The sequence below is a fragment of the Girardinichthys multiradiatus genome, chromosome 11 (assembly GCF_021462225.1).
Source record: "Girardinichthys multiradiatus isolate DD_20200921_A chromosome 11, DD_fGirMul_XY1, whole genome shotgun sequence".
NCBI classification, from domain to species: Eukaryota; Metazoa; Chordata; class Actinopteri; order Cyprinodontiformes; family Goodeidae; genus Girardinichthys; species Girardinichthys multiradiatus.
In genome coordinates this window covers 34531508-34592455 of record NC_061804.1, presented here as the reverse complement: position 1 = coordinate 34592455, position 60948 = coordinate 34531508, and the positions used below count along the sequence as shown (strand labels likewise).

Sequence of the window (60948 nt, the reverse complement as noted above, 5' to 3'; positions counted from 1 at the left end):
CATTCTCCCTCCCCCCCACCCCCCCTTTTTTTGCTGACAGGACACTTGTAACCTGTAACTCTATGCGTTACATTAACGCTCAGCTTGGACTCCTGCTTTACTTGCACAATGATCACCTGCACTGTTGTATTGCTCTTGCATCTTATACTGCTCTATATTTACTCTCACTCACTTAAAACTATGCACATATATTTATATTATATTGTAGATATGTTTATACTGTTTAATTTGTACTGTATTGCACCGACTACGGCAAAACAAATTCCTTGTATGTCCAAAAACGTACTTGGCAATAAAGCTTTTCTGATTCTGATTCTGATTCTGGTCACCAGATATGGTATTCCGAGTAATTACTTAAGATATCTTCAAAACGCTGGGAATTTTAGCTTTGTACATGTGTAGATAGGAATGTGTGTGTGAAAAATAGATTTCTACTTGTAAAAAATAGTTACACAAGTTGCAGTGTTTCTTTGTTAAGCTCTGTTTACAGATACAAAGCTTAAAACTACGTGTAAAACTAACTTGCGTGTGAGTTTCGACTTGTACGAATTTTGACCAGAACTTTCTTCCTGTCGGCCAATTGGTCAATGTCATGTCAATCACAAATTTAACAATCCAATCAGGGAACAGATAAGTTTGGCTGTAGTGGAGGCATTTTTACTGAGCGGCAGGTCCTGGACGGAGACTACGTTTAAAGATGGAGGACGGCACCAGAGGAACTGCGGCTGAGGTGGACATTACTTTACTGTTTAGCGGAACAACAAGATCATTGTACAGATAAATATTTTTAGAAAATCACGTACGGTTCCTATACCCTGTCATCTCGTGAGGTGCAGACAAGAAAAGCTGCTTCCATTTGAAGCAGAGTTGTGTTTACAGCCTTAATAAAAGCTTAGCAACATCACTCCTCACTTCTCATATGTTCAAATATTCCCCTTTGTGGTCAATTCAGTCTGCTTAAAAATCACCACCGTGGAGAATAATGTCTTCCGATATAAAATTAATCTTTATATAATGTCGTTTTGATAACAATTGGAATTGATGTGCTCTGACTTTATGTCAACCCTGACACATTAAAGAGTGACAGCATGGAGTCCTACCAAAATGCAACTATAGGAACTGGTACGCAAAGTCTGTTGATATTTTGTTTAGTATGTCAAATGTGTTTTGGGACTTTTTAGTTAAATAACATAATACATAATTAACTTATCTCAAAGTAGGCTATGCTACAATTTTGGATCAGCTGTGTTGTCATGGGAACGTTCAAGCAGTTGACAATTAGCCACTGTCATCATCATCATTTTAATATTTATAAAGTGCATCACAAACCAAAATTGCCATACACATGAATAACATATAAAAGAGAAATAGACACTTTAATAAAAAACAAAAAAAACATAAGCAATAAAAAGGTTAACAATATAAGCAATAAAATCAGCAATAAAATGCATAAAGGACAACAAAGACTGGCCTAATGCTCATGCTCTCTGGAATTAAAAGCTAGGTTAAAAAGGTGAGTTTTTAAGAGATTTAAAATAACTTAAATTTCCAGCAGACCTCACAGAAAGAGGGAGACTGTTCCAGAACCTAGGAGCTGCAGCTGAAAAAGCTCTGTCTCCCCTGGTCACGAGCCGAGTCCAGGGAACATCTAAGAGCTGTTGTTCTGGAGACCTTAGAGATCTACTGGGGATGTGTGGATGTGAAAGCTTGTTGAGGTAAAGAGGTGCCAGACCATTCTGATATTTAAAAGCTAAGTCTTAAAACCATTTCTAAAAAAAGCAAAGTGGTACTTCAGAGAGAACCTTTTCTAAATAGGATAGTGTGTGATACAGCTTTAGGGAAATCTGCAAATCATTTAAAATTGCCTGTTTGTTTTACTTAACAGGAAACTGTAAATCAAGAAGACCTTGGTCTATTTTTCTCCAGCATGGACAACCTGGGTCATTCCCGTGACTCTTTGGTGAATTCATTTTTTTTCCATTATTGAAGAAATATTTTATGAATATAGTAAGATGGCACAGGTTACTGCATATTTAAAAAATACATTTTAATGGCATTTATTTTGTCAACTGCATTTAATAGTTATTCAACATTAAATGATCATAATTGTTATTTAGTGGTATTTATTTTTATGCAATGGGATGGTTTATTGTGCTTAAAGTGGATTTCATTGGTGTCAGTAACTCAATCATTATATTCTTCTTTCAGGTGCTTTTAGAAAGGCAAGTTTTGCAATACTTTAAAATAGGCTGGAGCAGTCCTGCCAACAACAGCGCTTGGACTTGGATCATATTGAGTTTCTATGTGAATGCATTGACTCTAAAGCAACTTCCTGTAAAGGATTAATAAAGCTATATTCTATTCTAATTTGTTCTCTTTGTGCACATATTAATTTTCCTCTGCTGGTAGCAAAGCAGAAGCAAAGAAGAGGGAGAGTGAGAGAGTAAGTTCAAACCATCTCTTCCATCAATTAAAAGTTTTATTAATATGATCTTTCTGTGAGGTCTGCTGGAACTTTAAATTATTTCAAATCTCTTAAAAACTCATCTTTTTAACCTAGCTTTTAATTCCAGAGAGCACGAGCATTAGGCCTGTCTTTGTTGTCCTTTATGCATTTTATTGCTGATTTTATTGCTTATATTTTTAACCCTTTTAGTGCTTATGGTTTTTTTTTTATTAAATTGTTGTCTTTATTTCTATTTTATCTGTTATTTACATGTATGGCACTTTGGTTTGTGTGCTTTATAAATATTAAAGTGCCTGTGACATTGAATGTTCATGATAAATCCAATTACATTTATGGAAAGGAAACATTGAAAAAATATTTTATAAAGTATCTTCATGCCACTGAAATGAACAGTTTTTGTGATATATGGTCATAAATTTCAGTAAAAAGACATGTCCAGACTACTCCTTTGCGCTCTTTTATTACGTCAAAGGGGAACCCCCGCATGTAAACTGACTGCTGCTACAATGGCAGCAACATAGACATCAGTCAAGAGAAGAAAGTCAGTTGTCATCAGATGGCAGAGCACAAGTACAGCCGACCAACAGCTGCTTTCGTAATATTGCTGCCACCACCAGCTATGCCCTGTTCCACCATATTACCTGTAACCACTTATCATTGACGCTCACACAATGAATGACCGGAGACTTCCCCTTTGAAATCATGTCCGGCCGACTTTGGACTTGCAAAACTTAACACCGAAATATGCTTATATTATCTGATTGAATATTATTTTTATTTAAGGCCATTTCAAAATAAAACTCAATAACGGGTGTAGTGTTTGTTCCATTTTTGCAGTTGTCTGGTTTGTAAACTATCCAATGCGGTACCAAGCAAATTTATGAGTTCCACAAATTACGGGCATCCCTCTCATTTTCCACCAAATCTAGAAGAGTGTTTTGTTTTTGCAGAAAGCATAAATACACAGGCCTTAACAACTCCAAAACAGTATTTTATTCATTTAGGGAGTATGAACAGATTTCAAATCATACAGCAAAGGATGCCTTAAGCAGTGAGTACTTAAATTATTTAATGTAACCAAAAAAGAAAAGAAAGAAAGCACCAGGTGTTTTAAAAGCAAAGTCTTTTGCAGAGTTTCAGGGATGGTCATGACAAACAAGCAATAACTTTAGTAGAGGCACCTGCATATCAGTAGCAATGCAGTTAGTCATGTAAATTAATATAATAGATTTTATTTGTCACATCAACTTGGTTGTCTCAAAGTTATGTGAGCAGTGGGTTTACTAAAGGTTCAAATGTTCAGGTGGACTCAAAAGTCATGGTGGAAGGAAATGATATGAAACATTGAAAACATTAAAGACCAGTCTGATTGTCAACCTTTTCTACTGTGCTTCTTCACAATGTGGATGTCGCTACAAGTTAAATAATAATTTCAGACATGTGGAAAAATACTTCTGTGGAGCAAGTGTGTCTCAACTAATGCATGTCACAGTGTGTGAAAAGGCAGCAGAGCATGAAGTCTTCACCACCCACTTCCCCTTCTGCCAGAGGAGAGGCCGCAGACAGAGACAGAGCTTCAGATAAAAATCTTGTTTCATCGCATTGCTCAAAAAGAGTCAAATTTTCTTTGTAGAACCTCAACATTCAATGTAATTAAGGGCCATATTGAGAGGCAGGCAGTGAAATGCCATCCAACCTAAAGCTTGCTTTAGCTGTGATCTCAGCACAGACTGGATCCTCTCTTTCCTGAGCGTCACATCTAAACTTCATGGGCTTTTTTATTTTTTGCATAATATCTTTTATTGGAAGCCACACTGTGTTTCTTTTTGTCCTTTTGGTAGTTTAAACAGCATTCTAAAACTGTGAAAGAAAAAAAAAATTATGTTTCAGCATTTCAGGCTGACACAAGATAAGGAGCACAACAGCACATCTTTTAGTCTTGCATTAGCATTTCCCTCCAGTTGAAACTGTGATTAGGTCCATGTGTCAAAGGCAAAATGGGTGGGTCGACCAGCTGCCATACGCCTATCTCTCCCATTTCTTCACAAGCACAAAACCCCAAATAAGGAATCTGCAAGCAGAATAAGACAGATGTGCATGTTATTAATGGCGAACAGACAGGAACTGCACGGGGATGCAGTAAGGGGATGAAAGTAACTTGTGAGACAAAGCAGAACTGACCTTTCGGACAACTTGGACAAAGTCCTTGGAGTTTTGGGGGCTGAGGCCTTGCATTTGGCGAGTGCAAGCCTCCAGGGAGGAAGCATGAGCTACAATCAGGACCGTGTTTCCTGTGTGAAAGAGGTCAAAAAAAAAACCTCAAGAGACACATTCCATACATCCCGTTAGCTTTCTTTACCATATGGACACACTAACTGGAATTCATACCCCTTGAGCGTATATTACACTTTGTCATGTTAAAACAGCAAACTTCTATATATTGAAGCAGGATTTTATGAGATACACTAACAAAAAATATTGCATAATTGTGAAGGATACATTTTTTTTAAAACAATCTTCGCAAAAAAAGCTAATTTCAATCTTCCAATTTAGGTCTGGACTTTGACTTGACCATCCTAACAAATCAATACGATTTGATTTACATAAATATTACCCTGACTGCATGTTGAGGTCCATTATCCTAGTGGAAGGTGAACCTCCACCCATATCTTTTGCAGTCTCCAACCAGTTTTCCTTTGTGATTGCCCTGTGTTTAACTCCATTCACCTTCCCATCAACTCTGAGCATCATCCTGACCTCTGCAGATAAAAATCCTTCCCACATCATGATGGTGCCACCACCATCATCACCTTAGGGATGGTTTGTTCAAGGTGATATGAAGTGTTAGTGTTCTGCCACACATTGCATTTAGGCCAAAAGGTTCAATTTTGATCTCACCCTGACATAGGACCAAATACAAATGCATACCACACTTTTCAGATTTTTTATTTGTAAAACATATTGACAACCATGTATAATTTTCTTTCCTATTCACATATTTGCACTACTTTGTGTTGGTGTATAATAGAAACTCCCTCTAACAATAAAACATGGTGAGGTGTAGGAGGCTTACCCAGACTTTTGCACTCTGTCAGGATCTCTTGGGTCACTTGGAAGCTCCTGCTGATGTAGGTGTCGTAAGACTCTGACACTGTCAGTTTGCTTACAGGAATATGAGGTCTGCAGAAAAAAAGAAATAAAAGTTGATGCAGATTTAACTATAAAGAAACATGACATTTAAATGCTCCAACATCCATGTTGCTTTGTACCTGTATGTTGTGTCAACACTCAGGTTAGCGGCCACCAGTTCAGCCGGTGGGATCCAAGCGGGAAGGCAAGTGCCTGAAACCCATTTGGTCCATTCAAACAAACCAGGTTCCACACGGATTTTTGTCTTAGCCTCCTGCTGGAGACCTGAAACAGTTCAAAACAGAGAATGTAGTTGTAAATCAGAGAGGCAAATGTATTTGTAGTAATGATATTGTAAGTCATGCAGAACAGACAGTAAAACTGTTCAAAGATTGAACGACTGGATAAAGGCTTCCCTTTTCAACCTATTTTGACTGCTACTAAAGTACCTTGGTACCACAGAAGTGTTGTTGTAATGTACTGAACCCGTTATCAGTGTAACTTGATAAACCCTGCTAATATATGAGCCTAGAGAACCATTTTGGACCCAACACTAAAACTCCTTCACTTTCCAATACATGTAAAGCAAATCATCCGAAGTATATAATCAAATATTTGATACTAGCCTGTGTGATCAATCTACTGATGAGGTAAATGAGGATGAGCTCCTACCTTGGAGGATGTGCTGAGCAGTCTGGATGCAGCGGAGAGAAGGAGAGCAGTAAAGAAAGTCTATTGTTGTGTGGCTTTCTAACAGGGCTTCCCCTGAATTGGGCGAAAACACAGTGATTCATTAAGAAATTAAATGAATTCAATTAAACCTTGCATTTGTGAATAACTTGCAATAACACACACAGACCTACAAGACGGGCCTGGGTGGAGCCAAACACAGTAATTGGACAATCTTTATCATAGTCCCGGGGACCTCCGCTCCTGTTTGGTAGGCTGCATGGCATGTTAAGATTAGAACGAATGTATCCACCTGTACAACATAAATTAAAGTCTTAAAGAGGAGAAAAACACTAACATTTTAAAGATCAAATGGAAGTTCAGCTTAGAAGTGCTCAGAGGTGCTCTCTGCATTCTCACCTTTGGAATTGAAACACTGGGTGACCCAGTGTTTGCCAAACACCACATCCATCCTCTCGCCGTGGCGACACACAAACAGCCTCATCTTGGATGAGGAGGAGTGAGCAGCTGCCCTCAATACCTGTGATGAAAACTTGTAGGCATTCACAGTGCCTTGCGCATGTATTCCTTATGGTTCTTCACATATTGTCACGTTACAACGACAAACTTCAAAGTATTTCATTGGGATTTTTGTGACAGACCAACCAAAAGCAAATAATTGTGAAGTGAAAGAAAAATAATGCATGGTTTTAAACATTTTTTACAAATAAAAATCTATAAAATGTGGTATGCATTTATATCCCTCTTTACTCCGATACCCCTATATAAATTCCAGTGCAACCAGCGGCCTTAGGAAACCTTCCTTTTTGAGTTGAGATTAAGTCTACAATCCACAAATCTGACCTTTATGGAAGAGCGACAAGAATAAAGTAGTTGTTGAAAGAAACTAATAGGAAGTCACTTTTGCAGATGAGACAAATACTGCCCGTGTGGCAAAAACTTAACTCAATATCATCCTGAAACCAGCATCCCCACGAAAGAACATGGCCATGGGAGCATTATGCTTGGTCCACAAATAAACTCAATTAAGAAACTTTGACAAGACTCTGTCCAATCTAACTAAGGCTGAGCTACTTTGCAAAGAGGAAAGGGAAAAACGTCAGTCTGGTGAAGACATAAGGCATCCATAATTACAGTAACAGGTGATAATTATGGAAATGCTTTCCCTTTCTTTACACATGTGTTGGTCTGCTAGGTAAGATCCTAATAGAAACATTAACTTTGTGGTTTCCTTTCTATAATTCCACACGGAAATGATCAATTCTCTTTACTAAAGCAGGCAGCCAGGTGACACTTTTAAAGAAATGTACCTGCATAGGAGGACAGAGGTCAGTGTGGCTGGAAGGATCCATAAGAGTGTCAAGCAGACTGTCATTTAATTGTCCATCTAATAATAGCCCTCCCACAGGACTACCAGAGGTAAATGGAGAGGCACAGTTGAGAAAGGAGTGAGACCTGCCAATCAGACAAGAACAAACTCTGCTTTAATTATCCATAGCACTTAGACAGTCACACAGCTAGTCTACACTAGTTTACTTATCGCGAATGTTGTTTTTTCATCCTTACCCATGAACAACCCATGTGTCTGACTCGTCGGCACGACTCACATAGTTCTCAGGCAGCAGGCCAGAGAGCCCAGTACCCAGCGAAGTGCCATACACCCAGCCCTCACTGGCTGTGCTCTGCTCCACTGGAGACATGAAGATGAAGTCCCCTTGCTGCAGTTCGAGCTCATCGTCGTTCTGGGGCACATACGGGTACATGACCTGAAACGTCTGCAGTAGGGAGCGGGTCATTGCAAAGGTTAGAGTGACAACAGGGTGTTTCATTAAGGAGCTACTTGTTTGGTCGAGGAAGGGCTACCTCATGGTTAGCGAAACGAATATCCCTGGAAAGGAGCAGAGCCAGCCAATCACAGCCTGCAGCCACGTCTATGCTTTTGGCCAACTTCTCTAGAACTGGAAGGTGACTACTATGAAAGTGGTATGCCATTGTGACATGAAGCTGCTTCTTATGGGGCTCAACATGAACATCTGTTTAAAAAAAAAAAACACACATACACAGATAAACATCCAGAACAATGATACGATTTTCCCATGGATAGAAACTCATTGGCTCAATAGGCATCTTACTTTAAGGTATGACAAGAGGCAAATTAGTACACAATCTGCACCTTTGCTACCAAAATTACTTGACGTCAATGCAGTCAGTCTTGGCTGATGGTTTAAGAGCCCCACCAATGTAACTGCACCCTTTGCATAGAACATATCGACGCTCTACCCTTAACTGAAGTTACAAACCTGCTTTAGATGCTGCCTCGGTTGCAAAGTCAGCAGCAAAACTCTTCAAAACCTCAGCCATCTGCTCCTCCACAAAAAGGCCAATAAAGTTCGAGGAGTTGTAGAGCTCCAGGGGCAGAGGCATTGGTATGCGACCTTTCCACTTGGCCAAGGTGGTCTGCAGGGAGTCAGTCAGAGCTTCTACCTTCTCATCAGCACACTGAGGAGTGCAGAAGCAATTGGTGATCACAAAAGAAGAAAACACACACCAATAATCAACTGTTACTGTGCCTTAAAAGTTTTTGCATTTTATGAACACAATGTTAAATGTATTTTATTAGGAATTTGGTGACAGTTATGTGCATAGTTGTGAACTGGAAGAAAAACGATACACGGTTTTCAACATGTTATACAAAAAAAAAAAAACCACGGTATGCATCGGTATCTTTCTACAGGCACATTTTGTTACAATTACAACTACACCTCTTTTCAGGTAAGCCTCTACCAGTTTAATATATCTAGAGAGCATCCTGTGAACAGCAATCTTTAAGTCTAGCCATAGGTTCTCAACTGGTCCAAGGTTTGGACTTTGACTGGGCCATTGTAACACTTTCATCTAAAACCAGTGTTTCTCAGTCCTGGTCCTCAGGGCCCATTATCTTGCATGCTTTGGTTTGGTAAATGTCTGATCAATGGGCTTCTGCAGAACTTGCTGAGCAGGTAATGAAATCATTTTAATCAGGTGTGCTGGAGCAGAGACACATCTAAAACATGAAGGACTGTGGGCCCTGAGGACGAGGGTTGAGAAACACGTGCACTATATAGTCAAAGGTATATCGGACTACTATTACATGTACATGAACTTTGATGACATCCTATTCTTAACCTATAAGGTCCAATTTGTTGAAGGACCCACCGTTGCCAGCAATAGCAACATCTTCCACAAGGTTTAGGAGTGTGTTCATAGTAGGATAAGTAAACCAGACTTTCAGCCTCTCTTCTAATTCATGCCAAAGGTGTTCAAGAAGTTGAGGTCAGGACTCTGTGGAGGCCAGTCAAGTTTCTCCAAACTAAACATTATACACCTGTAGCCATGAAACACCAGAATTAATTGATTTAGTGGTGTGACCCAATACTTTTGGCAATATAGGATCTCTGAACCATTCCATTGTAGGTCTGGTTGTATATTTAGGGTCACTGCCCTGCTGGAAGGTGAATCTCAGTCCAAGTCTAAGGACTTCTCCAGCTTCTAACACAATTGCCCTGTATTTAAGAGCCTCTTTCCTCTCATCCATTCTGAGCCTGTTGAAGACAGGCATCCCCAAAGCATGATGCTGCCAACACCATGTACCCTCATGCAGAAAGTCTGCTCAGTGTTTTGTGAAGCGTTAGTTTTACCACACATGGCGTTTTGCATAAAACACAAAATGTTCAGTTATGTCTCATTTGACTAGAGCACCTTCTTCAGCATGTTTGTTCTGTCCTCTATACAGCTTTTATTGGGACTTCTTATGGCTTTCTTCCAACAATGGCTTTCTTTTTGCCACTTCTCCATAACAGCTGTATCTAAAGAGGGCAAGACTACGAGTTACAATGTCGGGAGATTTTCCCTCCTGAGCTGTGGATCTCTGTAACTTATCCAACGTTACCAGGAATCTCCTGGCAGCTTTTATGATCAATATGGACAGCCATCTTCACGTAGGTTTGCAGTTGTGTCATACTCTTTCCATTTTCAAAAGACCGATTGAACAGTGATCTGTGAGATTTTTCCTTGGTCTTCATGATGCTGTTTGCTCACTAATTTCCTCTAACAAACCTCTGAGGCCTTCATGGAACAGCTGGATATATATTCATTTTATAATTAAATTACACACAGGTAGACTAATTACTATCTAGGTGATTTCTATGTGTGGGCAACTGGTTTTATTTAGGGGTATCATCGTAAAAAGCTGAAATACATATAAAACTTGCATTTTTCAGATTTTTACTTGAGAAAACTTTACCATAGGGTGCTACTTTGTACTACAACTACTGTGTTGGTCTATCAGATAACATCTCACTAATATGCACTGAAATGTTGGTTATAATGTGACTTAAGGTAAAAAAGCTTACATGTACCATGCAATACATTGTACATGAAACATGCCTAGTCAAATAGAAAAGTTAACCACAGGATCAGATTCTTTTTTCTCTTCTGGCATAGAAGAGTCCTGTTTCCAACACTTTGGTGACAGCAACATCCCAATACACAATGTAGCATTGATTATGATGATTACTATAAGTTGCTAGGCTTAACTTTGAATATTTTATGGCAAACCACCACGTAGCTTTGAAGAAATTTTAATATGGCCCAAAAGCAGTATAACAACCGACTGATGTCCTGGTGGTTTCAAGAAGACAAAAAAAGCATGTTCTTTTTATGAGTGGCAGGACTACTGGAATAGTTAAAGATGAGTTTTTAGAGCTACTCCACCAGCAGTTTGAATGTGTTTTTTTATTCAACCAGTGAGGAAAACAGTATATTTTGCCCATTTTGTGTTCAAGCAAACTCAAAAAGAAACCTGGCTCTTCGGCTGAACTACGTAATAAGGGTTTGAAAACCAAACATAAGGTTAGCAGGTAACTTTTAAAAAACCAAGCATAAAGTTACCATGAAGAACTGGCAGAGGGTGATGTGAGGGAAGATGTTGTGGGCCTTGTTCTTCCCGCAGGTGTGGCGGGACTGCTTCCAGAAGTTTGTGAGCTGCTGGAGCAGAGGTCCACTGGGCCGCAGGTATAACACATACTCTCTAGGCAAGGGGTCATCCAGGAAAGGGTCATCCAAATGGGAGAAGAGCCTTGGAACAACCCAAAAAAATACAGTTGGTGACAAGAGGGGAAACAGGAAAAGTGGCTATTATCCAGCAGAGGGCAGTAATGAGAAGGCACAGAAATTCAAAGCATTTTTTGTAAGGACTGCAAATGTTTATTTTTAAATTATTTGTTTTCCTGTTCTCTGTTCTGTGAGACAGAATGTTGGTAAAGGTGTACATGTTGTTCTCACCAGTCACAAGCTGCCTGGACGTTTTTGCCTCCAGTAGAAACCAGAGCTTTCAATCTGCAACGAGAACAAGGGAAGAGGGGGAGATCAAAGGATGGTCACAGGATCAATGTTCTCTCTTCCGGACCAGATGCATTCAGAGGAGCTTGCCTCATATTGTCCATGACATAACTTCAATACTTAAACCAGAGGGTTTATGAAACAGAGTCAATCCTAATTTGAAGAAGCTTTGTTCTTTGTTAGGAAAGCATTAATGCAATGTTATTGTCAGAAAAGCAAAGCAAGTCGGCTGGTTTGATATCAAGAAGCTCATTCTATGAATAAATAATGACCATCTATGGCTTGAGAATATGTAGCCCAAACCATCTTAAAGTCTTGCTTAACAATTTATTTCCTCAGATGCTTCATGTTCTGACATTTGCTAGCGGACAGTTTCAGGTTTTCAATATTTTTGTTGCATACAGGGTTCCCTTTAATATAGATTTCAGAACTAAAAGTGTTTTCTTTCTATGTTTACGGGCATCATCCGGTTGAAACTCTAGAGATCTTTTGCACCGGGAAAGGTTTCGGCATCAAGCACCATGGTGTGTTTCAAAGCATGACATCCATACAGTTTTACTTAGGATCCACAGTGCTCAGTAATTTCATCAGACTAGAGGGTTTTATATGTAACAGCTTAGGAAGAAACTAAATTAGGATACTGAAAAGAACACAGTGTGCTTTTTGTTTCTCTTTAAGCCATGGAAACAAAATCCTTTGCTTTTATAACTGAAAGACTGATGTGTCAATAACTAGACTATTTGACAGTAATTCTCTGCAGTGGATGTTTGAATCCTGTTCACATTTTTCCATTACTGTATCACTGAGCTTTTATTGACTGACAGCTTCTCTCTGGCCACGCTGACAGGAAAGACCTACATAGTCGTCTTTTTAAAAGGCTCCACCATCTCCACAAATGATTAACTGTGAATCCAATTAAAATGAACATGTGCTTTTTTATGACTTGTCCTACAGAGGCCTTTTCTTCCCCAGCTCTCAGGTCTAAAACTGTTTTTAATTCTTTTTTGTTTTTTGTTCCTTAATAAAGAAAACGGGTAGAAAGCAGATGTATTCACACCCCGCTCACATAACAAAATAAAAAATGTAAACACAATGTAGTGTATAACTGTGAAGTTGAAAAAATTATATAAAATATTTTTATAAAGTAAAAATCAGAGTGTGGCATACATTTTTATTTAGCCCCCTCTATTCTGATGTCACTAAATAAAATCCCGTGTGACCTATTCCACTCTCCACACAAGTCACCTAATTACAAATACACAGTCCAACTGTGCCTAGTATAAGAGCCCAGTATAAGAGGGCCAAGAGGCCCCTGGTAACTCTGGAGGAGCTGCAGGGATCCACAGGTCAGGTGAATTAGGTCTGTTACCAGGATAACTATTAGTTGTACACACACAAAGAAAGCCATTATTCAAAGAAAGCCTTAAGAAGTACAGTTTGGCACAAGGCATGTGAGATGCTGTAGTCAGACAAGACCAAAATTTCCTGTTTTGGCCTAGATGCTACATGTCGCATAAAGCTAACACTGCATGATAATCTGAACACGCCATCCGCATGGTTAAATGCGGTAGTGGCAGCATTGTGCTGTAGGGATCCTTTTTCTTTAGCAGGAGCAGGAAAGATGGTGGTCAAAGTTGATGGGAAGATATATGAAGCCAAATAGAGGTTGATCCTGGAACTAAACTCGTTAGAGTCTACAAAAGACTTGACACTGGGGTGGAGGTTCATCATCCTGCAGGACAACGACCTGCAGCCAGAGCTACAATAGAATGGCTTAAATCAAAGCATATTCATCTGTTAGAATGGCCCAGTTATCTGGCAAGACCTGAAAATAGGTGTTCACATATCCTCTCAATCCAATCTGACTGAGCTTGAGCTGTTTTGCAATAAAGAAGAAAGGGCAGACGTACAACACTGGTAGAGATTTCTGCAAAATACATTTTAATTTCTGGTTGTAGTGTGCCTAACTTTGAGAAACTTTGTGAATACTTTTTGCAATGCACATGTTAAAGCACATGTTCATGTCTTGATAAGTCATTTTATTTAGACCTCCTCTCTAAGAAAAACAAAGGGAAGCATGACTTAAGCTGTTCTCTACAAGAACAGCTACAAGCTATACAAGAAAAGGATTTGCTTGTATAGCTTACATTAGTAGACTATATAACTATATATAATACAGGTCCTTCTCAAAAAATTAGCATATTGTGATAAAGTTCATTATTTTCTATAATGTAATGATGAAAATTTAACATTCATATATTTTAGATTCATTGCACACTAACTGAAATATTTTAGGTCTTTTATTGTCTTAATACGGATGATTGTGGCATACAGCTCATGAAAACCCAAAATTCCTATCTCACAAAATTAGCATATTTCATCCGACCAATAAAAGAAAAGTGTTTTTAATACAAAAAACGTCAACCTTCAAATAATCATGTACAGTTATGCACTCAATACTTGGTCAGGAATCCTTTGGCAGAAATGACTGCTTCAATGCGGCGTGGCATGGAGGCAATCAGCCTGTGGCACTGCTGTGGTCTTATGGAGGCCCAGGATGCTTCGATAGCGGCCTTTAGCTCATCCAGAGTGTTGGGTCTTGAGTCTCTCAACGTTCTCTTCACAATATCCCACAGATTCTCTATGGGGTTCAGGTCAGGAGAGTTGGCAGGCCAATTGAGCACAGTGATACCATGGTCAGTAAACCATTTACCAGTGGTTTTGGCACTGTGAGCAGGTGCCAGGTCGTGCTGAAAAATGAAATCTTCATCTCCATAAAGCTTTTCAGCAGATGGAAGCATGAAGTGCTCCAAAATCTCCTGATAGCTAGCTGCATTGACCCTGCCCTTGATAAAACACAGTGGACCAACACCAGCAGCTGACATGGCACCCCAGACCATCACTGACTGTGGGTACTTGACACTGGACTTCTGGCATTTTGGCATTTCCTTCTCCCCAGTCTTCCTCCAGACTCTGGCACCTTGATTTCCGAATGACATGCAGAATTTGCTTTCATCCGAAAAAAGTACTTTGGACCACTCACCAACAGTCCAGTGCTGCTTCTCTGTAGCCCAGGTCTGGGGAATGCGGCACCTGTAGCCCATTTCCTGCACACGCCTGTGCACGGTGGCTCTGGATGTTTCTACTCCAGACTCAGTCCACTGCTTCCGCAGGTCCCCCAAGGTCTGGAATCGGCCCTTCTCCACAATCTTCCTTAGGGTCCGGTCACCTCTTCTCGTTGTTCAGCGTTTTCTGTCACACTTTTTCCTTCCCACAGACTTCCCACTGAGGTGCCTTGATACAGCACTCTGGGAACAGCCTATTCGTTCAGAAATTTCTTTCTGTGTCTTACCCTCTTGCTTGAGGGTGTCAACAGTGGCCTTCTGGACAGCAGTCAGGTCGGCAGTCTTACCCATGATTGGGGTTTTGAGTGATGAACCAGGCTGGGAGTTTTAAAGGCCTCAGGAATCTTTTGCAGGTGTTTAGAGTTAACTCGTTGATTCAGATGATTAGGTTCATAGCTCGTTTAGAGACCCTTTTAATGATATGCTAATTTTGTGAGATAGGAATTTTGGGTTTTCATGAGCTGTATGCCAAAATCATCCGTATTAAGACAATAAAAGACCTGAAATATTTCAGTTAGTGTGCAATGAATCTAAAATATATGAATGTTAAATTTTCATCATTACATTATGGAAAATAATGAACTTTATCACATTATGCTAATATTTTGAGAAGGACCTGTATAATGGAAAACATGTCCCGGAAAAGAAAATGCAGCTACAACAAAGACTGAAATGGTGTATAAATGGGTGAGGTCGGTGAAAGGTGATCTCTGAGGGATTTTTAAGACGTTTGTCAAAGTTATTTTACACAGAGGAGAGCATGATGTAACGCGACAATGTAAAAGTGAGTCGCACAAGAAATGCACAGCTGAAAAGGCCGCCTGCTAATCTATGGACTCCTTTTTACTCACACCCAGAAATGACTGCCAGACAGACAAGGTAACATCAGCCGAGATTACCAGTGTTAAACTTTAAAAGCTTGTGAAGTGTTTTTCAGACTTGTGCTAATTCATGTCTTTGCACCAACAGGCAAAGCAGAGTGATGAATATGAGATCTTTGTTAAATTCAAATTTAAGACACCCTCATAGTGTTGGCAATGTGTCCCATAATGTCCCTCATAAGCATCCTTGTTGTCCTACATTCGGTTTTATGATATCTGATCACCCTAACGGGAGGCCATAATTTCCTCTGCTCTGTTTTCAATGATTCATGCTCAGATCATTTGCTTTCAGGCATAGCTTATTCAGATACTGCTAAATAATCAACGACAGTCATGAACACTGAAGCTGAACTCTAAGCCATGCTACTCCATCTCCTTTCAGCTGGGCTCTTTGTGCATTGTGTGAGAATAAGGCACGGGCCCAAGCCAATAAATGGCCTATTCATTGCATCAGCAAACAAAAACACCAAACCTTTACAATACCACCATGCTTTTTCCTAAGTGATAACTTCACTGTTCCAAAGACAACACTGCTTTTTACTCTTCCGTGCAGACATTATGATAAGTTCTAAATACCAAATTTGATGTTTTCTGTGCCACTGCAAAGCCTTTTGACTTTTTTTGAAACATGATGCAGACTCGCTGCAGCTTCTCCATGTGTGACAGCGCTGATAGTGCTAATTGTGCCCTCATTTGAGTTCAAACTCAATGAGCTATTTTTATATTTGTCCCACAGAGAGGGTCCTAGATATGGCGAAGTCTCTGAACCCTCAGGCAGAGCGCCCTGACACATCACAGTATGTGATGATCGGGTCGACGGGATTGTGAAAAATTACTCGCATGGGTCTAAAATGGTGTGCCCATTTACACGCGTGAGAATACATCCAGAGCGGAGACACACTCCTGAACTGGTCTACTGCATTCACATACAACATTTCATCAATCTGACCCAGCTCTTGATAATACAAACCATGACTGGGTGAGGAAGGCTTGACACGCATAGCCATTTGTAGGCTACAATCGTCTTATACGATGATTCCACCTGGTACTGTGTGTAGGAGGATTTTTTTCCATCTTTTCTTATTTCAGAAGGGATGATGGGATTACAAGCAGATGTGACTGAGGCTTCATAAAATCCAATCGGATCTGGAAGATCGGATTGCATGCTGCTTATCCGTGTGCAAGTAGATTCTTGTAACAAGAAGTATTACAAAAGTTCTTATGCAGGTTTGCTGACCAAATAGACAAACATCATACGACACTGCCTGAATTTGATCTGTTCTTTTTTTAAGAGTTTCGACATAGCTTGAAACCCCGTTGTGGATATAATCATTAATAAAGGTGAGAAAACACAGCTTCAGCTTGCTATTGGCTTGCCAATTTCACTTAGTGAGCCGACATACACACAGTGAGGCTTTCGGTAGGGTGATAAAATAGGTATAATGCATATAGAGTTATAGAAATAAACCTTTAATATAAAGTGTGATACAGGAGGCAATAGCCCAATGTAATGGAATAGTAACATATTAGGTTGCAGTATTGTACGTAGAACCATACAATGACAGTTCAAACCTATAAAGAGGGATACGAAGAGGGAGATGTTTTCTTCTACCAGAGCAACAGATCAGGTGCAGATTTTGACAAGCAGACTGTCAGTCATGCTAGCAGAAAATGCTGTATAAGGGGCTGTAAGCTCATTTGCATGGAAACCATAAAATGTCAACACAATCTTTGATGTCTTGACAGCGGCTGAAAAAGTGCATGAAGCAAAAAGATCAAAGAGACGGAGAGCAACGGCAACACAGTTCAGACTGCCGGCCACTGCATCCTGTCGTGCTTCACAGATATAGACTCAGTCTTTAACTTATTCTGTTGTTTTCAGGCACAGAAGACTTCAAATCAACCATTCTGAAAATGTTCACTCATTTTCCAAGGATTATGGGGCATAATTTTGCCTTTATGTAATTTTAAGTAACTTTCTTTAATAAAGCTTCTCAATGCAAAGGAGGGCACGAGAAGCATATTTGTTTAGTAGTCAAAATGACTTAGTTTCAGCAAAGCTGGTCTAAATGTACTGTATCTACAACATAATCTTCAAGCTAGTAGATGTAAAGACAGCCTTACAGAAGTAGTCACACCCCTGGAACCCTTCACATATCTCAATGTATTCTGGGGTATTTAATGTGATAAAATAACACAGAGCAGGTATTTGTATTAACACTTGTAAAGTGGAAGGAAAATTATATGTTTTTTTCTTTATTCTTTTAGAAATAAAACTGTGAGGTATGGCATTCACTTGTACTTAGCACATCTTAACTCTGAAACCCTTTAAAGGAATTCAAGTGCAACCAATTACCTTTAGAAGTCGATTAATTTGTTAGCACAGTCAATCCTTGTGTGATTTAATCTCAGTATAAACCCAGCTGTTCTGTGAAGAACTTTGAGGTTTGTTAGAGAACATTGGTGAACAAACAGCATGATAAAGAACAAGGAACTCATCAGAGCTCTGTTCAATTTATCATATGAAAATGGAAAGATATACACAAGACATACCAAGAGGTTGTCATCCACTTAAACTGGAAGGCTGGGCAAGAACAGTTTTAACCAGAGGAGTAGCCAAGGGGACCATAGTAACTCTGAAGGATGTGCACAGATCTACAGCTTAGCTGGGAAAATGTATCGACAGGGTGACTGTTGATTTGGCAACCATTAGTTGTGCGCTCTAGAAACCTGACCTTTATGGAAGAATGACAAGAAGAAAACTATTTTTCATATAAAGTCACAAGAAACTCAATTTGCAGTTTCCCACAACCCATAAAGAGGACACAGCAAACATGTTGAAGGTGGTGGTCTGACTAGATGAGAACACAAAATTTGATTTTTTTGTCGTGTATCAGAAAACTAGTACTTATCACCCTGAACACATCATGAAACATGGTGGTGGAAAAATCATTCTGTGGGGATGCTTTTCTTCAGTAGGGACAGGGAAGATGGTTGTTGATGAAAAGATAGATGGAGCTAAATACTTGGCAATCCTTAATAAACCTTCTAGAGTTAAATGATTTCATACTAGGGCAGAGGTTTGTTTTCCAGCAGAACAGCTGGAAATCCCTAAAGGCCAATACATTTTCCACAAGAACAGACACATTTGTTATTTTACTTGAGGTGTCAAGAACAAGAACAAAGTTATTTCTAGCCAGGACATTTCATACTTCACAAGAACTCATACTTCATACTTTTACATTTCATACTTCACAAGAATTGTGAAAATGTCATAGTTCTCTCCTACTACAGCATTTGTAAATACTATCCATCACACAAGAAAAAGGTTCTGCCCAGACGTTGAGTGAAGAACAAGCTGCAAGATCTTCCAAATAAAGTGACATCATTCTGTTCTTACCTCCCTGGGAAGTGAACAAACTTATCTTGGCTTTAAACCTACAACTGGAGATACAATTGAATGGTCTAAATTAAACCGCATTTATGTGTTAAAATGGCCTAGTCAAATCCAGACCTAAATCCAATTAAAAGCCTGTAGTAATCCTTTCCATCCAATCTGATAGAGTTTGACTTAATTTGGAAAGAAGAGCTGGCAAATATTTCAGTCTTTAGATGTACAAAGTTGATGAGACATACCCCAAAAAGCTTGCAGCAAAAGATGTACCACAAATCACTGACTCAGAGTGTTAAATAAAAATCCAAGCAACATTTTTGATTATCATTTGCAAATAAATTTGAAAACTAGGTATCATTTCCTTTCAGTTCACAATTAGGCACTATGCTGTACTGGTCTATCACATAAAGTCGCAACAAAAATCATTGAAATCTTTGGTTGTAATGGGAAAAAATAGGAAAACATTGTAGGGGCATGAATATGTTTCCAAGGCACTATATGTGAAGAAGTCTCTCAGAATTTACTCGTTCCTATTACCCAAAATTTCCACTGGCTTTGTCAGTCATTTAATGTCAGTTATTTAACCAATTTCAAAAGGTCAAGGCTTAGTGAAAATTACCACTTACGGCATTAACCCAAAAAAATTATGGTATGAAAACGCTCTGAATGAGATCAGTTAATTGCAGTGCATAATAATGTGAAATATCTGGAGGGTCTAAACGTTTGTGCCAAGATCTAGAGTTATTAAATAACGAATGGACCACCAAGCAATTCACAGAAATCCTCTTTAGAAGTTATTTTTGGTTAAACTCAATTTTCATGTTTCGGATGTTTTGATCTGCTGAAACAAACGGGAAACTGCCCTCAGTAGCTACATCTAACTTCTGGATTGTTCTCACCAAGGACTGAGCAAGTTATTTACTCGTACTCTTTGTCTTCTGCTTGATCCGGGACCGGGTCGTGGGGGCAGCAGACTCAGCAGAGACGCCCAGACGTCCCTCTCTCCAGACACCTCCTCCAGCTCCTCCAGGGGGAGCCCAAGGCGTTCCCAGGCCAGCTGAGAGACATAGTCCCTCCAGCGTGTCCTGGGCCGTCCCCTGGGCCTCCTCCCGGTGGGACATGCCTGGAACACCTCCCGAGGAAGGCGTCCAGGAGGCATCCGGTTTAGATGCCCGAGCCACCTCAACTGACTCCTCTCGATGTGGAGGAGCAGCGGCTCTACTCCGAGCCCCTCTCGGATGGCCAAGCTCCTCACCCTATCTCTAAGGGAGTGCCCGGCCACCCTATGGAGAAAGCTCATTTCAGCCGCTTGTATCCGGGATCTCGTTCTTTCAGTCATGACCCACAGTTCATGGCCATAGGTGAGGGTAGGAACGTAGACCGACCGGTAAATCATGAGCTTCGCTTTTCAGCTCAGTTCTCTCTTCACCACAACGGACCGGCACAGTGCCCCCATTACTGTGGCAGCTGCACCGGTCCATCTGTCGATCTCCCGCTCCCTTCTTCCCTTACTCGTGAACAAGACCCCGAGATACTTAAACTCCTCCACTTGAGGCAGGAACTCCCCTCCAACCTGAAGAGGCCAAGCCACCCTTTTCCGGTCGAGAACCATGGCCTCGGACTTGGAGGAGCTAATTTCATTTATAAACTGCTTTTCGTTTTCAAAGTCAAATGAAGATGAAAATGATTAGAGACCTTGCAACAGAGAACCCAGATTAACAGCTGTTTCGAACAACCACAATAGGTGAGCATGACATTATCAGAATATGATTTCTACTTTATTTTTTACATCCACCTCTCTGTCAGGAATATTAATAATAGCCTGTCAGTTTTCTCACATATGATGAGTCCAATTACAATCCCTGTAGATAAATTAACTGGCTTTTGCATGTTTGGTGTGGTTTGATTTCTAAACACTCTTGAAGTCATTTTCCAGGCTGCTTTTCATGCAGCCAAATTGGCCATAAAAGAATAGCTGAAACAACAAACTAAATCGCATGCAAATACAAACAAACGCTAGTACATTTGCAGCTAGCTGCTCCCAAGGGCCCCTCCCTGACTCAATTCCACCAGCGAAACATTTCCTGTTTATAAGCCGACGTCAAACATACAGCTCCAAATACTTATCACACCAGCAATGCTGGGAGCTCAGTTTGCCGCCTGACACTCAACTGCACCCAAAGGAGGGCTTCCATCAGCTGGAAAAATATAGTCTGCTTGCACCAGCATGTCCGCTATACCCACAACTATTTAGCCTACACCAATGACATGGTTCCCCTGATCCGTTTCGTTTGATTAGTTACAAGTCTGATCACTAGAATAAAGTGGTTAGAAAATAATAATTAATAAACAGCCCAATAATTTCATTGTATCTACTTATTTACAGACAAAATATTATATTTGTATATATATATATATATATATATATATATATATATATATATTTCTATTATTTTTAGTACACGTTGTAGTTATTCACTTTTAGTTAAGCCTTGTCGGCATGAATTCAGATTGTTTAATTTAAAACAATCTTTCTATTAGTTTTAAAAGAAAAAGGTGCCAGGTCTCTAGATACACAAAAAGAAAAAGGGAGGCAATTTATAATTTGTCTAATCAAAAAATTGTGCTTTTAATTACACACATGGCGATAAAAAATACTTTACGCAGTTCCTATGTAGGCTATTTAGGCTTGCAATTCTACCATTTATGCTACTACAGCTTTATGTGAAATAACTAGCAACTGCTAGAACATTTATGCTAACTCAAGCATTAACACAATAAGCTCAGCTAGCTATTAGCTTGTTTCCAAAAAAATGGTCCAAAATTCCCTTCCAATTTATTAAGCTTTTTCAAACTGGTTTGTTAATCTTATGTAAACGTGAATGATAAAAAGGTGAGATCTAAGTTAGGTTTATTGCTGTAACTAGCTAACAGAAGCCAACCTGAAGCTGCCTCTAAGCTGCAGCACGTTAGTTGTCCCAAACAGTGCAACCTTTATGTTTGTGTTTTAAATTTATAAAGCTGAAACAGTCAGCATTTTAAGATGTTACAAAATTTTGAGTTTGTTGCAACAGTTAACAACTTTTTGAGAAGTATCTGACCATAGCCACCATTTTCACATCCTCCCATTGTCAGTTGGAGGACCTATTCCAGACAACAAATTCACTGACATATTTCCTTATGCTCAAGAAACACTAAATCTGACTTTAACCTTGGCCCTGAACCTAACCTTGAATCATAAACCCCAATCATAAACTCAAACTACATTTAGAAGTTGAATTGTAGGGTTGGAATGTTCTTTGCACAAGCATTAACTGGGAAAGAAGACAGCCTGGCTTTCCTTGGTGCACGCAAAAACCCGAAACAACTGCATACATGAACCAATGTGGACCTTGGATTGTCAGGGCTTAGAGAGATCAAGGGGGTGTTGTGAGTCTGCAGGAAGTGTTATTGACATTTTCCATCACAACAAAACATGTAGCATTTGAAATGAATATTCGCAGATATTTACAAGCAGATTACACATAATCTAGATTAACTAGAGGTATCCAGTGACATAAAGAAATCAAAACATTTAAGCATTATACCTGTAAATCTGGAAAAAAAATGACACCACAGTAGTTTTTGTTGGACTATTTGGTGAAAGAAATCCACACATCTGCCACTGTCGCTTTCAGCTGCGTGACACAAAAACGTAAATGTACTATAAATGTAAATGTACTATGTAATTGAGAATTAATGGCATGTTTATTGCCATAAATTGTAGGACATGTACAAACACGCCTTAGCTACTTTGCATTATAAAGTATTACTTCCGTAGTATGAGTAGCCACATTAATTTGTTCATAGCCAGACTTGTGATGTTTTGACACATTTGTGGTAAGTTAGGCTAATTTTCTCCAGGGGTTGGATTCATATTTAATTCACAGACAAGCCTGCTTTGGTGCTGTATAATCATTCTTTTTCTTTCAGCTAACAAAGCAGCACAACTCAAACAAAAGTATATGTGGACAGCTAATGTCTTGACTTAACATCATTTATTCTAATGATATAGATGGGAGATCCACCAGGTCAGACAGAGCAAGTTAGATATTGACGCAAATAAAGTTGAGAACTGGAAGAATTTGTTTTCTTCACATATTTTCCAGCTTAAAAAGAAGCACACAGTTTTAGAATGCTGTATTTGGGGCTCTCTAACATCAGTAAAACAAGTTAAAGTGCGCATAGAGCAAATGATTCACTGTGAATACTTGAGACCCGGTGCCAAAATCATGAGGCACCACTCAAAATCTCCACTACGTTCCATCCATGGCACAGAAAAAAAGCAAGTGTTTGGGAGTGGCAGCCATGATTGGTTGGCAGTCGCATGCATGTCACCTTAAGACAGAAAGTCAAGAACGTCTGGCATTACTTAAGCCCTCAAATTAAGTGTAGAGGTTACACAGGTCAGTTAAAGTTGTATATCATGAGGTTACACAAGTCCTAAACCTTAACGTTAGGATTTTTGGAAGATTTAATATTTGTCTTTTTAGAAAAGTGCAAATTTTTGCAAGATGTAACATTCATTTAAGGAGGAAAAATCATGACAGCTGAGTGAGTACAAAACCTCATGATTCAGTATGACCGCATTTTATGCTTAATCTGGTTCAGCCTCTCTTAAACTACCATCTCAACAGAGTGCTCTGTAAAAAGTCACAAGCCACTTCCGGAAATGAGCGACTTCCTTTTGGCTGTCTTAGACTCAGGCTTAGAGTTTGCTTTAGTTTGCACGCATTGACGCTAATCCAGTCACATCCATGCAGAAGTCTGTCTGAGCTTTTCGTATGTTTCAAATAATTTCACGTCATGTTATTTTGCATGCGGTACAAAGGTAGCCTTCTGGTTAGGGAAGGGATTATGAAAATTATCTAGGTATGGGGAACAATGTACTGCACTCAGAATGCAGTCTAACTTCCTCTTACACTTGTAAAAAGATTTCACAGGTGTATTTTTCACACATATAATCTCATTGCAGCTATATGCGCCACTGCTCAGAAACCACGCTGGCTTTGATGTTGAGGAGTCGTTGGAAAACATGACGCACAAGAGACTGTTTCAGTAAAATCTAAGAAAATAAAAACATAAAAATTAAAAAAATATCGATGCTGATAAAACTTTGAGCTCATTTTTAACCATTAGAAGAATGTGCTATGGCTCTTCAAAAAAGTATTCAAGCCCCTAGTTAAATTCCAGGTTTTTAATTGTTAAAAATAATTTGAAACATTCCCACCTTTAATGTGACATACAATTCAACTTAAAAACAAATCTAACAAATGTGCAATAGCCTGGTTTCATAAGTGTTTACAGTTGAAAGCAGGCATTTACATACACTGAATCAAAGGACACATAACTTTACTGTTTGACATTATATAGGTCAAAACATTTCCTGTTTCCAGTGATATGCAAGCATACAGAGTGTCCAGTCATCATGCCATCCATGAAGAACATACTGCAGATGCTGTTTCCTGAGAGAAACATGCTTTGGGGTGAAATGTGTGCATCAAATGCAGAAAAAAGTAAAAAGACATTGTTGGCAAAGCCAGTAAGAGAGTGTCGTTATCCACAGCGAAACAAGTGCTGTGTAGACATGGCTGGTAGGGCCACTCAGAGAGGGAAGACATTATTACTCCAAATGCCAGATTATAGTTTGCAAATACAATCACGGACAAAATACCTACATCCTGGAGACATATTCTTTGGTCTAATTTAACTCAAATAAACATGTTTGGCTATGATGGCCAGTGTTGCATCTGGAGAACAAAAAGGGGGGAACCTTGCAAGCCTGAGAACACAATCCCAAATTTGAAGTACAGGGGTGGCAGTATCATGTTGTGGGGGTATTTTATTCCAGAAGGTACTGGTCCATTTCACAGAATACATGGCATTACGACAAAAGAACACTGTATAGAAATATTGGGACAAAATCTCAAGACAACAGCCAGGAAGTTAAAGCTTGGGCAAAAATGGGTCTTTCAAATGGAAACACACAACAAAATTAGTTACAAAGTGGCTAAAGGACAAGGAAGTCAATGTTTTGAAGCGGCCATCGCACGGCTTAGGTCTAGACCCAGAGACCATTTGTGGGCCGAGCTGAAAAGCTGTGTGCTTGCAAGGTGGGGAGAGACATTCAGCTCAGATTGCTGGGGCTGGGACACAAACCTGGGACAGCTGCGTCAAAGTGAAGCATCTGTACATGGGTTGTGAGCTCTACTGCTATGCCACGTGCTGCTCCCATAAATTTCAATATTTAAGGTTTTTTTTTTTTTATTAACTAAACAAAACCTTATTCTGGCATTTAGCAAACATAAATAATATTGTTAACCCTAACTGACCTAAACTCCAATAGTTTTTCCAGAGTTCATGTCAGACAGTGAGAAAAACAGGTTATGTGTCTTCTTATACAGTGTACATATATCTGGTTTTAATTGTATGTAAATATAAATATGGTTAATGATAAAGATTTTTATACATATACCTTCAAGATACTATCTATCCTCTGCAACCTCACTGCAAAGATACAGGAATCTAATGGGTAAATATATAAGAAAAGACCTACTGGAGCAGCTGAACATCATTATAAATTCATTAGATTCACTGCAATTGATGCTAGGTTTGTACTTAAGAAGACTGAATGCTGATGTTAAATTAAAAGATACATTAAAAAAGGTACATACAAAGTATTATATTGTTTGTAAACTTCTGCCCCTAGGATCTTAGATTTGTAGTCAAATTGGATCATACAGGACATATGTCACTTTAAAGGTGGAAATTATTTTTGATGGATTTCAATATATTAAGTCTCCGTAACCTGGAATTTTATCAGTGATAGGAACACTTTCTGAGAGCTACTGTCCACATAATCCACTTGCACGACAAGCTGTTCACAAAGCTAACTTATCAGTTTCTGTAAGACAATACCAATGTCCTAATGCCAATGAACATAACATGTAAGACTGAAGGGCATAAAAAACCTAAAGGACAAATAACATTTGATAAAAATCATATCACTTAGAATGGGCAGTACCTGTTTTTGCCCCCCCATCAGACAATCCTTAGCACATTCATCCAACAAGAATCCATTCTCCTTAAACTAAACCTACAGCTGTACAATCAGCCCTCTGACCAAGGAGAGAAAGTGAAAAGTCAACACAGATGTGAAATCTTTCCCCAGTAGAAAATGTCTTGTTTCTGTCCTGCCAAAGTGTTCATAGTTCCAGGAAGAGTAAAACCAATTATTTTAATGCCTGTCTGGACTTTATAATTGTACTTATCTTTATATTTGTTTCTTATTGGCTTCCTGCTAACTCAAAACTTCCACCTTCGTCTCAAAGTGGCTAACCAAAGCGAACCAGCAGGCATCTGACCATATTTTACATCATTATTTTTCATTCAGCCCAATTTACAGCTGCTCAGGTGAAGGTAGGTTTTACATCTGTGACTGATGATAAGAATGATTATCACAACTCAGCACATCCTTGCTTGTCTTTATTCATCAATTCCCTTCCTTACAATATAAATAAAATTAGCTTAATTTGATCCCGACCCTTGCTCATTTGTTTAGCTATACAGCAGGTGGAGACTTCAGGTGGATTTTGGATTTTAGTTTTTCCTATGCAAGTTGTTTTATTCTTTCCGTAAGCCCAGCTATTTTAACAATATCCAATATGCTTCTTCAGATATTATTACAGCAGAAGAACAGACCCAATGTAAAAACAGTCTTCAGAATGTGGAAGGACTTGTGCTCAAAATCTAAATAAATGAGCTCGTATAACTAGAGACTTTTGAGGAACTTTTTAAGCCCTGTAGGATACACTAGCAACTCACTATTTAATATAGTCTTTTTAGAAATACTCCTACTTAAACCCATTTCTTCAATGTTTTACTAAATTTGAACTACAAAATCGACAGCAACACACTGCTTGAGGTGTGAGTTTCGTGCTGTTCCACATTCACCCGGGCTCAGTTTGCTGAATCCTCAGGTCAATTCCTGGATGAATCAGCAAAAAAAAAAAAAAGAAATCCCCCGATTAAAACAGAGGGTTCGTTTCTTTTGGTATGTGTGTGTTTGTGTGTGTGTGTGTGTGTGTGTGTGTGTCCATGATTCACGCTCCCCGCCGCCTGAAAACAAACACCCGAACACAATAAGCTTTTGTTCCATGTAACAGTGATGGATAGCTTATTTCCCTTTCATTTCTTATTCCTCTTCCACCAGCACTGAGGAATAGAGTAGAAAAAATGAAAAGCTGGGTGTTTATTTTGTGAGTTTATTCTCACATTGTGAGTAATAAAGACGTTAGAAATATAATAGATAAATAGACAAATACACAGTACACAGTAATAACAACATTCAGCAATTTATCTCTGAATGTCTTAGAGATAAGTGTAGTAATCCTTGGTTAAAACAGTAATTTCAAAAAATGCATACTGTATTTTACTGCTGATATACCGTACCTGTTGGCACCTTTGGTGAAGATACATTAAAGCCTTCAAACAAATTAGAATTTTATTAAAGTAGAATAATCTGACATTGAATATGTTAGAAACATCTAATCATAATTTTGACCATAATTACACAGTAAGGGATGAAATTATGTATGAATATTGCAATTATTTGGACCCATAATAAATGTAAAACTAACTAAATCATTTTAGTACTTTATACTTTACTTTTTTAAGTGGATCTATTTGATGTGACCAAGAGGCATATTTGTTTTAGCCACTCTTCGCGATGGGAAAGACAAGACACCACACCATTTTAGTCAGGTAGAGGTTTGTTGACCTCAGAACTTTAAATACCTAGCCCAGGACTTCCTGCTTCCCTGTGGTGTGAGAGTGTGACACCGAAACACACTTATTTTAGCCACTGGTCTCTAGGCTGTGCGAGGACCCATTTCTTACCACAATCCACAGTGAAGAGGATAGCAATAGCCTCGCAGCATAACTGCCTATGTCATATTTTGGCTTACTGTTACAATATCAATTAAAAAACACAATGTGCATAGAGAAAAAAAAAAATTTGTTTTCCTAGAACATTCAAATATGACTTTGTTGAGTATGCTATGAGGCTAATGAGAAGAAAGGAAAAAAAGCCTAAATGACTCATTGTCAAAGAGCTGCAGAGAATCGCAGCAACCTTGGGTGGGACCCCGAGAACTTCATTCAAGCTATTTATTTAAAGCCGTTTGTGCACATCTTTACCTAGGGTACCAATATATGTATATATGTGTATATTGTACATTGTAAATATGTATATTCTGTAATACAAAAACAAAACCAAAGAGCAAAGTGTACCGGAGTCAAATTCCTTGTTTGTATGTACGAACTTGGCAATAAAGCTGATTCTGTTTCTGAATAACTGTTGAGCATGCTGTATACGAGGGTTGTTCTATTTGCTGCCTGGGGCAGAAAAAGGACCTCTAATTCTTTCATTTTTGTTTCAGTTTTTGCAACTACAATAACAGATTTGTTGCTTAACTTTCCTATTAGTCATCTTCACCTGAGTCGCAGCCAGACTGTTCACTAGTGCACGCTAATTTTCAACAACAATTTGTGACAGAGATCAATTGTTAAATTAGAGTGAATGGGGTGTCAAGGAGAATTAATGTTTTTGTGCAAAATCACCAATCTCAGTCACTCACTTTTTGAATCGATGGCCCTTTAAGCAGAACAGAAAGATAAACTTTCCAACTTGGGTTAAAAACATAAAAGCGTTTTTTTTTTGTGGTTTCTTTTATGTTTTCAGAAGCTAATGGGTCCGCCTAGTTAAAAGAATAGGCTATTCACCACTTTTGGGCTCATTGTTAAAGAGTGGCTGCTAAAATTCCAGCCCTTATTTTGACAAAGCCAAACAGAATCTAATCGCAGCACTCTGTGCAAGCATGGGGAATTATTTATTTGATACCTGGGAGACAATTCATGGCCATGTACATAAAAGGCCTCGGGTGGGATGGGATAGTTTTAACATGGTAGGTTAATAATTTATGTGGGAGTTCCTGACAGTACTTACACTGAAAAGGGACACATTAATAACACCTCCTGTGACATGGAAGACACTGCACAGGGAGAGGAAGCAAAGAGATTAAAAAGAAATGTTTTACGCTTGTGATTTTATACCTATTTATTATTTGGCAATACAAAACTGGCAAGGTTAGACAAGGTGTAAAAAAAGCTAATGTATTATAACCAATAATGTTGTTTCTTTATTTATACTTGATTCACAATACTGCTTCAATTGATTTATCTATTTCTGCACACATCTAATAATTACAAACTGCAAAGACTTTGTTAAAAACCATAAGAAACACGTAGACAACTTTTTTTATATTATTACCTAATCTACAGACCACTGTCTGGAATCAATAATGCTTGTTTCATGGCAACCTCTTTGGTTAAAGGATGAATGAAACGAAGGATTGATGGGGACAAGCAGGAAATACTCATGAGATCAGGTATTCACTGAAAGAGACAGCGTAAAGCCTTTCTCAGACTACAATGAGCAATCCATGATTCTTCCAAAGCCAGCCCGAGGAATAAGCAAGCTAAGCCACTGATTAGGCCAGCAGGGCTCCCATAAGAGCACTTCAGTTCTCACAGAACATAGATCCCAAAAGTTTATCAAGAAAGAATCTACTTTTAAATTAGTTTGAACAGTTTCTAAATGAGAACATTTCAAGTTTTATACTTCTTAATGTATTTAACATTTAAACATTCAACTGCAACATGTTCTAGCTGTGGTCATACAAAGACTTCATAATCTTTAAAGTTGATGTTGAATGTCATAGTTCGATAATACTACTTTCATCATTTATGCTGCTCATTTCCATGTTAGAATCAGATTTTATGCACGCAACTGTTTTACAAATTAGTCAAACAAACTTAACCCCTTCTTCCCGACTCCATCGTATGATCTGTACTCTGTATGTTCAAAATTCATTTAAAATTCTCTCTTTAAAACATTTTATCTTAGGGAATACTCATCTAACGCAAGATGTAAAATGTCCAATCAAGGTTTTTAAGGAGTAACATTCTAACAGCTGAACTTTTCCATCATACGTCTTTTACAGTTGTTAAAGTCCTTTTGATGAGAACATCTTGTTCTCTGCATAATGTAAGTCAGCTGGCGGAAAGAAGGATCCTAGAAACACAGACATTCATTTTGTGGAAATTAAAGGAGCGCTGCCCATCACTCTTATTAATAATAATAATAATATGTTAAAACACTCGTACTCGTACTTGTCGTCTTCCGCTTAGTCGCGGGGGCAGCGCATTCAGCAGAGACGCCCAGACATCCCTCTCCCCAGACACCTCCTCCAGCTCCTCAGGTCAGCCGAGAGACATAGTCCCTCCAGCGTATCCTGGGCCATCCCCTGGTCCTCCTCCCGGTGGGACGTGCCTGGAACACCTCCCGAGGAAGGCGTCCAGGAGGCATCCGGTATAGATGCCCGAGCCACCTCAACTGGCTCCTCTTGATGTGGAGGAGCAGCAGCTCTACTCCGAGCCCCTCCCGGATGGCCGAGCTCCTCACCCTATCTCTAAGGGAGTGCCCGGCCACCCTACAGAGGATGCTCATTTCAGCCAGGGAATGTTAAAACACTTTATTATTAATAATGTGTAAAACACAAGGTTTTTGTTGAGCAATGAAATCATATTATACATTTTTGTTTTAGATTTTTGTGTTCGTACTGTGAATCTGTGGTATTTCACTCCAGATTACCATCCTGTGAGTCTCATTCTGCCCCAAGCACAGTCTTATATGAGATCAAGCAAAAGAAAAAAAAAAACTACTATTTACTATGTATATGTAAAAGGACAGTTTGAAAATGATAAATGTTAATAGTGTCTGGTTGTTGGTTGAATCAGGCCCCCAAATTAGATTCTGCATGGACTCTCATGGAATCATTGTCTGGCTCTGGGTTCTTCTTTTGCACAGGGCAAAAAGTGGAAAAACTTAAACATACTTTGCATTTCAGATGCTTTTAGCTTATTCTGTGTGCATTTTGTAGTCAATTCAACACTACATTATAAACACAACAAAATTGACCTGTTTATGTATGAAGAAGCTACTATGTACAAATGCATATGTCGACAAATTAATCTAAAATTAATATTGTTAATGAAGATTTTATGCATCTTTCCCCTGCCGAGGGAAAAATCAGGTTGGAGACTGTTAAGCAAACACTTGAGTATAAACAGGGTCATTATGGAAGACCCCATGGGCATGAGTTAACAACATGGACACACTAGAGCCGAAGATCATCACCACCAAAGAGGCTTAGATGTATAGAAATGTGGAGATGAATATAAAGGAAAGTTTTCACCAGAATATTAGATTTATTGGTTGACGGTTGGTTCAGCCTAGTTAGAACTGGAATATTGAAATATTTAATATTATTTTAGAACAGTAAGAATATTAGTTGCTTTTCTGTTATTTTTACTCAGCTTTATTATGCCATTAGAATTTAAGTTGGGCCAATTGCATTCAGAGAATTTAAAAGAGAAGTTATCAGTGTTAAAGGTGGCTATCAAGTGATGGGATTAACTGGAAATGGGCCCCACAATTGAATTTTTCTACTGGCCTTATGAAGGGCAAAAAAGTTCTGCATTTTCTGTATCATATAATCACTATGACATTAACATTTATTTTTTTTCACCTGTGTAGTAGAACAAAAAAACTGTAACTATGAAACAACCAAATCCAAATGCTTACGTTTTCAGATGTCTACAATTCAAAATTACCAGTTTTATTTTTAACTGTAGACCAAACGGAGCCATTATGAAGGATCCCAGAGCCATCAGTTAATAACATGCACACGCAAGAACCAAAAAGCATCAGCACCAGAGATGACGAGACATATAAACATGTAGAGATGAATACAAGGGAAACTTTTCACCAGGATACCAGAATTAGTGGATGCTGCCTGGTTCAGCCTAGTTGTAACGGTGTGTGTGAGAGTGAGAGTGTTGTGACAGAGCAGCTGTGCACTCACGCCCTGGTCCTGGGGAAGCCCATCGACAGCAGCACGTCCAAAGTAGAGCCATGTTTGACGGTGTTGGGCCGGTTCTGGCGATGTCTCCGCGGTGTCACTTTGGCGTACACGTCCTCCTTCGCGGCCATAACTCACTGCCCCATCGGTACCTCAGGTCCACAGCTCTGCTGATGTATTTTCATTTATCAGCAGATCAGAAGAAGAAAAAAACAAAGGAAGACGGAAGCAGTGAGCTATTTAAACCAGAGTGACTCGGTCTGGACGGAAGCGCGTAAATATCACGAAACTCTGCGGGGAAAGGAGCATGTTTTGGCTGCGAGCTGCCTCCTCCTCCTCCTCCTCCTACTGCTGCTGCTGCTGCTGCTGCTGCTCCGGACAATATGAAACCAAAACAATCAGCAAGGGGCTCAGCCATAGGAAGTCACTTCTGCGCTCTCAGTCGTGTCCCCGACAGTGGTGAACCCATCTGGCTGCTGTCTGCCCCTCGCATCCGGGTCCGCTGAGCGAAAAAATCAGATGCGACAATAAAAGCCCCCGTTCCCCAAATGTTGTCTTATTATTATTGAATGGACCCTAATGATCGAGCGGAGGATAGGCCGCGACCCCTTCAGTTAAAGGGACAGCACAGCCGCAGCTTTGGGGAGAGGACAGTCAAGTCAATTTGGCCTTTAAACCGAACACCTATTAAACTGTGCGACACACAGAAGTGTTGTTTTAACACATATGCAGATTGCATGGAGCTTTGTGGTGAAGTCCCGTGATGAAGTTAGATGGCGGAAAATGCTGCTCACACTCAGGGTTGCCAGATATGACTGACAGTTTCCAGCCCAGACACAACGTAAAACCCACACACCTCAATAACAAACAGTCCAAATCTCAACCCCTCTTAAACCCTATGATTAAGAATGCGGAGCCATGTTCTTTTAAATTATGAAGTTGCGCTCGGATTTCTTTATTACAATACTTGCAACAAGCTTTCGAGTCATCCTCTGGGACAGGGGCAATCCACGCCTTTAGCTCCGGATCAGCCTCCCATTCCTTTCTGTATTTCCCCTCTTCATCATGATGCTGTCTCTCAACATCAAGTCGAAACTTAAAAGTAAAGGACATTAGGGCATGCACCTCAGTGTAACCCTATTAGGGTCGTTTACAATTGACATTAACCAACATAGGTTACAGGGGCACTTGATTAACCAATGACTATCACTGACTGATGTCGGGTTTGACAGATTCTCTACGTTTCAAAATAAACTAACGATATAAGTGCAAGGGCACATTTTATTGATATGTGTAAGTTTGTACGTTTCTTACCCACCATAACTATTTTGATATAATGTTCCTATAAATACTTTTAGAAACCCGCCGAATGATGTGAAAAGCAGCACAAAGCTACGTTTTTCCTGCCCCAGGGATTCAAAAGCTCAATTGGGCGGAAACCCGCCCAATCTGGCAACACTGTTCACACTTCCTATCTGCGAGATTGTCGTTATGTCCCGCATGCGCAGTGCGGGTTATGAAAACTGTCCCCCATTATCAGTTGTTTTAGCAACAAAGGCATTGATCCCTACATTTTAAGATCTTATTTTCAAAATCAGTGGTCTTCCTCTTAATATTTTTTTAACTTAACTGAGATAAACATTTTCACAGTTTCAGCACTTATTTAATATGAAAATCTATCTGTACATACAGAACACGTCAGTTTATTTTTTTAATCTTTTGTTGTAATTTTTTTACACAATCAATATAAAATCTACCCTCTCCAAAAAAAGCTTCTGTTAGCATATGACTCTGGTGGCATCACATAAGGCTGCTGATCAGTTGTCTCTGTACAGCCAATTGTGTTGTTTTCACCTTTACCTGCGTACAAACAGATCTGTACCAGTCAAAGTAGGCTACTGAAATGATCATTATCATCATGATCACAGTTTGCTTGAGTTTTGCCATCCAATGCAGCATCCATCGTGGTTTGGGGGATCACAGGAATCAAACTGTGGGTCAAATCAGATTGAACCTTTTCCAACTCAAATGCAACTTGAATGCTTCAAAATGTGTCAAAAGTTGCCCGTCTGCCATAAACATTACTAATGCTAGCTCATCTCAGCTCTTGACAGGTAAATAACCCAAATACACCCAAAGCGGAATATTTTTTTTCTTCTGTGCACTTTTTAAAAACATTGTATTTTGTGAATTTCTTCAGTGGATATTCAAAAAATATATATTTACCAGGATATCATTTAGAATACTATAGACACTATAAAATCAACCAGTCAACCCTTTTTCATATCTCAATGTTCATGTAAAGAAACAGAAATTAATTCAAAGCATATATAATATAAAAGCAAGCTCCCTAAAAATAAAACAAAGCTAAAATGAAATACAATATAGGACCTTAAGAATTAAAAAGTAGAAACAAATATATATATTTAAAACTATTTATACAAACAGTAAAACTATACATTTGGGACAGAATATAAAGGAAAACCCATATAGGGTTGTTTACAGTGCTGGGGTATGAAAACTAAAAGATTATTCTCCTGAACTTCAGAATCAACGAATTCATCTGCCAACCTGAGGGGGCTAGAAGGCTCATAAGCCAGAAACCAAACAAATACATTAACTATTTAAAACAAAAATAGAGTGGATATTCAATACAAAATACTGCTAGTTACATTGTAACTAGCACAGAAATGTTCAATAAAAATTTCATGTCTAACTAAAATGTTTGTCAGCTAGACTTTTGAATTCACCCAAATGGGTGACTGGATGAAGTTTGCATTAGCAGTTTCTGTCCTTTGTATCTCCTACTAAGGTCAATGCCAACCAACATATTTTTCCCATACATTTCAATGTTTTTCTTTTTAATAACTCCTAAGTGTTGTGGTTTTCTTTCAACTAAGCAAGGTGGAGAAATATTGTAAAAATGTTTCCAAGGAAATGATTCCTTCCAAGAAAAATTGACTTAAATGAAACACATGGTTTACAAAACTAACCATTTCAAAGAAGCTGAGGAAGATTTGCAGTTTCAAACATATGGCCAAAAGACTTTGATCAAGTCCAAATCAGTAAAACTAAAACAGAGGTAAGCAGAACATAATAAAAATACAACCAAACTTACAAATAACATGCTATTCTTTACACCAGAAAATACATTTATTCTTTTTTTTAGACTTGACTATGGTGTAAGATATAGACTTGCCCTTTTTCCTTTAACCCATTACACAAGTCCTTCTCAAAATATTAGCATATTGTGATAAAGTTCATTATATTCCATAATGTCATGTTGAAAATTTAACAATCATATATTTTAGATTCATTGCACACTAACTGAAATATTTCAGGTCTTTTATTGTCTTAATACGGATGATTTTGGCATACAGCTCATGAAAACCCAAAATTCCTATCTCACAAAACTAGCATATTTCATCCGACCAATAAAAAAAAAGTGTTTTTAATACAAAAAACGTCAACCTTCAAATAATCATGTACAGTTATGCACTCAATACTTGATCGGGAATCCTTTGGCAGAAATGACTGCTTCAATGCGGCGTGGCATGGAGGCAATCAGCCTGTGGCACTGCTGAGGTCTTATGGAGGCCCAGGATGCTTCGATAGCGGCCTTTAGCTCATCCAGAGTGTTGGGTCTTGAGTCTCTCAACGTTCTCTTCACAATATCCCACAGATTCTCTATGGGGTTCAGGTCAGGAGAGTTGGCAGGCCAATTGAGCACAGTGATACCATGGTCAGTAAACCATTTACCAGTGGTTTTGGCACTGTGAGCAGGTGCCAGGTCGTGCTGAAAAATGAAATCTTCATCTCCATAAAGCTTTTCAGCAGATGGAAGCATGAAGTGCTCCAAAATCTCCTGATAGCTAGCTGCATTGACCCTGCCCTTGATAAAACACAGTGGACCAACACCAGCAGCTGACACGGCACCCCAGACCATCACTGACTGTGGGTACTTGACACTGGACTTCTGGCATTTTGGCATTTCCTTCTCCCCAGTCTTCCTCCAGACTCTGGCACCTTGATTTCCGAATGACATGCAGAATTTGCTTTCATCCGAAAAAAGTACTTTGGACCACTGAGCAACAGTCCAGTGCTGCTTCTCTGTAGCCCAGGTCAGGCGCTTCTGCCGCTGTTTCTGGTTCAAAAGTGGCTTGACCTGGGGAATGCGGCACCTGTAGCCCATTTCCTGCACACGCCTGTGCACAGTGGCTCTGGATGTTTCTACTCCAGACGCAGTCCACTGCTTCCGCAGGTCCCCCAAGGTCTGGAATCAGCCCTTCTCCATTATCTTCCTCAGGGTCCGGTCACCTCTTCTCGTTGTGCGTTTTCAGCCACACCTTTTCCTTCCTACAGACTTCCCACTGAGGTGCCTTGATACAGCACTCTGGGAACAGCCTATTCGTTCAGAAATTTCTTTCTGTGTCTTACCCTCTTGCTTGAGGGTGTCAATAGTGGCCTTCTGGACAGCAGTCAGGTCGGCAGTCTTACCCATGATTGGGGTTTTGAGTGATGAACCAGGCTGGGAGTTTTAAAGGCCTCAGGAATCTTTTGCAGGTGTTTAGAGTTAACTCGTTGATTCAGATGATTAGGTTCATAGCTCATTTAGAGACCCTTTTAATGATATGCTAATTTTGTGAGATAGGAATTTTGGGTTTTCATGAGTTGTATGCCACAATCATCCGTATTAAGACAATAAAAGACCTGAAATATTTCAGTTAGTGTGCAATGAATCTAAAATATATGAATGTTAAATTTTCATCATTACATTATGGAAAATAATGAACTTTATCATAATATGCTAATATTTTGAGAAGGACCTGTAATGCATCATTACCTCTGTTTTTAATGCTGGACTCTCCTGAGACTGATGAGGTCATTAACAGGGTAGTAAAATACATGTAGATTTTGTAAAGAATAGGACGTCTCAGTACCGCAAAGGTTAGAAATGCAAAGAAAGTAGTAAATTTCAACATTTTAACTATGATTTCCTGATTTAGGTAACAGTCAATAAAAGAACCATCTGCTACCACTGACTAATGTGCACTGTACTGTAGTTTGCCTGTTTCATATTTAACATTTGTTTCAGTAGAAGACTGCAATACATTGTAGATTTGGTAACATAGAACATGTTACACTTATCTCAATAGACCTGTATATTTGATCTACATCTATTTATACATTTCTATATGGTTTTTCCCTTCTATGTTGTCCCAACTATAAAGTTTTACTTTTGTATTTAAAAAAAACAAAAAACTATGTAAACCCTGTTTTTCCATTTGCCCCATCATTTCCCTGCTGAGGGACAAAATCAGTACATGCAGCAAAGCCTTAAACCTTTATTCCTCACCTGGTGCTAATGTGCACACGATTTACTAAATAAACTGGTGCAGATCATCTTCACACTTTCTACACTTTAAGAGTAATGTGCTTTGACAATGTTCAGTGACGCTGTTAAAGCATTAGTGTTGCAGTGTTCACAAGAACACTTCACAATGGCATACAGATGGCCCTACTAAGGCACAAATGAACAATGTAATCTGCTTTATTTCAAAATACAAAATTCACCGTACTTAAATAAGAAAACTAATTTATCAACTTTTTATTTTATTTTACACATGAACAGGCATATCAACAGCTGTAAAGTTACTTAAAACAGATTAAAAACTGTTACCCCATTTAAGTATCGGCTATTTATATAAGGCCAGAATGTGTGCTAAGACCTTCTAACCACTTTAAGACCTGAATATTAAATCAAAACATTTAATACATTGCCATTTCAGTTCCCAAAGCTACAAACTGGCTGCAATATTAGATGAAACAGCACCATGATAAATGCAGTTGAAGTGGACGCTCAAACTAATAAAAGTATCAGTGCCGCACAGTTGAGATGAAAATCCAGAAACCTTAACAGTAAAGTTACGATGTTCTGTTTAAACAGTATTTCAGTAAAGCCATCAAGAGATCGGCACTAGTAAATATTAAGGCAATTGACGGTAAATGTAATAAGACAAAGTGAGTTTACTTGTCTTTGTGAGTTTATGTAGCTCGCAAGGCTTTGTTCTTTAATAAGCACTAGATAACATTTTTACATGCAAAATTATTAATGGAAAATAATTTAGAAAACAAAATAAAAAGCACACAAACATTAGCTTCAATCATGAGTAGAAACATGTTGGCAGACAAAAGAAGCAGCGAAAGGCCACATTTAACCTAAGACTATATAAATGTATGAAACAATTTTTTAATAGCAAAATATGTCGTTAAAATCTCACATTTGTGATCGGAAATCATTATCTGAGGTGTATCACACTGGTTCATAAAAACTGCACAGAAAATTGTAAGTACAAGAGGAAAAAAAAAGTCACGGATGGAAATTTAATGCAGAATTTCCCAACTGCTGTCTGCTACACCAAAAATGACGACTTCTGTTTGAAATCCCCCTGAGAAGCAAAGCAGATCTCACTCAGAATACTCCTCTTCATCTAGTAAAAAACATTTTTTTGAACAAATAAAAAAAGTGCATTGTACTTACATGACCATCACCATCACCATCACCTTCAGCTTCACCACCACCATACAATGAAGGAGGTTGGTAGACTACACCCTGCTGTGTGCTGCAGGGGGTAGACAGGAAAAAACATCAGAATAATCACATTGATAGTTATAGTAGAATCTGAAGCTTAGTGTAAGGGGATAAAAATTCTAACAATACTATGTAAGAGGAAATAATTCAGAATAAAAAAATACCAAAGCAATATATGAGTAGTATAAAACTTTCTTAGAAGTATCAAACTAAAATCTAGCTGTGTTAGAACATACAAGGAATATGAAACATGGCTGCATCATCATCTTATCCAAATCAACTGGAAGTTTTCCTTGAAACAGGATCAATTCATTTGCAGTGCCTTGGAAAAATATTCCAACTCATACATATTTTTTAACATTACAACCACAAATATGCTTTATTGGGATTTTATGATATACTTATAAAATGTAATTGTGAAGTTGAGGGAAATTGACCCATAGTTTTTAAAACTAAAAAATAAGAAAGAACCTTCTCCACATCTTTATCTCCGACATGTTTTCTGTTTTCATTGGTCTACATGATCTTGTTCATCAGTGTTCTCCAACAAACCTCTAAGGCCTTCACAGAACAGTTGCATTTATGCCGAGATCAAATTACACACAGATTGACGTCATTTATATACAGTACATCAGGGTGTGCTGGGACTGAATACATATGCACACCACACTTTGCAAATCTTTATTTTTTTAAAACAAACGTGTTTTCCTTCCAGTTGAAATTTTGCAGTATGGGGAGGTAGCATATCACATAAAATCCTATTGAAACACACTTGTTTGTGGTTGTGATGAAATGTAAAAAGTTTAATCACTATGGATACTTTGCTAGGCACTGTAATGCATGCATGTGTCACAGTATTTTCTTAACGCCAAATCAAACTATAAATAATCCTTCATTTGTTTAATAAATAAAGGTTTAAAAAAATCTGAAGTTTGTGAAGTGAAGCATATTTTCCCCCTTGCAATCTAACAGTTTGCAAAATAGGGTTTAAAAAAAATGTTGCCTACAGCCACCAGACTATGTATTTACCTAAATGTTTTGGTCTCCCTTGACTCCATAATTATTTCACAAAAGCCTAAAAACACTAAACTACAGACCAGTTACTAAAAGTAATCCTAACTAACAATGCACTTGGTAAAAACAGAGAACACATTAAGAAAAGTGTCTTACCTTTGGCTTTTCTCTGTAATGAAGGGGTAAAGGAATAAAAGTCAGTTAGGTAAAACATTTGATACATTATGCAAAAATAAATGTACAACTTGCCTACATCTGTTGTAACATAAGTTAACTGTGACAGAATGGGCAAGATGAAAGCCCAACTCTAACTTGTTAGGGTAGAAAAATGTCTGTTGGGTTTCTATCAGCCACCAACATTTCCTCCATCTCTGCCTAGGTTTAGGCATCTTCAGATTTCCTCTTAACACAGAATATTCAAACTTTTCACAAACATCTAAATACCAAGGGGTTTTGGGATGGTATGGAAAACTTACTCGGCAGGTATCCTTTCTTTTTGGCGTACCAAACAGCACCTATCAGAAGGGCCACGAGCAGCAGGGCAATGATTACCCCAGCAGCAATTCCTCCGGCATTTATGTCACCTTGAAGGAAACATATTTCAAATTACAAAATGAATTTATGAAAGAAAAAAACAAAACTTGAATCAATAGACAAGTCCACACTTTGCTTAAAGGAATTAATCACTTCACTAAACTTACCAACTCAGTTAAAACAGAACAACTAAGAAAGCAGAGGAGAACTTACGGACTTCCATTTTTTCAGCTCTGCAGCGCTGGGCAGGACCAGCCTCGTTGATCACCTCACAGTAGTACATTCCGGTGTCCATCTTGGTAGCAGAAGGAAATACCTGTATCCACACAGGTCGCTTTATTATACAGGCAAGTTCACAAAAACAAAATGAAAGATATACGTATATAATGCAGCGCAATTATTGCAGAGTCCAGCAGACCAGCATGCCAGTGGTTGAATCCAGTTTGTAGGTGGCGTTTTTGAAGCCAGAAATCTTTTTCGGGTCAGCAGGCAGGAGGGTGTCATCTTTGAACCACTTGTATGTTGGCGGCGGTGAGCTGTCAGGATCGTAGCAGGTAAGGGTGGCGACCCCATTTGTTGTCACTGTCTGGGGGATTCCACACTTTGGTATAGAGGGTGCCACTGCAAAACAAGATGTACAGTTTTTATTTGAACCCCTTTGGGTCTGTGTAACGTATATCACTGCTCAATAGTCACTAAAACTAAATCAGTGAATACATTTGCTTTGACTAAAGTGTTACACTATCATTTCATTTAATTACAAAAATATTAATATATCCCTTTTATTAAATAGCTGGAAACCCAGCTATAATGTATAATGATGTATCGAACAGATGTGATGATTGTCTTCTAAACTAAATAAGTGATTAAGTTTTAATTGAAATTTCAAATTTGACAATGATTACTCAGTTAATTTATAAGAGCCTAGATGGTGAACAAGTTGACATTTCAGACACCTGTGGTCTCAATGCAAGCACAAAAAGATAACAGAAACTTTTTTACATATAAACATTTGTGTATTTGTGATTATAAGTCTAGATGATTATAAATGCAGAGATGTTGTTTGCTTACCCAGAACAGTCAGCACTACGATGACTTGTGCAAACTGGCTACTGGAGCTGGACACCTCGCAGGTATACTCGCCGTTATCTTGACGGGTCACTTTGGAGAATCTCAAGTTACTGCCGCTATACATTGACACACGAGTGGAATATGATGCTGTGGGGGAGATGCACAATTACAGGACACCCTTTAGAAACTCAATGGCTTCATCAAAGCAGTAGGGATGGGATATTTGGAAGAGAAAGTCTTAGCTCTATTTTTAAAGTGTATTGGATTAATTAAATATGTATTTATTAATTTATGTTATGTCTCAATGACCAATTTAGGGACATTTGAAATTTGTTGCAGTCGTTATTTGTAAGATTTATTCTAGCAGTTATCAATGAAAAACATTCTTCAGTATTCTTTTTATTTCAAATACAAGCAATGTTAAGGGTTGTGTGAACATTAAAACTAATCACAAGTCATAGATTTTTGGAAATTCAGTTGGTGTTGGTTTACTTTTTTGTTTGTTTGATCAATTACATTTATAAATAGTTGAAGGTGTAATATACACTACTTCCAAAAGTTAGAGATATATGGCTTTCAGATAAAATTTCAAGATGAATCTAAAATGCACTATAACCTTTATAGGTGACCTTTTCTAAACGTCTGAAATGCACATCAGGGTTCTCACCTGCGCATTTCAGCATAGTGGGCCGCTACGCTGAAAACTCTCGCTGCTATGCTGAAATTAGGCCGGTACGCTCATTTGGTATGAGTGCATCAGCCCTTTGACTGACATCTGGCCTCCCTCTCCATGTGGCATTTATGTTGGCTATAGCGCATGCGCTGAGTCTGCTCCCACTTCATTTCCCCCCATGCGACCGCTATCCGTAAACCTTTCTAAAATCATGACAGCTTACAGCGTCATATCATGACGGGCCTGCAGAAGAAAAGGGACGTCCTGTGGCCACATCCTACTCTGATGACCGCTTCATTGTGAACAGTGCCCTTTGGAACCAGGTGATGAATGACACTTAATTCCAAACACATTTGAAGGAGATGAGAGACACCCAAGTGTCACAAGAGACCATTCAAAACCATTTACATCAGTGTGGTCTGACCTGCTAGACAACCTGCCATCGTCTTGCATGAGCCAGGGAGCAATTACGCCGGACAAGGGACCAGTGGGCCTCAGTGCTGTTCTCTGTTGTAAGTTGATTCACACCGAGCAGAAATGATGGCCAAAAAAGATGTTAAATATGTCAAGGAGAGCACTATGCATCAGCCACTGTTGTCGCCAGTTTGTGGTGGTGTTACAGTGTGGACAGGTGTGTCTAGCCAATACAGAATTGCCCAATACTTAGTGAGTAGTACAGTGACAAGCCCATACTAAGTGAATAACATCATTAATCTAGTCATTGTGCTCCTGCATGAACAACACAGGCCTAATTTCACCTTCATGGACCACAATGCTGCAGGACATAGTGGTTGCATCATTAGGTAACGGCTGCAGGAGACTGGGGTACCTGGAATGGAGGGGCCTGCACTTTCTCCAGACCTGAATACCATAAAAAACGTATGGAATCAGTTAAGTCTCCGTCTAGAAGCTCTTAACTCTGTACCCCAGAACCTCAATGACCTGAAGACTGTCATTCAAGAAGAGTGGGATGCCGTGCCTCAACTTGTGAACAACATGAGGGATCATTGTCCTGCTGTAATTGATGCTCAAGGCACACGACACGTTATTGAGACATTGACATGTTTTTGTCGTGGATCACCCACCACCGTTGTTGGCTTGTTTGATTAATTCGTTTGAGATGAGGAAATCACCATTGCATTACTCTACTTAAATGTCCTACTTTCATGATATAATATCACTGTAGCGTGATCTTTATGTTTTCACCTGAAAGCCAGATATCCCCAACTTTTTGTGGGTAATATAAAGGCATTGTAAAGTTTTCTTCTAAATCTCACTGACTAAAGTTAGTCCACTTACACGTTGGTTTTCCGTCAAAAATCACATATGTCTGTGAGCCTTTTTTGTCCTTAAATTTCCACTCTACTCTGGGACTGGAACCAAAGTCTGCTGAATAGGAACAGGTCAGGTCCACACCTAGAAAAAAAAAAAGAATTCACACCACTAAAACTGTGAAACAAATAATATTTGTAAAGCAGAATTTAATTTAACTAAAAATATTCAAGCAGTGGCTGTGTCCATGAAAAACAATTCCAATCTTCATGCAAAAGCCATTTTATAAACTTTTCAGAGGTTTATACACCAACAGATATTGACATGTATTCCCAAATTTCTGTACAGCAAGGACTGTGTTAGGGTGCAGTCCACAACACTGAGCTTCCCACGTGAATCTCATTCAGCAAGGAAAAACATGTTTAATATATCTCAGTATAAATCCAGTAGTTAGTATAAATGCATTTAATGGTTTCATGCTGCTCTCATTTTTCAACGGTTTACGTGCCTGCATATGCTGAACATGTTCAGCTTTCCAGCATATTAAAGTCCTGATTATGGAGCATAGAACAATTCTGCATTCATGCAAATAATAGATCTATATGCAAAATGACTTTCATTCCACCAAAAAAAAAATAAGAATGCTTTGAGACACTTAACTGTCTAAGCAAAGCTGCTCCAAATGCAAAATCTCAGGAGGTTATGTTAAGACAATGATCACAATGTCACTTTTAGGACCGTATGGATGAATTATAGAGGGATTCATCCAAAAGGGCAAAGTGGATTCAGTTTCAACTGAGCGCTTGCTGTGTGGTTGTGCTGACAGTTCACCACAGATCTGACAAACTGGGCGGTCAACACATGACGTTCAGACTGATGCTTTAACCAGAGCCAGAAGTCTGCAGTTACAAGTTGCTAACTGTTTTGTGTTTCTCTGTGGTTGGTAGGTATTGGTTGTATAGAGACGGTCCAACTATCACTAGCATGGCTCGCCATTCTATTCTATATTGTTACTTGTGAAAATTAAGCCGTTTTTCTGTGATAAAGCAAGCAACAATGACAAACATTATGTAATTATAATACAAGGTTAGTATCAAGTGAAACCAAACTTTTTATTTAGTCATAATAGGCAACTAAATGAATTTTGTCTTTCTAGCTCTTACACCTGTTAAATGGCAGAAACATTATGCATGTTTTCATATCATCTGTGTCTGTAGGACTAACCTTCATTTTCTTTCACTTTCACATTTGAAGATGCAGTTGAGGCAGAAAAACTGCTTACACCTAGACAGAAAAAGGTGAAATATTACTAAAAATATATTTTATGTCACATGCAACAAAACACAGATATGTGAGCATTTCCCGCTACCGATAAGGGTTTACGTTGAGTACAATAGCATCCGAACAGAGCTAAAAAACAAAGTAACAGTGAGACAACACTAATCACTATCAGGTGAAGGGTGAATGGGGCAAACTTGAGTTATGACCAGGAAATCCTGGATTCCCATCACCTGAGATCAGAGCTATGCCTGATCAGATTTTTATGGACACTCCACACAGTGTAGCAAAGGTTTAGGTAAAAACATCATTTATGGAGGAAAGAGGAGATAACTACAGCAGAAAATGAATAGGAATTATAATAAATGTTGCTTTGTTTAAATAAAAACATACACATATTGGCTGGGCTGCCACTCATGAAATACAAAACTTTTAAAAAGCCACAGCTATGATTCAAAAGAGCAAAAATTGCACCCATGAAAACAGTTTAAGTTATTCAATAGTCACTGAAATTAACAGAACCAATCATTAATGTTTCCCATAATTTCCTCCAACTAATATTAAAAACTGTGAGCAAGAGGAGTTCTCAGGGACAGCCCTTGTAATGTTAAAAACATCTCTACTCCACTGTGACCCATCAAAGCCACTCTCCAGTTCCCAGTACAACCCTACATGTTGTTCAAGAAAACAGTGCAGTGAGGATCAAGGACCACACCCATAATCAAATATTTGGAGCATGCTCTGTGGTTGTCAGAGTCCACAGGAAGAGGAGGAAAACGTGACTCGTTCCTTTGTGCTGAGCAATAAGCTTTCGGTGAAACCGTCAAACGTCTGGTGAAACCGGCTCAGTTCAGGCCCTGCTCTGCGTCTCTGAATCTGTCCTTACAGCACTTTACATTACAGAAACACTGTTACTTCACAGATGTTGACCAAGTACCATTATACTTTACTGCAAACATGAGACCCCAGGTCCAGAAAAGTCCTACTGCAGGAATCATTTAATTATTAACCAGTTGCAAAATCATTCTGTTCTTTTCAAAAGAACACACAAATAATCCCAAGTTAATCCACATTCGCAGTGTAGCACTTCAAAAGTTACATCATGGATTTGTTAATGCTGGCACTTCGATGGCAGACATCTTTGAAGCCTGCAGACGGTCATCACAAGAAGGCTCCACCGAGATAACACCACAGGCAGTTTTGGTTTAGGGAGATAAGTCTCCAAATAGGTAGCGGCAGCTTTCCTAGCTTCCTTTTTTACATTACCTGTCAGTTTCAGTGTTGGAGACTATATGTCTTTCAAAATAAAACACATGGAAGACATGCAGAGTGGAGACATGATGAAACAGATTTAATGAGAGGCTTTTAATCCTTCAAGACTGCATATATGTTCGTTTGTGATCCAAGGTGGGGTCCCAACCCCAGGTGTAAAGAATTAAAGAGTAAAAGACTAAAGAATAGCATCTTGCATTAAAACCAAGGTTCACCACTGAAATTTATGATGCACGCAACATTGACTTATCATTTTTAATCACTAATTTGTATCACTATTTTTATTATCAGCATTTGAAATTGAAAAAGTATAGTGTTGTCATGCTATAAATGTAGTGTTTGATATTCATGACACCAAACACACATACCTGTATAATGAACTAATTAAGTAATTTATCAAAGTTTTCACCATGTTATTTTTTACATTTATTTTTAATATCTTTATTAGTTATCCTCATCATTCTAAGTGTTATCTATTATTTCATTGGTTTTTTTTTTTTTCATTGTTTTTATCATCATCAGTATTTTAATAGACTTATTTTATCACTTTAATTTAAATCCTTTTTATCACTTTCATTATAATTGTCATTTTTACTATGGTTAATTATCATAAGCATTTTTCTCATTATTTTTGTCATTGAATTGGGCTAGAAATGTAATGTTTGATAGCTAACATCTCCCACATAAACAAAATAAAACTAAAATGAACTGGTTTTATTACAATTTTATTTAACATTTATTTTAATTAAGTGCACTGGTTGTAATTGGTTTACATTTATTTTATGGATTTAATTTGCTATCATTTCTCTTTTTTTATCATCATCATTACTATTTCACTTATATTTCTAATCATACCTCCAATTTGTATTTATGATTATTTTATCGTCGTTCACATAATATTTATCATCATCAGAATGTTTACCTTTATCATTTTATTTGCGTGAACAACTTTATTTTAACTATCAGCCAAAAATTAAAAACTCGGCAGCATTTAACATATAATCTGCTATAGCATGAGAAAGAAATGTGGAATAAATTCCACTTCTTGAATTAAGAGAAAAGAAATTATCTCATGATAACTGACTAGTGTTTGCTCATACACCTCAGGGCGTTGGTTGTACACTTTTCCGAAAATATTATTGATATAGACTACTCAGTAATATATTGAGGGGGAACAGGTTTTGGAAGACATGTCTAAACGTACCATTAAGGAAATAAAAAAATAACACTCAAACATAGCTACACTCAAAATAGGGTAAAAAGCTCAACAGGCGATTTTCATTGCAGTTTTGCGACATTTCATGTATTTTACTAAGTTCTACAGATATAACCTAGAACTATCGCTTGAGAAGATTAAAACTTCTCAACCCTCGAATAACTTTGAACAAGATTAACAGGTTAAAGCAGCTCACCTGTCGCGGTGCACAGGAACAAAAGCAGCCAAACCAAGCGCCCCATGTTTCTTCGCTGTTTTCTTACACACACTCGATCCTCTCCGGTATTTTTGCCCGAAAATAGGAAGAGAAAGTTCCGACAAATTATCTTCACGTCGAATAAATAACTTAGATTCGCCCTCTTGTTGTTTATTTTCTTAGAAATCCAACAGTTCAGCCCGCTGTACTCTCACCTGCAGAGCTTCACACAGTTACAACAGGAGCGCTCACTTCCGGTAATCAGATCTCCGCAGGTGAAACCGTCACGACAGTGGAAAAACAGGTCGGGCTGAAACAAAACCAACACATTTACAAACACAGAGAAGGGAAGAGGCAGCTGGGCTGGAGTGGACTTTCTATTTGAATTGTCCCTCATCTGCGTGACGTGGGGAGTTTGTGTGGAAGGCTTCCTTCCTCATTCCTGAGTCTACAAAGGTTATTATTCTTAAGCGGGTTTCCTCTTGGCCAAAATGATGTTTGAGCACACATGTGTACTGCTTGTGTCCACTAAAGAATTTGTAAATGCAGGACCTCTGTTGGGAGTTTTGACATTAAATCTCCTGGCATTGTTTGCTGAATATTTGCTTGAATATGTAGAATTTTGTCCTAAAGTGAGCTGTGATTTAAAAAATTGTGTAATATTTTTAACATCCTTTTTCTCAAAACTGAATACTGTTAGAATTAAAGATCACATTGACTTTTAACCACTTTCAATCCCTCTTTGAGAGTCTCAAAAAAATATTTTGTAAATCATATTTTTGAACAATCCTCTCAAAGCTGTTTTTTTCCCCCCTTTTTCTGGCACATTTTTTTGTATTTGACTAATTTGTTTTATTAATATACTTATTAAAGTACCCTGTAAGCCGCCAGCTTTTTTAGCAGTGACCTTGTGTGGGGCAACCTGCATGTGAAATTCTGCTGGGCAGCTGTCAAGTCAGAAATTTCTTCCCATATTTTCAAGCATTTATTCAGCTAAAACAACACCTCTAATCTAAATCATTCACACATGACAACTATGTGCATTCAATATATATATATATATATATATATGTATATATATATATATGTATGTATATATATATATAATAAAGGCAACACTCAAATAACACATCCTAGATCTGAATGAATGAAATATTGTCATTGGATACTTTGTTCTGTACAAAGTTAAATGTGCTGACAACAAAATCACACAAAAATAATCAATGGAAATCAAATCAAATTTAACCAATGGAGGCCTGGATTTGGAGTCACACACAAAATTAAAGTGGAAAAACACACTACAGGCTGATCCAACTTTGATGTAATGTCTGTTAGGGTTTTAAAACTTTTGTATTGTTTATCACTCATGTCTGTTCTAAGTGCTTTTCCCTCCTTACATGTTACAGGAAGGGAGATGGTCACAAGAATGAGTTATGCTTTTATGCTTTTATTCTTTTATTAGCAGCATCTGGGGGCTATTCACCAGGTCCCCACTTCCTCTGTTTGTTTATAATCAAGACAAATGAACCCTAACCTTTCTGACCCCACACATACACCCACCCTTAATGTTGTTTGAACTGTGTGTGACCAAGCATGTGTAAATAAAGAGAGAGGGGGCTAATACTTCGTAGTTTGTATTGCACAGCTACCCTTGCCGCAAGTATAACTGACTCTGTGTCGTTCCTTACCTCTGAGTTGACTAAATAATACCTATCATTAATTTGGTCCTTCGGAGCCGGATATTATAAGAACTAAATTTATCTTATTTTTCTTTGCAGTGACTGGCGGATCTCCGGGAACAGCCTGATGTCGAGTTAAGCGCTGCCGCACAGCCGCACCTAGGCCAGGTGGCTGAAAGTCCCGGTGTGTGACATTCGCATCTGGCCGGTGGGTCATCGTCTTGCTTGATGCCAGGTGACTCTGGAGGTCCGACAGAGTCACCTAGAAGTCAACTCCGAGGTGAGACAATTTTAAAATACAGTACATGAGATAAGAGTAAGCGCTATATAAATAAAAGAAGAAAAGTACTTAAAAGTCATTTGGTAGTGTGTCGCCGGTAAGGACACTGCATTGGGAAAGTTTTATTTCGCCGCAAAGAAATAGCGATAAATTTAGGTAGTTATCTCGCTGTAAGGAGATTAAAAACGACTAGGCGCCGTAAAGTGAACTGGATAATTTGGTTGGTAACATTCTGCCGGAAGGGAATTAAATTAAATGTTGAATAATAAGAGAGCTCATAAACTAAGCTAGGTCGACCATACATATTGCTGAAGGGACATAAATATGTTAAAATACTAACTGTGTGAGTGTTGTTGTGTGTGTTTGGAGGACTAAGCATTGTAATAGAATCTTAGTAGGATTCTGCTGGTCTTGTGTTTTCTTTTGCCCAGAATAGAAAGACGTATTGGTGATTCTTGGAGATAAAGGTCGAGTTTAATCCCAGAAAATTAACACCGCTGCGGATTAGTCGCAGTAGAAGGGCGTGTTAATGTCTTCTCCTTGAATCTCATGCCAGTGAACTTCTATCTGGGACATTTATAGTATTGTGAACTAAAATTAAACATCATGGGGAAGAAACAAAGTAAACTAATTAACTTAGAAGGGGATGTAAAATTTATGGAGAATTATGTAAAAGGAGCAGGTATGATCTGTCATAGATGGAATAAAAAACATGGTTTCTTGGGTAAACTAAATATTAACGATATCTTAAAATTACAAGGGGATTTAAAATTAGAAATAATGAAAACCAAGAAACCAACTAAAAAGGAACAGAGAAAGGTCGAGTATAAATTCTCAGACAAATGGCTGGAACAAAGTAAATTACGAAACATTCAGAGGCGAGATAAGAGGGAGAAGCGGAAGGAGAAGCTGACAGCTGCGGTCTTGGTGCGCCCACATGAGGAAACAATGGTCGCATCCAGGCAGCGAGATGTTCGGCCCCCTGCCGTGCAGGAAGCAGGCCAGGAGGCTGCAGCACAGCAAATTGGAGGAGAGATAGAAGGAGCTGTAGCAGTTCCTGAAACTCCTATAAGTAAGCAAGAAAAATTAAGCAATCCTTTTAAAACAGAAGAACAGAGCTCTTCTAGTGAGTCCTGGTCTCCTAATTTGGAGGGGGACACAGGAGTGCGAACTAGGAGTAAATATAAGAAAACTACTCCAAGCATATACCCAGGCGAAGCCTTAATGGCTCACGAACAGACATTTCATCTATCTGGGAAAAATTTAGAGGAAGACACATTTCCTTTAGTTGAGGTTGCAAATCCAAACGTAGGTGATGCTAATTATCGACAGCCGCCAACTATTCTAGTATATAGACCATGGACACAGGAAGACAGAACTGCTGCTTTAAAAGGTATCCCATTGATACAAGAAGGAGTAGAGGAGTTTCTAGACGCTATTACAGAACTCAGAGGAAGCTTTCATCTTAATGGCAGAGAAATGCTCCATTGTTTTACCCAGCTGTTTGGTCATCGCTGGTGCAGAGTAGCAGGAGGTTTCACTGGATGCGATGACAATGGTGACACATTAGCACATAATTCACCAGATTTAAGGGACGCCTTACGCTTACTCTTTGAAAGAATTCGAAGAGTTTATATACAGACAGCAGATTATGGTAAAATCTCACAATGCAAATAGAATGATGACGAAGACCCACAAGATTTCTTGGATAGGGTGAGATGTGTTTTTAGAGCAAACTCTGCTATACCATATGATGAAGCAGAGGCAGGAGCCTATCAGCAACAGTTGAAGAGAGCCTTTTTGCAAGGCCTTAAAATTGAACTCAGACGGTATATAGACAAACACTGGGTTCATCAGAGTACAGGAACTGTTACACAAGCTTTAGAATACGCGCAGCACGCTCATAAAATACAGCGAGATAGGAAGACAGATACGTTTGGAATGCAAGACAGTTTAATGGCTTTGCATCGCTCAGGGGCAAGCGGGCAAAGAGGACGGAGGGGATTTAGAGGTCACAGAGGAGGAGGAGGAGGAGGGCCACGACACAGTTACACACAGAGCAATGCGTGTCTGAGGTGTGGAAAAATAGGGCATTATGCTAGAGAATGTAGGACAATTTTACAAATCCCTGGCGCAAGAGATGACAACTGCTGGATCTGCAATGAGCCGGGACATTTTGCAAGAGAATGTAATGAAAAGCGGGTGTATAACCCCAACTCTACCCAGAATTGACAATTACAGCCACAGCCCCCACCTCCTCCCCCACTAGCAGAGAGAAACAGTAGTGAAATGGAGGAAGTTGATATACAAGCCGCATTAGAACTTATAGCACTAAGTAGGACGCAAGATTTGCCATATAAAAACATAATAATAAATGGCAAAGCATATAGCTGTTTGTGTGATACAGGGGCATGTAGAACTGTGCTAACTAAACCTCCACCCGGAGTAAAATATTCTAACACCGCAGTGCATGTTAGATCAGCAGCTGGCACATCAGAGGTACATTACCTAAGTGCACCAGTAACAATAATAGAACCTGAGACAAAACCTACTTGTCAGGCTCCCGTTCTGATAAGTCAAAAATGTCCAGTAAACCTGTTGGGAAGAGATCTTATGCAAACGTTGCATATAAATATAGTATCAACAGAAACAGGTATGAAAGCTGTAGTGGAAGAAGGTGCCCTAGTCCTAAATGAACTCTCACAGCCACATTATTACTGGTCCCTCGATCTAGGCCCCACACCAACAGCTCGAGAACTACTGAGGAGAACCAGAGAAAAACAAACCTCCCAGGAGGCACAGTACATGCCAGGTACTGAGCTCCATGTAACCATGAGATATAAAAATACTGCAGGGCCAGATCATCAGTATGACACTGTTTTTCACACAGAAAATAATCAGACTGTTACCATACAGCACCTGTATGTTGACCCCAAAACAGGGAAATCCTCCACCTCAATCATACTGTCAGGAAGACAACTTCAACAGTTTAAAGGCAGTACACCTCATCTGTCATTAACTAAACCTGTGGGGGGTCAGTGGAAAGAATTAGAAAACTTTATACAGCGTGCTGAAAGAGGGAGATATGAGGCATTAACAAGCTCCGACTGGAAAGTAGATCCTAACACAGGAATCTGGAAACTCACTCTAGGGTGGATAGTCAAAGTTCATCCAAAGACACATTTGGATGAGGCAAAGTGACAAATGCAGGGCCTAGCTGAAAGCAAAGAGAGCAACAGGCACCCTGCCCTAGCTGCTGTCCCACCTGAGCTGTGGTCCCAATCATCGATTGATGTAGGACTTATAAAGGGGTTTTCACCATATAAGGTTAAATTAATATCTGAAGAACGGTGTTGTGGAATTTTCTTATCAAAGTGGATAGAAGTTGACTCATAACAAGAGAAAATCCGGACTTTGTCTTAATAAGTTTTATTCAAAGGCATTCAGCGTTTGAATGACTCTGTCACCAAGCAAGTCAGTTAAACAGAGCAACGAACAGAAATCACAAACAGTATTTATACTAAAAATGAGGGTGTTATCTCAACTTCAAAGAGTTTTAGAAATATGGCCCCTAGACCCTCCCCGGGTCAGAGTTAACAAAGTTATTTATGAGGCCACCCATCTACCTTCCCTTGAAATATACACTTCAGGAAGGGTTAACCATGAAACTCTCCAGCATTTGAATTTAGAGTCCATCTGCTAATAAAAACAGAACACTAATCAAACACAGAGGTCAGAGGTGAGAGGTAGATGGAAGGTCACCTGTGAGTGATACAACACAGAAACAAATGAGAGAGGTGAAGGGAATATCAGAGCATTTTAAAAAGAATTTTCCATTACACTCCTTTCTTCTGATTACAAGATAATCACAAAACTAAAAGAAAATTCTACAAAACCAGCACCCAAGCTCATAATCAAAGTAAAACTAATAAATGAAAAGAATACATAACAAATACATGTGTTATTTCATGGCTTCCCCTAAGATCTACTGTTCTCAAATTACAACCAAAACAAAGCTAAAACAATAAGGATAACAACACTTAAAAAAACTCAAAATCTCTATATATACCACTAAAATGCTGAACATCAGTAATAACTCCCCAAACACTTTAGAGTTAGCACATCATTAAAGCATCTCAAGCAACATAAAATCCATCGGTATCCATACCATCTGCCACCGCAAATGCAGAATCATCACAATCATGACAAACAGAAATTAAGTTCACATCCTTATCAACAGGCAACACAGAAAAACGTACCAGTCTCATCACCATTCCCCTAACCATTGGAATAATACAACATGAAAGAAACACCAAAAATCAAAAAGAAACATAAAAGAATCACTCCAATCTTTACTAACCAAGATGTCCATCCACCAGTAAAGAACCAAGACCAAGGAGTCCAAGAGGAACTCATATTCTCCTTCTGTTGGGTCGTCAGCAAGTCCTCAAACTTATCATGGATACTCGTCATGTTCTTAGACACATCGGGAATAAAAGTGCAACATTGTTCCCCAATTAAATGACAAACACCACCCCTCTCAGCTAACAGATAATCCAAAGCCATTCTATTTTGCAAACTCATAGTTCTTATAGCCTGCTGCTCCGTAGTCAGAACAGTGAAACCTTCCTCAGATAAAGCAGTAAGATTTTCTAACTCAACTGACAACTCATTAATCCTATGGGCGGCGTTAGCAGCACCATAATTAAGAAAAATTGTACCCAAAATCCCTTTCCAATGTGGGATCCTAGCTCTCTTTTGCCGTTTGAGCATTGTCTTCCTCTCTAATAATGGGCTGAGTGAATCATAAGTCGTGACTGTAGGTAGTAAATGAGCTAGATAACATACTCCAGACCAATTAGCAGGCAGATACAGATATGATCTGTTTCCACACATCCAAACCATGTTCTTAGGACACGAGAACCCATCTCTACTAGGAAAAGTAACAAGAACCCTGGTTAATTTACCTGCCATGCCATACAATTGACTTCCATTCGGTAAGGCTGTAAGATTAAGAGTTAACACAAAAGGATCTGGAGCCAAAGATTCTGAAATAGTATACGGATCAGTTCTGACAGGACAAGGTCTAGATGTATTACTGTGGATCAAGGCACATGAAACTGGTATAATAGTTTTACAACCCTCCGTCTTTCCAAGGAAATAAGGTGTGCTTTCCTCCTGAGCAATACAAATATCTGGATCTTTAATTGGATTTCTATTACCCCGAAATCTATAAAGAGTTCCTGTAGACGCACACGTTAAATTAGTCTCACTAGAAAATTTACTAACATTTCTGCTTTTCCGTACAGCATAATTCCTCAAATTAGCCTTACATTGTCTTTGCTGTACCTTTTCCCAAATGAACACAAGAGTTATAAAAATACTTGAAATACCAATCATTAGCATCAGAACAGACCATCTTCCATTTAACTGCATCGTGACCTTGAAGTGGAATGTCCTTTCTTCTGGTACTGAAAGCAAACAGTTTTTTCTCAAAGAAAACAAATTATAAACCACTTAAAAAAAATAATAATAATAAAAAAAAATCCTGCTGCCTCTCCTGAGTGGCTTCTGCGCTTCAAGCTGCCCTGTTACCAGTCTGGTACAGGTGGGCGGTCGTAGGAAGCTCCTCTAGAAATATATTTAGAAACAGGAACTCTAACCTGCTTAAGAAATTAAGGAGAATAAGCATCGTGGCGCATATTTGACTGTCTCTCTGTTGCAGGCGTCACCAGTTCATCATCCAGAGAAAGGTTATGTGTAAATGTGTAGAAGTCTTCCCTGTATGTTTCCTATGTGTCTCTCACTGTGGTGTGTGTGCAGTGAGGCAAATGACCTTATGACTTCTAACTTTCAGGTAATGCGATGGCCTTAAGTAGATTCTGAAATAACGTTGCACTGCCCAAGGGATTATTGTGCCCTTGTAAGAACAGTGTTCTTCAACCACCTCTTCAATCACTCGCCAGTGATCAGCTTACAGTTCTTTATCTTGTGGTGGTCCGCTGTCCTCACACCTTTCAGGCCGTGGATGATCCAGTTGGAAGATGACTTGCGTCCTGGAAGCCAGATGAAGCTAGAGGAGCTGGAGCTTTCCTGCAGCTTTCCTGGGTATCTAGTAGGATCTGATATGGGCCATTCCAGCCCTGGACTTCCTGTGTTTTCTCCTAGATTCTCTGACCAGAATCCAGTCGCCAGGAATAAAGGACTGGAGGGTTGAAGAGGCTGTTTCTGGTAATGCAGCCTTCACCATCTGTGAAACTTGAGAAAACACAGTGGACAGGTTTTGACAGTAAAACAACATCCTATCTTCACACAAAGATGTGGAAGAAAATTATCTTGGCAATATCCCCATGTCCAAATTAGGAGACCTGCCACACAGCACTTCAAAAGGACTGAGATTTGCCTCTGTCCTTTGTCTCAATCTTATATAAGTGAGAACAATAGGTAGAGCCTTGACAACACTTGGCTAATTTTCAATTCAAAGTCCCATTCTCAAACCTAAGTGCTTAACTACATGAACTTCATCAAAACATCCAACAAAATCCAAATAATTGATCTTCTGACTTCACCTGATATACTAGCAGTGACCATCAGCTAAATATTCTGAATATCAAAAATGTGACCTGATGTTTGAGGTCAACATTTCATAGTTTCAGAAAACCCAAAAAGAATTTCAAAAATGGTCTAATCTGTGGAGATATAAAATTTCACAAACGAATCAACACCATAATTTCAGACAGGTTTTCAGAATGTGGTCTTAGGGAGCTATGCACCATTTATATAAACAAAGTACAACGTCTCTCTCGCATTGTCACTAAGTCCTCACTGGAGGTATGAGCTACCCTTTTTCCCATGAGTGCTAAAACTTTTGGAACCCCATGTTACTTTATTCTGACATTCCCCTCTTCTGGCGCAGGGTCCAACCCATGCGACAATCCAGCAAAAAGTTTGTACAAAAATGTTTTAGTAACCAAGATCACATTACATAGAACCAAAGAAATGAATTCTGACATAACTATGTGTCACTATGAATTTAAGAAAAGCAACATAAAGAAAATCCAGATGTTTTTAACTGCAACTCAGTTCCATCAACAACTAAACACAAACTTTAGTTATTCACGTCATCAATGTCTCACTTAGAAATTAGTCACACATCATCCTAATTTGTCTTGTACAAAGATGAGTATTAGATTAATGGACATCTAATGAAATTCAGATGCATAAATCCTACAAATTGAATCAAATAAATAATTCCCAAGTATAAAGGCATGACTCTGATTCTTTATCAAAAATATATTCCTTACTTTTGCATATCTTGAACTGTCAGCTAGCTTAATGGCACCAGGGAAACTTTCAATCTAATAAATCACCAATGATTCTGCATGCAAAACTAATTCTTCAAACTAGTTTAAACTATTTCATTAACCTTTTAGTAATAAAACACATAAATCTAAAAGTCATCCTACATCCTTAATCATTATACAAAAAAAACATGTTATTAAGGCAACAATCAATACAAGCATTTTGATTCTAGTGTCTCTTAAACAGTGTTAAAACTCAGGAAGGGAGGTGCTGAGCGTTACCATGACAACAAAGGCATGAACCAACCTAGTAGGTGGGCGGAGTCAGGCAGAACTAACCTCTGATTGACAGCCTATGGGCGGACCCACAGTTTCTTCATCCCATCCCACATTAGTGTAACTTAAACTACAAAACTGTTAACATGCACCTACCTCAGAAACAAGCTGCTTCTTAACTCAACTGAAAACTCAAAGTTTAATCAATCTGGGATTTAGAAACATTATTCTAAACATGAATTATTGTCATGCAACATATAAACAAACATTCATTCCAACAAAACAAAGACAAAACATCAAAGACAGACAAATGGCCAAATTTGAAGCTTCAAGAATTCAAAGAAATTTTTAACAATCTCTTTTCAGAATATGTTTTCTCAACCATATCTTTTAATGCTATAATTGATCAATGTTGTTATGATAATCTTCAGGATCCTTTTTTAAAATGAGTGCACAAAGTCCAAAGAGATCTCAAAGTATTTAGAAGCACAGCAACAGTTTTCTCTTATATGAATCCAAATTTACTGATGCTGAAACCTTTTGCTAATTCTTTGTACTGTAACTCTGTAATAATAACTACCATCCTGAGAGTTATTGTTATAATTCTCTTTTTGTTTGGCTCAATTTGATCGCAGCTGCATTGCAGAATTTCAAGTTAAATGCAAAGAAGTATTTTTTATTTAATTCAATTCAAATTCAAAGATACTTTATTGATCCCCGAGGGGAAATTAGAAAAGTCGGCATTGACATTTTTATGGTATACCCAAACTAAACAAAACTGCAGTGTTTGACTTAATCAGAAATTAAGATAAGAAGCTTGTCTCCAAACTGGACTTTTTCCCACATAGTGTTTAAAAAACAAACAAACATCATTTTCTTTAATTTGGCTATTTAAATTTTGAGAGTTGGGGAAAACTTATTACTAGAACCCCTCTTTAATAATCCAAATGCTGATAAATGTTTCAATATTTTATCTCTTAATAATCTGAAATCACCTTGTGTATCTTTGTACTCCTATGTATTCCTTTAATCTTTAAACCCTAAGAAATCAAACAAGGAGACTTGAGTTTGAGCCGACCTTCCTCTTACTGTTAAGAGAGCATTTATTTCTTTTCTTTTCCTAAAATGAAGGATTTTACTTGTCTTTATTCTGTTATAAAAATCCTAACCTTGGTTCCAAAACTAAACTCTTCAACCCCAATCTGTGTCCCCAGAGTAGAATTTTTGAGTATTATTGCATTTCAAAGTCACCAAAATGACTGGAACTCATCATTGACTTAGATCTATTCTAATAGGTAATCAGCCTACCTTTAATTAAGTCTTATAATTTCATGGACCCAAAATCTATGGCTTACAGGCTTCAGGAGTCCAGGAACCACAAGTTGAGTACTACTGCATTGAACAATGGTGTTAACTTTCTGCAGAGATTGAAGGATTGGCTAAATATATTATTTCTGCTTGGACAATAATCAGATTTAAAATTATTAGTTCACAGCTCCTAATTTACCTCAGATCATATTTGCTTCTAACACAGTTCATAAGAAGCTTCAGACAAACATTATGCTAAAAAGCCAAAAACAAAAAATACAGATCTGTTTTAAAATAAAGAAAAAGCATCCTTAAAAACTTGATACTGTGGTGGAAAATAACTCCACGGTTCTGAAGGCCTTTTCATGCAGAGTCTTTTAGGAAGCATGAGATTAGTTTAATTTTTGTGTGGTACCACTGTCCAATCAGATTCTTTCTAAATAACCCAATTTTTTCATACTCATTTTAAAGGTTTGTTTTACCAAGGGAAATGTGTTTAACAAAACCAATTACTCTCAAACGTTTTAAAAGTTTTTAGTTGGTGATATCTTAGAAAACAACAAGTGTTTTAATATTTCTATGCAACACAGAACTGATCAGGTGTCCTTTCCTTCTCCAAAGGGAGAAAAAAGAACCTGCAGAACCAAACCTTTCATAGTTTTTGTCAGGACCTGATATAAGGTACAGTATAAATCAACACGCTGCATGAATCAGAAGAGGGAAGAAAAAAACTAATATAATCTCTTCCCAGCAGCTGCTGTGAAAAACAATGAATTTGTACTTTCCATAAGCGTCAGTTAACACTTGCGGACAAAAACTGCACCAAACTGTAAATACTGTGTCAGAAACTGTATGAAGACCATCTGCAGTAGAACTAAGACTGTTTTAATGAGGTCTCTACCCATTAGATTTATGGGATACAAACTCTGACAACAGAAAATAATATCTGAAGGAGAAACCCATCAGGTGTTACGCGTGCGCTGGGTTTTAAAAATGCTCCTTCATGAGATCTGTCCTGAGAATAACATAGAAACACTTAGTTACTGCTGAGTTTTGGAGATGTTGTAACTTCCTCTGCTTTTAATAACTTTTAATAACTAGAATAATTGACCCTGAATATTCCACGACGAAAGAGAACTTGTTTCTCTAAAAGAATTAACTGGAAAGTATCAAATGAGTTAAGTTATCACCCTTTTAAAGATACTTTTCTAACCCTAAAATAATATTTTAACCCGCTATATCTGTCAACGTCAAGCAAGCGTCACATGAGCAGCGGTTAATAAGCGTTCTTCATTGCAGAAAATAGGAAAAGATTTATGCAAATGTGTGTGTTTGTACGTTACCCCCATCAGTTTCTTAATCGCTCCAGAGTCAGACTGTCATGGCACACAGTCCTCTATCAGTCCAAAAAACAACCAGGCCCTTCCCAGGTCTGTTGGTGAGACATTCAATCATTCTTTGTCCACTTTAACTTCTCCAGGAGGGAGAAAGAAGAAACTTTGCTCCGGTTTCTCTTCTGCCCGCATAAGATGTGCTTTCAATATAAATCCAGTGTATCGCTCTTCTGGCTCTTGCAAACAGCATGGATCGTTGTCCATCTCAGAGAATCCGGATTTTCTTCTGAGTTTAGTCCGGATTTTCTTCTGAGATTCGTTTTTTTTTTTTTCCTTGTAGAAAGTCACACTGCGATTTTCAACATGCAGGAAGGTAGATCTTTCTCTTTCAGGCCGTGCTGGAGAAGCGTCTCTGGTGTAGTAGCCATGGAGAAGGGCAGGTTTCTAAGGTCCAGACTCAAAAACGCAGATGTTGAACTTAAATCCCATATATGTGTGTATTTGTGTGTGAGAGAGGCAGAAGAAAAGTTTAGTATAGGTTCAAATTTTGTACAAAGAAATATTATCAGTCAGTCAGTCAGTTGTCCCCCTGCCTGTCACTTCCTTCCACAACATGAACTATACTCCTTTCTAAAACAACTTTATTTTCGCATCTCTAATGTCCCTTTTCAATTTTACCTTCTTTACCGACTGATCGCAATATTTAAGACAACCGAAACTTCCTTCAGGAAAGTTTTAACTCTTTAACCCCTTAATTGATGCACTCTGTGCTTTTTAATCTTTTCTTGTTTTTTATTTATTTTTCCATCAACTGTTTTACTTGAAACTTTTTAAACTATTTAACTTATTTACACTCAAACTTCCACGCTGTGAAAAACCAAACTTATCTTCCAAATTAAAGCACATTTAACACAATCATCCCCACTTTTTCCTTTCATTATTTTATAAATCAGAGTATGAAGAAGGAGACACCCCTGATGGCTCAAGGTTCCGGAACCATTTTTTTTTTACCCGTTCAGCGGCACGTCTGCCCACTGGCTTTTCTCCTTTATGAGGTGTAGAAAATTGCTAAAAACCACCCGCAAAACCCTGTGTTTTGCTTTATCTTATTGTTACCAATAAGAACCTCCCTGCAATTCCTTTTGCAGGGTAACCGGGCCCTCAGCTGATGTCCTCCCTCTCGCAACTCTGGAACCTAATTAATTAATTAGGAGATGATGGTTAATGTGTAATAAAAATAATAATATACATTATATCATACAGAGCAACTTCTCACCCAGATATATTTGAAGACAAATTGTTCGGATCTAATCAGCCAGAAGCCGCAGGCGGACATGAGGACTCCCCTCCGTAAAATGGAAGTGGACTGAGGACAACGTCTCCAGGCTGGCCAGGCGTCCGTGTCCCATCCTGCGGTCTCCTCTGGCACGTTAGATCCTGTTCGTGACGCTAAAATTGTTGTGGAATTTTCTTATCAAAGTGGATAGAAGTTGACTCATAACAAGAGAAAATCCGGACTTTGTCTTAATAAGTTTTATTCAAAGGCATTCAGCGTTTGAATGACT

The 60948-nt window shown here is 38.5% G+C and overlaps 2 protein-coding genes and 1 long non-coding RNA gene across 4 annotated transcripts; 1 reads left to right on the top strand and 2 right to left on the bottom strand.

The window, feature by feature from the left end:
* The first annotated feature begins 630 nt into the window (after nucleotides 1-630).
* LOC124876798 lies at nucleotides 631-4290 on the top strand. Of its 2 annotated transcripts, none has more exons than XR_007040373.1 (4): nucleotides 631-730; nucleotides 1553-1715; nucleotides 1886-1960; nucleotides 2209-4290. It is a non-coding gene; the product is annotated as an uncharacterized LOC124876798 (long non-coding RNA). The 2 variants fall into 2 exon arrangements; XR_007040374.1 differs by having other exon boundaries at nucleotides 645-730; nucleotides 1556-1715.
* Nucleotides 3438-32898, bottom strand: ubash3ba (ubiquitin associated and SH3 domain containing Ba). The gene is made up of 14 exons (XM_047379809.1): nucleotides 32091-32898; nucleotides 11609-11662; nucleotides 11216-11402; nucleotides 8587-8785; nucleotides 8150-8319; nucleotides 7853-8061; nucleotides 7597-7741; nucleotides 6686-6806; nucleotides 6456-6578; nucleotides 6269-6361; nucleotides 5737-5881; nucleotides 5541-5647; nucleotides 4649-4758; nucleotides 3438-4538 (listed from the first exon to the last, which is right to left on the bottom strand). Exons 1-14 carry the CDS (start codon nucleotides 32216-32218, stop codon nucleotides 4401-4403), a joined length of 1929 nt encoding a protein of 642 aa, XP_047235765.1. The 5' UTR covers nucleotides 32219-32898; the 3' UTR covers nucleotides 3438-4400.
* A 4782-nt stretch (nucleotides 32899-37680) lies between these two features.
* Nucleotides 37681-47591, bottom strand: f11r.1 (F11 receptor, tandem duplicate 1). The gene is made up of 10 exons (XM_047378366.1): nucleotides 47206-47591; nucleotides 44468-44527; nucleotides 43271-43387; nucleotides 41299-41445; nucleotides 40646-40848; nucleotides 40441-40543; nucleotides 40170-40277; nucleotides 39850-39862; nucleotides 38629-38710; nucleotides 37681-38536 (listed from the first exon to the last, which is right to left on the bottom strand). The coding sequence occupies exons 1-10, from the start codon at nucleotides 47249-47251 to the stop codon at nucleotides 38501-38503; spliced, it is 915 nt and encodes a 304-aa protein (XP_047234322.1). The 5' UTR covers nucleotides 47252-47591; the 3' UTR covers nucleotides 37681-38500.
* Nucleotides 47592-60948: the final 13357 nt, after the last annotated feature.

Coding starts and splice junctions, on each gene's coding strand:
- f11r.1 (XM_047378366.1), bottom strand. CDS start 47,251: ATGGGGCGCTTGGTTTGGCTGCTTTTGTTCCTGTGCACCGCGACAG. Junction 44,528..47,205: donor GTTCCTGTGCACCGCGACAG/GTGAGCTGCTTT, acceptor TTTTCTGTCTAG/GTGTAAGCAGTTTTTCTGCC. Junction 40,849..41,298: donor CGTAGTGCTGACTGTTCTGG/GTAAGCAAACAA, acceptor CTTGTTTTGCAG/TGGCACCCTCTATACCAAAG.
- ubash3ba (XM_047379809.1), bottom strand. CDS start 32,218: ATGGCCGCGAAGGAGGACGTGTACGCCAAAGTGACACCGCGGAGACAT. Junction 8,320..8,586: donor CGAGGCAGCATCTAAAGCAG/GTTTGTAACTTC, acceptor TTTTTTAAACAG/ATGTTCATGTTGAGCCCCAT. Junction 5,882..6,268: donor TGCTCAGCACATCCTCCAAG/GTAGGAGCTCAT, acceptor GAACTGTTTCAG/GTCTCCAGCAGGAGGCTAAG.